The sequence below is a fragment of the Numenius arquata genome, chromosome 24, assembly GCF_964106895.1.
Source record: "Numenius arquata chromosome 24, bNumArq3.hap1.1, whole genome shotgun sequence".
NCBI classification, from domain to species: domain Eukaryota; kingdom Metazoa; phylum Chordata; class Aves; order Charadriiformes; family Scolopacidae; genus Numenius; species Numenius arquata.
The window spans coordinates 32,371-93,318 of record NC_133599.1 but is presented as its reverse complement, the minus strand read 5'-3'; the positions used below and the strand labels follow the sequence as shown (position 1 = coordinate 93,318).

At 40.1% G+C, this 60,948-nt stretch overlaps 1 protein-coding gene across 1 annotated transcript; it reads right to left on the bottom strand.

Moving 5' to 3' along the window:
• Nucleotides 1–3,823: 3,823 nt before the first annotated feature.
• Nucleotides 3,824–28,589, bottom strand: NGF (nerve growth factor). Its single transcript, XM_074163430.1, has 2 exons — nucleotides 28,461–28,589; nucleotides 3,824–4,697 (listed from the first exon to the last, which is right to left on the bottom strand). The coding sequence occupies exons 1-2, from the start codon at nucleotides 28,587–28,589 to the stop codon at nucleotides 3,966–3,968; spliced, it is 861 nt and encodes a 286-aa protein (XP_074019531.1). The 3' UTR covers nucleotides 3,824–3,965.
• Nucleotides 28,590–60,948: the final 32,359 nt, after the last annotated feature.

Sequence of the window (60,948 nt, the reverse complement as noted above, 5' to 3'; positions counted from 1 at the left end):
ACCAGATGAGCAGTAGTGAAATCGTTGGTGTCATACATGTGGCATTTGGCTAAAGGTGAAACCAAGTCTGGTCTGATTTGCTTTTTAAATGTAAGGATTTTGGGTTTTTTCGTCATAAAGAGATGAATTTCAGATTCTTGGAAGAATTGCGTAGTCACTATTACAATAAATATGTCGTTTTCGTAGCAGTCCCTCTAGTCGGTCTTATTTTATATGAAGTAGCTTTCCTTTTTCTTACCCATAATTGTTTTCAATCCTTATAGAATCATTTAGGTTGGAAAAGACCTTAAAGATCATTGAGTCCAACTGTCAACCTAAGAGTGCCAAGTCCACCACTAAACCATGTCCCTCAGCACCACATCTACATGTCTTTTAAACACCTCCAGGGATGGGGACTCAACCACTTCCCTGGGCAGCCTGTTCCAGTGCTTGAGAACACTTTTGATGAAGATTTTTTTTCCTAATATCCGATCTAAACCTCCCCTGGTGCAACTTGAGGCTGTCTCCTCTTGTCCTATTGCTTGTTACTTCTGAGAAGAGACTGACACCTCCACTCTACCCCCCGCCGGCTACACCCTCCTTTCAGGGAGTTGTAGAGAGTGAGGTCTCCCCTCAGCCTCCTTTTTGCCCCCAGCTCCCTCAGCTGCTGCTCACAAGACTTGTGCTCCAGACCCCTCACCAGCTCCATTGTCCTGTGGACACGCTCCAGCCCCTCAATGTCTTTCCTGTCATGAGGGGCCCAAAACTGGACACAGTACTCGAGGCGGGGCCTCACCAGTGTCCAGTACAGGGGGACGATCACTGCCCAAGTCCTGCTCGCCACACTATCGCCGATACAGGCCAGGATGCTGTTGGCCTTCTTGGCCACCTGGGCACACTGCTGGCTTATATTCAGCCACCTGTTGACTAACACCCCCAGGTCCTTTTCTGTTGGGTAGCTCCATCCACTCTTCCCCCAGCCTGGTGCTTTCACAGGGTTGGTGTGACCCAAATGCATGATCTGGCTCTTGGTCTTGTTGAACCTCACACCATTGGCCTTGGCCCATTGATCCAGCCTGTCCAGATGCCTCTGCAGGGCCTTCCTACCCTCCAAAAACTGTGGTTTGGAAGACTAAGCCTCCAGAGTATTAACAGGGGTATCAAAAACGCTCTCCCAGGTTTTGTTCTGTTTCTGATTTTATTAACCCAGCCTGCCGTGCTGTAGACTAGTAGCATTTGTGAGGTAGAGCCGTAATTTGCCATCTAAGCTCACAGTTAATACAAAAACTGAAATATGGCAATAATTATCTTTTTTTGGAATGCACTTTTCCAGGTTTTTCCTATTTTTATAATCATAAAACCTCACATTCTCATTAAATTAATTTCTTCAAATACTTCACCGCTTCTCAGTAGATCACTGGCCACATCAACGTGTTGCACAGACATAACAATAATGTATGTGCAGGGAAAGAAACTGTGTATGCCCTTAAAATTTAAGTTACAGGCTTGGGTTTGTGGCTTCAAGTCTGGAATTCCAGATTCTGCAATTAACAGTGGGATCAAGATCAAGTGTGAATGCATCAAACTGTCCTTTTCACTCTTTCACCCTCCCTTCTGAGACCTTTTTTTATGAACAGGCAAGAAATATCAGTCATATAACAGGTTATTGTCATGAAGGATGAACCGGTAGTCTAGTTTCAGTCTTGGGAGCACAAAATAAAAGTCAGCTGAAAGGATAAATGTGGAATAGATCACATCAATATCTGCAAGACTAAATGATGAATAGCTAAATGGTTATTAATAGAATTTTTAACCAAGGTCTAGATTTCTAACAGTAGTTCACAGAGCTTTTGCTGACAGCTCTTTGTGCCTCAGATTGGGTGCTATAGGTAGTAGTACCTTGTTCTTGGCAAGAATGTGCTTTAAGGTGTAGTCAGAGGAAGCCCTAAGTGGGAAGGATGTGGAAGGAGCGTCGGCTTCCAAGACTGCTTTATGAAGTAAGTTGTCAGTTTCAGGGCTCCTTGGAGAAATGCCAAGTCTTACACGTTTGGAATTACCAAATGCATTCGTGATACACTTTCAGTTGCAGTTTTGTTATGTCAGTGCTAAAATAACGGCAGTCTCCATAAAGTCCTGGATGAGTAGCAACTTCATTGTTCCCTGGTTGCATTGTGTCGTGTATGGTAAAGAACAGCTCTAAAGCAGATTTGTTACAGAATAAGGCCACCAAAAAGCACAGGTGGGACTCTGCTCCAATGCCGCGTTTTTCTTTGCTTCAGAATACCATGTTTCACTGATCTCCCTCCATCTCTCTGTGGTGACTGGCAGGTGGCTGCCACTGCTTTGTGTTCTGCTGTGTCAGAGCCTCCATGATTGCACTATAATATTTCCTTAGTCTTCATTGCCTCCCCCTGCTCCAGAAGAAGTCATCATTATTTGGAGGACACAGGACAGTCAGGAGCCTGCTCTCTCCTTGACCTTTCAGATAACTGACTATTCATGCAAATATTGCAAATATGTTGTCCTGGAGAGAGCAAAACATTCTCATTGGAATATTGCTGTCCTACACCATAACCACCTACTAGAGGGGGCTGAAAAGTGTCATACCAGTGGTTATCAGGAATGTCTCGGTGCCTTCCACTTCACGCAGACTGGCACTGTCCTACCAGAAAGCATATCTTGCCTAGATTTGGTTATTTCAACTGGTGCTCTTTTACCACAGAGCATTTTCTCTAGAGATCTGCTGCCCTTCTTTGGTGTTTACATGGAGGAAGCATATGTCAGGTCTGCTTTTTTCATTAAAGAAATAACTGCATGAGGGAAGGCAAGTGTGAAAGTGTGCCCTCTAGGATTTGGAAGAAACCAAGCTGAAAAACCTTAATGGTATTTGTTTTGAAACAGCTTCTTGAATGGATAACAGCTGCTCTTCCAAAGGAAACAATGTGAGAAACAGCAGCTTTATTCAGTGTGCAACGACTGAAACACCCATCGCAGGCCTCAGGCTCCACCATGTACTTTTAGAGACCAATGTTCCCCAAATCGCAGAAATTATGAGCATAGGGTTATTTTGGGACTTCTTGCTAAAACACAGCCTTGGTGGTTTTTTTTTTTCTGTGGGTTTTTTTTTGTGTATGGGGTTTTGTTTTGTTTTGATGTTTTGTTTTTTTTTTTAAATTTTCTTCTATCATGCACGAAAAGACTTGCTCCCATGTCAAGTCCTCATGGCCAAAATACTACCTTGAGAGAATTTTCAAATTTTAATTATAAGCCACATGAGCTTTTTTATTTATATATGTATATTGACATTTGCAACGCCATCACTCTAATATAGCACATAAATAATGAGCTGTAAAATATAATTTTAATGCAAAAATAAATACATCTAGATTCTACTCTTGTGCGGACAAAAGTTCAAAAATAATTCAGAATGGTTTATTTTTGTGGTGAAAATAGTTTGGCAATTTAAAGTAACGCACTAGAGGTCTTACTTAGAAATTTATCTAGCAATATGAAGAACTGATATTTCTACCAGGAGTTCTCTAAGGGATGATTAGTAAAACTGGAAGGAAGTTTTGAAAGGTTTTTTTCATTGTCTTGGTAGTTGGACTAAACATTTCAATTTAAAATAAACCTACAAGATTTTCACAGTAAACTGGCAGGCTTTGTGAGGAAGTGTCTTTTGTTGTGGAAGAGAGGAATATGTTTGAAAACTATGAAAAATGTTTTCTTTTTGTAGAATGGCAAGCAAAGGTTGTTCAATTTCAGAGTTGTAGGGCTGAACAAGACTAAGGTGAACATCTTTTGGAGGGTTCTGCCAGTAAATAAATTGCAAAACACAAAAGGTTTCCAAAAGAGTTTAATAAATAATGAGGTTCTTTCTGTACTGTATAAACTATAAATATACCATGCAGTCCTTTATAACTTAAAATAATTTACAGACTGAGGTAGGGGGGTAGGAGGATGTTGTCGTGGGATTTAGGTCCGTCTCAGGGTCTCCCTGACTTCCTACTGAGCACACACACACAGGCTGTGTCAATCCGAATAAATCGCCAGGCTGCTTGCTTGCCCTCCATGGTCAGCGCTTTGACAAAGGTGTGTGTTGTGGTGCAGTAGGAGTTCCAGTGCTTTGCATCGATCCCTCGGCACCCGCTGGAGACAGGCTTAGGATCCCTGCACTTGGTCTCGAAAAAGTACTGCTTAAAAACGTTGTTGTTAATGTTGACCTCTCCCAACACTGTCACCTCTTTGCCTTTAATGTCAGTGGCTGTGGTTTTGTCCCCAACCCACATGCTGACGCTGTCACACACTGAGAATTCTCCCCGGTGTAATACGGGATGCGTGGTCCTCTTGGTCCTGACAGTCCTGTTGAGAGAACCTGCACTGCTGAGAAATGCCATATTCTGTCCTTGCCCAGATACTGGGGGGGGCTGTGTGCTGAACAGCACCCGAGGAGACCGGAAACGGCTCTTCTTAAAAAATTTTGGGTCCATGGTGATATTTATAGCTTCTCTTTTACCCATTGTCCAAGTAGAGTGGCTGTGGGATGTCTGTGGAGCTGTCTTGGGAAGGTGGTGTCTGTTACTCCGGTGGGTATGGAGCAGGGAGTGTTCTGCAGGATACTCCAGTGGAGCATTGTCCTCTGACTTTGGAGCTGCCTGTGTGCCGATCAAAAAAGCTATAATCAGAGTGTAGTACAGCATGGACATTACGCTATGCACCTAGAACAAAAGAAAAACGTAATGTTACTGTAAGCCATGCTGGCACAAACGGATGCTGTTGTTGACAATAAATTTATAAGATACTTGGGATCATACAGATTTCATCAGGTATTCATGCGCATGCCAGATGTTGTTCCGGAAGAGCTCATTCAGACAGCATAAATGTTCTTAATGAAGCGAGAACATTAGAAAATAATAGCTAGATTATTATTAATTCCTCTGGTATTTGTTATTAGAACACTGTTTATGAAGCACTTGTTTGGTGTTATTAATGTGGAGACCATATGGCGACAGCATGTTCCCAGGAGTAAAATCTCTAGTGATTTTTGCAGCAACCTTTTTGGCCAGGACTCATCTTTTGGCTGCAAACACCCTGCCCAGCAGTGAGAGTAGAAGCAGTCCCTTGGCTAAAACAGCTATCCATTCAGTTAATTTGTCTGCAGAGGTTTCCTTGGGGCTAGGGTGGGGACTGCCAAGCTATTACTTGTGGAAGGGGGAGCCCCGGCGAATAGTGCTGTTATCGCACGCTCAACAGCCGCGCTTACCTGCCGTGTGGACAGGCCCCACCGCTCTGGCTGGCCCAGCAGCCTCCATCCTATCCCATTTGCCCTTTTGGGATGCACCACATTGCTGATTTTGGGCAGATAAAGCCCAGGCATCACGTGTCACAAGGGCAGATGGGATTTTTCCGTATTCAAGCTGCCTATTAGGACAAATGTGGGTATTACATAGGAGCACCATGGATGACAGGCTACATCTGCGTTGGCATCTTAGGTATAGCACAGCTAAAACCACTGTGGACATAGTATTGGGAATTATGTACAGGGAAACACCTTCCTTTTTTCAGAGTTCCAAGACCCAGAAGCTCCACAATGTCATTGCATAGCAGATCCAGTGCCAGTGCTAGTCTTCCTTGGATCTGGAGAATATGCACATCTGTTTAGGCGTGGAAAAATGTAAGACAAAAGTCTAAAACTTTGCTAAGAACAATTTTATGCTAGAAGACCAGCAGCAGTAATACCTTGTTAGGTAACTACCATGTGTTGACTAATTCAGCCGCATGTTGGGTTAACAAATCAGCAGCAGGCATCCTGGGAATAAGAGACATTAAAAATGATCTGAAATTGCAGTTAAGGACAGACATTGTGTTTCCTCTGTGAAGACTTAATAAGCAGAGACAGGGTATAAACAGAAAAAAACTACCAAGCGAGGCTCCTCCCCTGTCTCTTCGCCTTCTCTTGCCTGACATGTCTCAGCTGGCCCTGAATTACACGGTGTCCGGCCAGCAGGCAGGCAGCCGCACACAGACTGGACAAACAGGGTTTTGTAAAGGAGGAATCAGGCTCAGCAGTTCCACTGTGATTTCCCAGCATGTCTTGATGTTTTTTCTGGGTGTGGGTCAATTACTGTTGAAATTCCCCCTCTTTCTTTCTGTTCAGCTTTCTCAGACTAGAATCCCAAGCTGCACTAAAGCACTCAACCAGGGCTTTAGCTTTGCTAGAGCACAATCTTGTAGAAAATGTAGAATCCTAAGATGTCCCATAGGATCTTGTGTAGATAGTCTTATCTCAGACAAGAGCTGAAATGAAATAAACAGCAGTGTTTGTGCAGGGCAAGCATTTAAGAAATCAGCAGGAGATTTCAAGTGAAGATAGTGACTGAAGAGGGTGAAGATGCTACAGTCCCTCCATTAAGGGGAGAAAAGAAGGGAAAGGCCAAAATCCACATTAGCAGTTGCTTGTGCAACAGTTGGGCTGGAAGAATTGGGGACAAAATGATGAGAGTCAAATCTGTCTCACAGAGGAAATCCTTACTGTTCCAAAGTTACTTTAATTTGCTTAAAACAAGGCTGAGGGTTGCTGTTTTCCCACATGCTGCTCATGCTGGAGCAGTCATCATCATCTGTATAAGGAAATAGAGCTGGGTGTAGCTCAATAGCTTGGCTATGCGTGATTCAGAGAGTAACCCCTTGTTCTACAACCAAATTAAAATCAGATGGTTCATTACATCTCTAAAGAGTTAGCTTTCCCGACAGAAATGTTAATGGAAAAGGTTTGCAGAACAAAATCCAGGCACAATTTAGACATGCCAATAGGAGCCTCAACCTATTCTGTTTATACATAAACCCTTTTTTTATTATTTCCTTCTATAGGAAAGAGACATTGCAGTGTCAGCAAAGAGCTGTTTCTGGTTTTGTGCTATACAAGATTCAGTGCTCTAAAAACAGCTATAGTTATCTCCCTGCTCTGAGTTTCTTATGTTGGGTATGCCAAGATTATTACTTTAAGGCCATTAACACAAAATCAGAAAGATCTCGCCTGCTTGCCTTTTTTTTCTTTTCTTGCTTTTTTTTTTTTTAAACTTGGCTTGTATTTCCTCTCCTTGTGGTAAAGCGTTCTGTGGAAAGTGTGGCCCAAATACAGACAAAATGTATTTGGGATACCTGGTAGTTTTCCTGAAGATTCAAAATTGACTCTCTTAATAAATTAGTGGAGAATAGAAACTGACAGATTAAAAAAGTGGACTAGCCTTGATGACAACACAATCAAAAAACGTTAATGTTTAAATAATAGGTATGCTTTAGGCTGTGGACGTTTTTGCTGACACATACAGATATTTTATGGGCTATTTTGGGGGGTTATTTCTAAACTTTGTCACATACTTAGTTACTAGACCCTTTCATGGTGCTTTCTAGAGGTGTTCATAATGTATGCCAAGTGCAGCCACCTGAGCTTCCATGGAGATGCACAGCTGCCAAGTCTAGTGCTGGTAGTGCATAGGTATCTGTTTGTAGCATTGGCCACAAAGGTCATCACAGGCATTTCAATGCCAAAAAAAAAAATCTGTACTAAAACAGAGGATGTTAATGAAAATTGTGACTTCTAAGTGAGCCACCTCGTTATAAGTAAACATTTCCCAGAAAACATATGATGATGTCTGGAGACAGAATACAGGAAGACAGAGTAAGTGGAAGCTGATTTTAGTCAGACAATAGCTAGCTAGTGGTTATAAGTAAAGCAACTTATTAAGTAAGTCAAATAACTAAGTTTTCCCCAAAATATGAGTATTAAATGCAAACTGCCCTAGTTTTCTTTCTTTAGAAGACACACCAATGATTTTTTTAAGTTCAAGATGACAACTCTCTTCCCCACTTGTATGTTGGTTAAGCATCATTTAAACACTTCTAGTGTAGCTGTTCAAGCTTCTGTGTGATACTGGTAATAGACAATTTCAGTCTGCTCTGAGAAGAGTGTGTGTGTTGTGCTTACCTCTGAGTACACTGCACAGAAAACTGCTCCGCCAGCACGGTCTTTATTTCCTCCAGACTCTGAGCTGGGGTCGGCTGCAGCATGCCATTGGGCCGGTTGGTCTGCGTAGCTGAGTCTGGGAGTCGCTTATTCTGCGTTCCTCTAGAAGTAGAAGTATTTGTTTCAATTAGCCAGCAAATAAGTGTTTTCAGTACCATTCCCCATACAATAGTAGGAGTACAAGGACAAATCTACTTACTTGGCTCCCTAAACTGTGCCTTTTTCACTGTTACAGTTAGAGGCTGCTTAAAGTGCAGTTCTCGACTTTCAAAAGCAGCACATTTATAAGACAGAGCTACCTTTATTCAGACTGTAGTTAACAGTCCACTGCTCCTGATCCCTCTCGGGCATCTTCCAGGCTCACCTAAACCAGGAGGGGTGCAGCACAGTGAAGCAATCCCTGCCGATGTCGCTCTCTGAGTTCTGTTTGCACAGTAGCAATAGACAAATGAGGGCTCAGACCCTCCATCATCTTTGTTTGGGAAGCAAGTCTGGTTACAAGTAACGGCACCGCAAGTTGTTTTCCAGCAAATGCAGATGATGGAAAACTCAGCAGCTGCTTTTCTTGGTTGTCCAGGTTGGTCTAAACGGCTCTATCGCCAGCCCCATGTCCTTTTTCTGTCACAGTACTTCAGAACGATGCACTCCTAGTGTCAGTACTTAAGCACTCAAAACTAGTGGCGTTTGTAGTACCTGCAAGGCATGAACCTATCTATGCTCTATCCACAAGTGAACTACGCACACATCTCGGGTAGTTCGTGCCCCATGCTTTCTCTTCCTGCGGTGCCCCACACACTGGAAGTCCTTCGGACACCCTGAAGGGGGATTGCCAACTGTACACCACCATACCTTGTGAACAGTCAGTGCAAAGTAACTTGTGTGTCTCCTTTGAGTCTTTGTCAACATACACGGTAACACGGTGACTGTGATACTCCACATGAAATACCAGCTACCTACAGGATAGTTCTAGCCTCCCCATCCCCCCATCACTGTTTGAGCTGAGTGTGAAGAAATGCAGTTGTAAAGTTGGCTGGGCTGCTTTGTAGCAGTGTCACATTCAGTGAAAGTAAGCAGAGGGGGGGGGGGGGGAAAGTGTGCAGCTCAGCAGACAGTGGTGAAACTTCTCACAGGTTGTCCAGCAATAGTGACTGGACTCTGCTGACTGTCTGAAACATGAGTTCCGCTTGAGCAATCTCATAAGAGTCTGACTGCTGAGGGTCTGCTTCCGTGAAGGGATGATGCTTGAGATCTTTCATTCACAGGTGGAAAAAGAAAAAGAGAAAAAATAATTCTAAGGCTCTTATACTGCCAGAGCAAGAAGCTACTGTGTGCTAAAAGGTAGCAAATTGGTCAGCCTCAGTGCTGGATGGCTGCAATTTTAGGAAAAAAACCAGAAAATCAGGATGTTGTACAAAATTAAACTTGGAGATGATCTTGTGATGACATTTTAGTGGGTGAACCAAATGTGTCCTTACCTGATGGAATCTCTTCATCAAGACCTTTGGCAAACTAGCACTGGTGAGGTGAAAAGACAGTGAGTTACCCTCTTTCTGTTCGCTTCCTTTCTTCACTAGTATTCAGGCAGGAATCGGGTGAGGGCTAGAGACATACTTGAGTCTTCTTGGCTTAGGAGAGAATCTGACGACCTTTCACAGGACAAAGGCCTTGAACCTTGGTGCTTTTTTGGTATGTGATTCAAAGTGGGTCCAAATGAGCTATTTGGCTGGGATACTCTTTTCATTGAGGCAACATAAACTGTAGACCTGCTCCCAGGTTTAGCAGAAATTTGCCAGAAGGTAAGGGTAGCTGCTGAAGCCTAGCGAAGAGGAGGAAAGCAATGGGCTGAAAGCAACAGCTAGAACAGCAGGGAAATATCTTAGTGAATTCAGTAGATAATCAGAAGGAGAATCACAGATTGCCATTTGTTGGCAGAGAATTATTTGATTGTGGCTGATACTTGAGAATAACTGAAGATACAAAACTTGCAGATGCATGAAGGCACATACTTAAATGCTTGTCCTCTAGCTACTGTGAAGACAGATATAACTCCAGTCTTATATTACTACACTGTGAATGCTCGCATAGACCCCCAAATCAAAGGAAAACCATTATGTTCTTCGGTTAAATACTGCATGCTGACACCTTCTCAGTGGAATACATTTCCGATTGTAAATTCATGAGTGACATTGAAAGTGACAGAAATAATATTTAGATAGCTTATCTGTTCCATTTAATAAGGTAAATAGAGTTGTATAAAGTACTCCTGTACTGCAGAAGATCCTGCTCAATTCAGTGTGTAGATTCAGGTGCTTTTGCTGAGGAGAACATGCTGCTAATGCCAAAGTGTGAACTGGGTTAGTTTCATACCTGCACAATTTCTGTCCAGGGAGAGCTGGCTGCCAGTAACTGTGGCCGCTGGATTTGGCTCTTACCAAGATCCATATATAAGCTATTTGATTTTTAAAAAGTTAACTGAAATCTTCCAAGCCTGTTTTCAAGCAGTGCAGGGCACAGGAGTCAAACTGTTACGTGCTCGTTGTATTGCGTTGTGCAACAGTTCAGGAGTGATTTGTCCACTCTGTGGATTTGCTGCTGTCTGTACATCATGGCTCATGTTCTGCTGTACCTGAGTGGTTGAAGTATTTAGGAGTTGAGCTGATTACAGTGATATGAATGTGTCAGGAAGGTCAAACAAAGTTCTAAAATCCAAAGTTTCATGCTGCCATAATGAGTATGCTATATTTTTGCAAGAATGTACTAGTAAAGTAATAACCCTTTCAGTGGACTCTTGACAGTTTAATAACAGTAATGATAGAGCTATAATATGCTGGCCACTGCCAAAAATAATCCAACAACTTTTCCGACTGTTCTGCCACCCTAAGAAAACACTGCTTCAGTTCCAACTGGCTGTTTTTTAACCACAAAAGAGTTTATTTTCAGCAGGGCTTTTTTTTAAAGTTCTTTTACTGTCTTCTTCCCGGATTCCTGGTTGTGGCGGAATCCAGTAAATGATGCAGTGTTATTCAAATGATGCTGAAGACAGGATCTGTGTACTATTTCTCTCTGCCTACCATTCCCAGAGATTAATAAAATATCTTACTGAAGTAACTATTTCTTCAGAATTTGCATGCATTCAGGATTACAGACCTGGGGGATAAAAAAAACCCCTCACTTCATTCGTATTTCTTAGTCTCAGCACATATGGGAGGAGTAATGGCACATTATAAGTATATAAAATGCTATTTGCACATGAATACTTCATAGGGGTTTACAGTAAAACAAATATAGTATTTACCAACTGATCTAAGGGTTGCCTGAAAGGCAGGTTGGAACACATTCTTGCTTTCCTTGAAGAGTGCTGTATTTTTTTTTTTTCCTTTGAGGTTTTTGTCCTAGCATTATACAGTTCTGTAAATATGGTGATTATTTTGCTTTGTGAAATCTCACGATGTGAGACTTGAAAGACCAGGAAAATAAACAAACACCTGGTGGAGCAATCAGTAATTAAAGCCATGTGGCTGTGTTACAGTTCTACCGAGAAACTAAGAAACAAGCCTTGATTTTATACCAGGACACCTCTGACACCTCACATAATTGCTGTCATAGTACTGAACAGGTGGGAGCATCCTCAGCTTGCATGAAGTGTGCCGCTGCTTGAATTGAAGGAACAAATTTTTCCAAAATGCTTTGGCAAGCCTTTTTGTTGTTTGTCACCCATAATGCACCAGTAAAGCTTTAATTATGTCTCAATTTTTATCCTAAATACTTACTATTTGCTGCACAAAGTACTGATTAGGCTATTAGAGCACAGAAACCAATGATAATATATGAGACCTGTCTGTCTTGTAGGTCTTGAGGTTCTTGGGTATCCTGCTGCTTACAGTAATGCCTGACTAGGTAAAGTGAAGCACTGGAGTTTAATTGGGCTATCAATGTGATATTACTATCTGTAAATGTTAGTAAAAGCAAAGCATGTTTGTGTGTAATACAGAATATTTTAGTGCCTTACTTCAATAGAGAAGACAGTGCAACCTTCTAATTGCGCATGCAGGATATTCCATTAAAGTATCTCCTACGCTAGTAAGAGACAAGATAAAGTAATGCTCAGTTTAGCTCAGTCAAATACAGCACGTAAATTATTTTCTAAATAAAAATAAACATAGGCGATAAACATAGGCTAAGAATGCTGTAATCTAAAGCATGATGCAATTTGGAGTGTTGTTTTCTGTCGTTGCTGAAGTTGGAGTATTTTACGGATATGCAAAAAATAAACAGAATATTTGAACCTTTTTGTCCTCATAACTATAGAAATGATGATATATCTTGAATTTATGAAATGACGCGTATTTCAGAAGTGATCTCCCTAGTGCAAATAACCTATTTACTCTCAAGTCTTATGCAGTTCATGCAGAAGGTATGGAAGAACAAGGAATTAGGCTTGTGAGAACACACATCTGATTTATCAATTTTCTAATTCAGATTCCAGGAAATAGAAGAAAACCAACATCATAAAAGCAGGAAATAATAGTTTTCAGTGTATTGAATAAGCCAATAGAATCCCCAAAGTATTTGATTAGACTTCTCCATTTCACAGATGAGAAGTGGTTGCTTTATTCAGTAGTGACAAAAGAAGTTGTTCATATTGTATAGGGTTTGATCGAGCAGTGAAATTTGTGCAGTTCTTTCCAATGACACGTGGAACACGTGCACTGTGCTGGGGCTACTGGTAGCAGATGGTTTGCAGCCAGTACACTGCCACTTGTTTTCTGGTATGATTTGCAATGATGGATGATATGCTTGGCTGCCTATGCAGCAAATGGGATGATGGAGGTAACCAAAATAAGCAATAAGTACTGTATTAGTTTTATCTCACTGCTTCTGGTAGTAAGCGAGAAACGAGGGAGGCAGTAGCTGCTGAAGTTGCTGTTAAAGAGAAGGTGTCTACTGGCACATCTTCCTCACTGAAACACTTGAACAGGTATCTGTGTTAAAATCTAGCAGTAGCAATTCAGGGAAAAACTTAGGAGACCTGAGAGGCCTTGAAGGGAATCCTTAAGCCATTATGACTAAGAGGAGCGTCAGAGGCACTGCAGTTCAGCTTTCCCTTGATCTTAGCTGATGAGCAAGAAGATGGGAATTTCTACTGGACTCAAGATTTCGTTCCTCTGTTATATCTACAGTGACTCATCCTGAGCTTTATGTGTGCTGGAGAGCCAGTTGGAAGCTATCTGTGTCTCATACACTTCCTTTTGTTCCAAATGCCTCCAGTACTGAAATGTTCCTTTGAGTATTTCTAGGGAGAGCAGTAGACTGAGAAGAATGCTGCCCTGCAGCGATGAGCATGCATCATGTCACCATGATCATCATCATCACAGGATGTGCAACAAATACCTACCTCTAGATTTCTGACTCAAGTTTAGTCTAAGCGAGGGTAATAACAAGAATGCTTGATAGCACATGATGCATCTGTCCATTTTGGGTACTAAAGGTAAAACAGCACTCTGAGTCTTGACCTGCAGGGTGGGGATTCACCAGATCAGAAACCAATAAGGCCTTGGAAAATACTTCATCTTAGGGTTTATTTTATGCTTATTGGGGCATAAGCAATGGGAACAGCTTATTTGCAGGAGGCTAATTTTATTGCTTCTATCCTTCTGAACTAGTACATAGATTTTTCAATGGGTACTGCCTCTGCAGAGAAGCCCAAAAAGAGGAAAACAAGTCTATTGCCCATCACCTTCATCGAAGCTCCTTTTCCTCAGACCGCGGGGTGCCGAGTGAAGCTGCCTGGTGGGAGAGATCCAGCCCGCAGCAGCAGGCGGTGGTTCCTTGCAGTAGGTGACAGACTTGTGACAGGACAGACAGAGCTCACCTTTAAAAGGCTCACTTTCTGAGTTGTAAAACATAATCGAGACTTCTATTTCTAAAAATGTAATGTTAGGCATCATGGCACTCTCACGTGTAGTATATGGTCATAGGAATTTAGAGTCATAAACAGTCATCTAAAATATGGCTTCCTTTGGAAAAAAAGACATGATCTTCAGGTCATGATGGCCATACCAGTAAAAACTTGTAACGGGGTGCAGCTCTTATTGAGACAGGTTGGCTGCTAGTACAGTATTAAACATGCACAGAGCCACCCTGACAGAAGAGAAAATTTTATCCTATTTAAGATAAAAAAGACAAACTAACAGCCATTAAATAAAAGATACAGAAATTGTCTCAGGGTAAAAATCTCTTTAAATACAGTGAAGGAAAAATGATTTAGTGGTCATTTATCAAAACTAGTGAGAAATCTCTCTGAAAATAAGTAACAGAAAATAGCCTTAGAATGAGCATGTGAATCTGACTCTCCTGAAGGCAATGGCCTCAATGGCATAAAACTGATAAAATGAAGTGAGCTAGAAATAAAAATGCTGTCTAGAAATAAGTCATCGTAGCATACTACAGTTGTATCTTATCCCTATATTAACATCTATAAAGCAAATCCTAAAATTAATGACTGATGTGATGATTACTTTGGAACTTCCAATATAGACTTCAAACTGTATATATATTTTATAGATCTCCAGGGTTTCATAAATCTTAATTCATTGGCACAGGGGAGTGACTAAAGATCTCAGTCACTAACTGAAAGGAAAACTACTGCAGCATAAATGGGATAAATCTGTCCCACCCCTATAAAGTTGGATGCCTTTGAGGTCTATGGAAACAGATGCCTCCATCCTACGCAACTACCAGCACGAAGGATTTCTGTTCACCCACAGCTCCTGCCCAAGCACAGGAAGAGGGTTGTTCCCTAGTTGCTGCTTAAAACAGTGAGTCCAGAAGAGCTGCTGAGGGTCTGTGTATGGCCTGCTCTTCTCTCCCTCTACACGTTTTCCAAGGTTTCCAATACGAAATGGTCAGAAATGAAAGAACTGGAATTTCAGACTTTATGAAACTACCGAAATCAAACTGGAATTCGTCTGGGAAAAGAAAGTATGAGGGCAATCAGATTACAATGTCACTATCCTGTCTTACAGCCAAAAGTAGTTAAGGCAGAAAAACAGAGTATCTTTAAGGGCCAGTAAACTTTTCCAACTAGTGATCTTATTCCAGCTATTCTGAAAGGAATATAAATCCGGATTCTTGTCCAAATTAATTAATTAATTGCCCTGATTAATAAGAAGGAGCTGAATCCTAACAGCAATGCTAGCATTTAATTATTATTAAAGCTCATAGTTTTCATTTTTGTTATCCTTTTTCACTTTTGTACCACTGTACAAAGAAATTTGAAACAAATGAGATTTTCAGCGATTGGACATGTATTCTAGTGTAAGTGACCTGAGTGTGCCAGGCAGCTGCTGCTCAAAAGATCCAACTAATCCCAGAAAGCAAAGATAGTTTGAACTGGGTCCATATTTCAGCTCTGTGCTGTGGGCTTCTGGGCGCAGACCCAGTGAGCAGTGGGTGAGTAGGAGTCTTCTGTCTTTGTATTATGTCAGAGTTTGAGGGGAGGCAGCTGCTGTGAATGTTTTAAGATAGGAGGTTTTTCTTCCCCGCCCAGACATTTAAGGTGAAATGAAATTGAAGGTGAAATTTAAATGTGGAAAGGGGTTTGTCTGGATCTTGAACCAGGGGCCTCTGGAGCCTGACCACTCTACAACATCCTTACCTCACACAAAGCTGGAGTGAAGATCAGTGTAATAGGCAGAGAAGTGAATGATGATACAGAGTGCAAGATGTTCTCCCTTGCTGGGAGTCCACAGCTGTCTCTGAAATAAATGCCTCTGTCTTTAAACAGTTCTCCTGGTCGTACAGTTATTCTATGCAAAGGGACAATTAAACAGGAAAATGTTTGTAAAGAAAAGACCTGATCCTTTCTTGTACTCTTCGCGCTCTCACACATGGGAATCCTTTAAGCAAAGAACAAAGTGCAGAGGAGTTTAAATGAAGTTCAGGCCTCAGCAACCTCTGCTTAAGAACAGGAAACAGGGAGTTGGACTAACCTGTCAGCTTCAGCAATTCTTATAAATCTGCATTTGGCAACACACTTATGTTAGGAACATTTGTGGGGTTTCTACATGTTCATTTTCTGTTTCTGGCATCGTCTGGTTGCTGAATGCATTTTTTGCTACAGTCAAAAAGAATAATGGGGAAGATGCATCTCTGTCCTTTTAATTGTGCACTCGCATGTTTCTGCCCTTTTTCTAGAACTGTCTTTGGCCTTATTCTAAGTTTGAATAAATCTGAATGCCTAAATTGCAAAGCGATGCTAATTGCTGATGTTATTGGACATCTTAAACTGTTAATTTTTACTTTAACTGTTAACACCTGTTAACTCTAATCTTTAACTGTTAACTGTTAATGTCTTTAACTGTTAACTGTTAAACTGTTGACATTTCAGCTTTCTGTGGGGTTCACTGACTTCCCTGGTATCTAGAGTTTGAAATGTGGGAGTTCTAATAAAAGTAGGCCAGGATGGGGAGTTTACTGTTACTGTGTTTACCAATGTACTATTTTCCTTGCTGTCTTTTCTTATATTAGGTATGAATCTTTTTGCCATTTCCATAGTGAGGACAATCAATAGATTGAATGCGTGAACTCTTGGAACTGGGATGAATAAACAGCTGTAACAAGTTTTCTCACCCTACATGCATCAAAATGGTCTTGCAGGAGCTGATTAAACAAAAACTTCTTTTAGTACTGTATCACATACCTTACAGAAGATATGGGGGAAGGAGTCAGAGTGGGAGGAGGTACTTCTGAAAGTTGTGGAATGGTAACTTGCTGTAGCTACAGAAATAATAACTTGTAAATAATATTTGAAGGCTACAGCTGGTAAGTGCAATACAGCTTGAAGTTCAGATCATGCTGCTTCCAGTTTAGTACGGGAAATATGTTGCAGAGAAATGCATGTATGTTCCTAGCATGACAACATGTGAAGAGCCTTTGGTTGCTTAGCCTCTGAGAGGGATGGCAGTTCCAAACCCTGTAAACTCATCAACATGAGGCAGCACTGCAGCTAGCTGTGGTATGCAAATGCTGTTGATACCACTACTACAAAACGGAGCATGTAATTCAAACCAGTGTGGACAAAGAGCTACGGCCTGCGTGGAAGAGGGCTATCTTTGCGCAAACTTTGATGTTAAAAAATAGTGACTTGAACTCACAGATACAGTGATTACCCTGCTAAAAGAAAACTTGGAATCTCTTCCCAGAATTACAGCATTTTAATTAGAAGAATGTGAGCACTGTCTTAATCTTGTTAATAGGGATAGACATGGATAAGGCAGAAACAAAATCCACAGCAACACAGCCTAAACATGAAAATCAATGGCTCGGAGGCTAGTAACAGCAATGCTAGTTACAGCAACAGAACTGTTCCCTGTCTCTACTTTTCATACAAGACTAAGCTTGACAGTGAATAAGTTGGAAGAAATACCTCTTCTGCCTGTAACATTGAGCTACATCACACATAGCTATTTGAAAATATACAGTGAAATGTAGGGAAAAGTATTCTAAATTTACAAGCCAAATCCACAGACACGTGATTGTTTTCTTTAAGTTTCCTTTTAGCCCTTCTAAATTCTTGTTCAAGGATCAATAAGAATCTCATCTGTAGCTGATTCTGGCAGATGTTAATCTTTCCCTTGGCTTTGCAGTCTGCTTGAAATAGTACTTGTTTCTTCATGTCAGGCCTCTGGCAATGCTTACTGCAGTTAAGATTACAGTCTCCAGTGAATCCTATTTTTACTGTCATTAACTTTCTAAACTGTTCCCCATAGCTGGCAACTTTTCCGTGCTTGGAGACCTAGTTAGTGGGAAGCTGGGAGAGTGATGGTTTTTGTCTGTCTAGAATCATTGTGTCTTTAATTGAGATTTGTTTAACTTTGTCATTAAGCCCATTTGTGTTGTAGGCATGACAATCACATACTTTGCCTGTACACTGGCTACGTTTCCGTTGCAATTTACATATTAGTGAAAGAAAAAAACACCTGCATGTTTACTTAAGATTTTTACAAGTAGCCTTTTTTTTCCCCATTAACTTGATTAATAAATTCAGCAAAGTTTTGGATTGGAAATTAGAGACATGGCTCATCTTCAGAGCCTGTGCTATGTTCTAGCTAAGCAAGTGGCTAAATTTATTTAGCAAAATACAGGTGCTCTTTTCAGTAGCTGCTTGTCTAGATAGCAATTGATACTGCTGTCAGAACCCATAAACCCTGCGTTTATGGTTGATTCCAAATTTGGGACAAATCTTGACCAGAAAGCAACAAGAATGGAAATGTATCTCCCCCAAATTACAAGAACTTTATGGTGATCAGAAAACATTGAGCACAGTACTGCTATTTGTGTTCAGCAGCCGGGTGGCTGGGTCGCAGATAGCAGGTTACAGGTCACTTTCTTTCCTCTTAGAATGTGAGTCAGGGTGACCAAAACTCTGAGAGTTACAACATGAGCTTGACAACTATCACTTTAGCAGTTGGGGAAGCCAAATACTTGCTTCTTAATAAGAAAAAAGAAAGCTGATTAGAACTGAGTCATCCTGCTCTACTCCAGTGTTGGTATGAACGGCATTCCCTATGGATCGGCCTGCACAGAGTGAATGCCAAACCATAACCAAGACTGAGTGACTGAGTTCAGTCAAATGTGTCAAAATATCACCCATCAGTTTTAGATATAAGAAAATAAAGAAGTAGTGATGTTCTCAGTCAAGAAGTTAATTGCTTCCTGAGAACTTGGATTGTTCTTTGCAATATTTTGAAGATTTTCACTAGGATTCCCTCCAAGTAGAAGCACTTTATTTCCATTTTATACGTTTACATTAGGTTACACTGTAATGTATGTATTAACAGACTGAAACATGGCACCTGCTCTCTCTCACATTCTTCTTTCTGAATGATGCTGCAACGTTGACTTGTTTCTGGGACAGATAATTTGCAGAGCCTCTAGGAATTAAAATAAGTTTTTAGAAGCTTTTAGAAAGATAAATAATACCAACCTAGTCTACTAGCAGCAAAAATCACACCTGGAAGGGAAATGGGGTATTTTAGAGTTAAGTCGGTAGGTTTTTCAGTTATTATTTTTAGAGAATTAATCCCAAAAGGATATTTCTATGGGTTTTGTTTCTTACATCTGGCAAAAATTGTTTCAAATAGGAGCTGAAAACAGTTTATGTCAAATTTTTTGCAACAGTTTGTCCAACTGAAAATAACGGTGGTTGTTTAAATACTTGTCTTGTTCCTGATGTGCCCCAGGTTGTATGCAATAATGAAAAATTTATCATCAGCACATCTGTAAATGAATCATCTTTTTTCTTGCACCCACATAGTTGCACAATTTTACTGACTGCTTGCTTTGATGAATATTTGATATTTGTCATGTGAAGCTATTCCATCCCATTTGTCATATCGGAAATTCCAAGCACACTTAAGCCCTTAATACGTCACAGTTAATGTATTCATAATCATTTTGTAAACCAATACAATATGACACAGTAGTCTTCTTTAATTACCAATCATATAAAGATAAAAGTTACAACACAGAGATGTGGCTGCAAATCATGCACCTGGATTAAGCTTTTTCTCATCTGACTGTAGTACAGTATGTGGCACAGACCATGCAAAGCAAGTGCGAGAATCTTAGGTAAGATCCATTATTACAAAATAAGCAATTACTTTTCTTTGTTTTGTTTTGTTCTGGTTTTTTTTTTTTTTTCCAGTGGATCAAGATGATAAATCTATCTCATGCCGATAAGGCTTGACTCAACACGAAAGCTGGAAATGGAAGATTTTTCCTTTTCCTTTTTATTTTATGATTTGTTGAATGATGGCATTGCTAGGAGAAAAGTGAAATAAAGCTGAAGAAAATAGAAGGAGGTTAAAGGGTTTTGTCAGAGCTCTTCTTAGAGTTCAGTTCTGGTTCCTTTGCATTGCTTCTAGAACAGGTGATTGCTTGCAGAACAGATAGTCCCCTATATGAGTGGGGAAGGTGGAATGGCATATAAATTCTCATTCCAAATTCATACTGGATCTTTTACTAACAAGTAAAACTTTTTACTAACTTACTCAGGGTTCATAATACTAATTTTCAATTCCAGTTTTCTGTGCTGGATAACGTAAACCAAAAATGATTTCTTTTTCTGCTGTTATGTTCAACCCTGCAAAGAACAGTATTTGGATTTCTTAAAGAATCTGGGCACATTTACTCCAAAGCTTATATACTGCACTTAGAACTTGTTACCAGCTGGGAACCTGCTGGTGATACATGTGGGCTATCTGATACGGTCTTGGTCTTTGTTGTCTAGTCCTTAGTCACAACAGAGGAAGCATAATAAAATACATAGTCCTTTCCCCTCATAATCATGACTCAACTTGTATTTCAGTTTAGCGCAGAACAGTCAGCAGTGTGCAGGACAGAGTAGAAGAACTGCCTGAACAGAATACCTAAAAATATTCTCCCATAGTGAAGAACAGGAATTGCATCCTTTATTAAATGTGTGTGTTTGCACAGTAGGTGAAGTGCCAAGTGAATACAATCACAAAGTCTTTGGCAATCTTCTGCAGGCAGGACAGCATACCACGTCTGGACTCTGCACATTCTCTAGCTCCACAAAAAGTATTACGTAAAGTCTGATTTCAAATCTGTATTTCCATGCTTTGTGTGATGAACTTAATTAGTTCAAATAACCTGACAGATTTGAAATTCACTGTCATTGTATCACTTAACATTGTATGTAACCATTTATTTTCTTTCTCTGGATATTTACTGTGTACCTAGTCGTATTTATTGCAGTATTATTTGTTAATGCTTTTGTCTGTTGAATCGTCAGGAACAATCATAATAGTTGCAAGAAGGCAATTTTATTCTGAATTGGAAGGAAGGTAGAATGCATGAGCATATAGTAAAGAGACAAAAGATAACATTTGTAGCCAAACACCCCAAAATGACTAATGAGAGAAAGAATGGGTGGTTTCTCATATGGAAAACCTCATGGGTGTCAAAACAGTAATAAATACAGGCCATTAGAAAATCAACATCATCCTTTGTCGGTGGAGCCAATTCAAGTCCTACCTAGGAGACTGAATGTCACCCATCAAGGTCTGAGTTCCTTAAAGACCTGCTATATGGCTGTACCCCCCAGAATTCTGCATTGATCACATCTATCCAAGAAAATAATATTGCAGAAAGTTTGTTGTTGTTACTGACTACCCAATTGTAGCCTTCTAGTAAATGGTACATAGATCCTTCTTTAAGCAGGAAGATAGATCAGATGACCTCCTGAGGTCCTTTCCAATTTGATTTATTCTTTGATTCTACACTTCTCAATATTTGAAGGCCATCTTCCTTTCAGGGACCCCTGTATAACTGACTTGCTTAATTTGTTCTATATACGGTTTTTAATGTTATTAACTTTGAATGTGGAATTTCCTGTTCTCTTACTGGTACATAAGGAGCATATACCCATTGACCACAAAAGACTCTCTTAAGAGATTTTCTTAATTGAGACAGAAGGCTGTAGCTGTTGCAATGCAAAGCGCGTTACTACTGTCAGTAGGGAGTTCTCCCTTTATTTGTGGGTTATGTGTGCAACATCATTCTCCAGCAAGGCGCCAGGTAGAAAATGGAAGTGAAATAAGCCTATGCTTGGGTTACTGAAGTTCTAATCAAGCAAACTTACGGAAGCTTGATATATTAGTACAAAAAAGAATACAGTCAGTGGTTACTTGGAAATCCACTGCCTTTCTAGAGAATGTGAAAAGCACTCAAATGTAATGAAATGTAGCTATACATTAATGCTATATGTAGCTTTATGTATGCTATATGTAATTTGTATAGCTAAATGTAGCTATACAAATTAATGGCAACAATCCCTATATCCACGTGCATATTTAGTTCAAAATAATGTGTTAATGTAATTCAGAACATTTAGATCCCCCTAAGATTACATGCACGTGTATTTGTCTCACAGGTTTTGAGCGCTTCACACTCATAGCGTACTCGATTCCTTGAGATCTGTAGAGGTAAACAGCAGTAAAATTTGAATGGAGTATGAGACTCGACTAAATGTGAATTATTAGAAAGCATTTCTTTTGTTTCTTTCTAACTTACTAAAACCTTAGGACACAATGGACACAAATTTAAACACAAAAGCAGCATGTACAGTTTGTTTCCTGGGGACTTCCAGAAATGCAAGCGGTAGCTGATCTGGCATGCGGTGTAAATTAGCATACTTTTAGCAAGTGCCCTATAGAACGCATTGTTTGTGGGTGTCTCAGTTTTTAAATGCACAACTTTCAGTTCCTGGGATCAAATTCACAAAGCTGTTGCGCTCCCAAATTCCATATTGATTTTCAGATGCTTCAGAGCCTGCTAAGTGGGTCCTAAATATGACACACAAATACAGCACAACTGGAAATTAGTAGCTGCTTTTGAAAGAAAACTGCCCTTTCTTTTGTAGATCATCCTGCCCAGAAGCAAATTGTCCAATGAAATCACTCTGAGCAGCAGCTGCCAGCAGACTGTGCAATGTAGCAGTCCATTAATTGCAGTTAGAAAATTTGCTTCATACTTGTAAATGAGATGAAAAATTTGTACATTTTCAGAGATGGGTATTCTGTGCCCCCTTGCTCATTATTAATGAGGAAAAATGGCATTGTTGAAAGGCTGCTGTGTAGAAGTGTTATTTTTAGTCTGAAATATGAAAGTAGCAGAAAATTAAAGATATGGGCAGCTGCAGTGACAAAAGACATCCATCCTTGCACTGCTTGACAGTACATTTTTGCCTGCTGACCCACTGCAGCTGACATGCCCTGCTGACCCTCCCTAAATGCCACGGTGTAATAATAATATTCATGGTTAATCGAAGTACGGTTCCTAAGTAGGGCTGAATTTGTAGTTGTTCATCAGAATTGTGAGTTGTTCTTGAAATGTGTTAAGCAATGAATAGTTCAAATGAGCGATTTGTGTGGCTGTGGAAACACGTGCCTTAAACACCTTGCTGGTCTGGGGCTGGTACATAGAGCGTCTCAAAAGGATTGTGAAAAAATGGGCAGGAAATGATGCATTTTGGAAAATGCAGGCTGTCATTCACCACAGGGCAAATCTCTTTGTGAACAAGCACAGGTCTTTTCTCATACCTGAGTCATCCAGCACATAAAGGCTTCAAAAAAAACCAAAAACCAGAAGATACGGTTCAAAATAGAAAAACACATATTCTGTGAGCCAGAGCTGTTAAACAGGTCACAATCAAAGTAATGTGGAGCAGTGTGGTCATATGATTTTGTCAATAACATGTAAAGCAAGGCCCAGAACAAAGTCAAAGAAATTGTCTTACCTTCTATTTGATTTTTTACTGTCTTTGTGCTTCAGTCTCTTTCCACTGAAATCAATGGGAGTTTTGATACACAAGTCAATGGGAGCAGAATTTGATCTTTTATTAGCACATTGTTATAGACCCTACGGGAACAGGAAATTTGATTTTGGAGCCACGAACATAAATTGGGGAAAGATTTTTTTTTTTTTCTTTTTAATCGGTTCAGTGGTTTGTGTTCAATGTGCAGTTTTAGAAAATCCCTGAACAAATGAAGTCTTGAAATCTTGAAGACTGAAAAAAAGGAGAAAGGCTCTTTACTGGGAAATAAACGTTGGCTCCAAGATAAGGAAAAGTCAAAGGTGTTTCATTCATTGAACAACGGCACAGGAAATTTAAATGATGGTACAGGAGCCTGGCAGTTAAGCCATCAAGCATGTTATTTAATACTACCTCATGCAGTCATTTTTATTTTATTTTGGATTTAGATAATATTACAGCAAAGTCTCATTCATATATATATGTATGTAGGGCCTGATTTCTACGTGCATACAGCAATTTTCATCTAAATAGCCGTATGCAGGCGCAAAATACTGAGCATGCTTTTCATATTCTCTCCTGCTGTACAGTAATGGTGTAATCTGAATGTCTTTCACATGAATATAGTCACACAGACAAGTACTGTATCTTTCTGTCTCTCGTTCTTCTAAATACGTGAGAGGAACCATGCAGTGAGGTGTACTTGGGTGTGCTTTGTTCGGAGGCGTGCTGACTAGTGAATTGCTGTATCCAGCTCTGTGTATCTTTGGTGACTTCCCACCCTTCTGCCAATGCAGTCAGCGTCTTACATCTTCATTTGTGGATCCATTACATTGGATTTCATCCCTTCTCCTCTGTCCCCATAATTGTTTACAAGTGTCAAGTGTTAATGTTCCACCACATCCATAACTTATTTCCAAGTACTTAATAATCTTAGAGAAGCAGAACTTGTGGGCACAAAATCCCACTTTTACACAAAGGAAGTTCTGTATAGTTGTAGTGTTTCTTTATGCATGCTACAGGCTGAAAAACGCATTTAACGTGTCCGCAGCAAGTCAGCTACACCTGGGGGTAGGTTAGCAAAGTCAGGTTGACGTCTTGTGCCTCCACCTTTCAACCTCGGAATACGCCAGCCATTCTTGGCATTCAGGTTTCACTGTTTGCATTGCCGTTCTCTGGACTGCTGCATTTTGCAGGGTGATGCAGTTCCCAGAGGGAAAGATATATCGTCAGTGTAATTAATGATGTAGTATTTCCACACTGCTTTTTACTTACGTGTATGTATAATATTTTCAGCGAAAGCAGGTAGAAAAGAATTGAGTTCAATAATGAGTTTCAAATAAAGTGTCAGGTCCACAAATAAACAGGCCACAAAGATAGGAGACAAATTTGTATTTTCCCATTTGCAGTAGATTTCAGTGAATTTCACAAGATTAACCAGTTACGTGCTTTCATAGGCCTTTCTCTAATACCTCAGTCATAATCTATTTAGACATTGATTTGCCTGAATAGCTGTAAATCTCAGCATTAATGTCTTTCTGTAGTGGAAACTTACATGAGCACATGCTTACACCTAATTCTTGAACAAAAATAAAAATAAAGAATTCTACCTTTACCTTTTTGTTTTACCAGAATCAGCAGCCTACAGTAAATATTATGTAGTCAGCTTTCTTCTTGCTAGGTTGAGTCAAGTATTTGACAGGCTAAAACTCTGAGAAGCAGGTTGGGCTGTCTGTACCAGAACAGAAGTTCATCCAGGTCAGTGTTCTGTCTCCTGTGGTAGTCAGGAGCGTTTAGGGAGTGATGTACAAATAGGGCAACCATATGGTGATCATCTCCTTGGCATACTCTCCCACTCAGCAGGCATTTTTGAATCACAGATTTCCTGAACCACAGGTAGTCTCTTTGCTTTTAGTATGTCTGATGACTTTCTGAACTCCTGCAAACTACAATATCTTGTGGAAAGGAATTCCATAGCTCAATTACGCATGGAGAGAGGAACCATCTTCCTTTGTTTGCCTTAAACCTGCCACCTGCTAGTTTTATTTCCCGCTCCTTGATTTTTGAACTGGGAGGCAATCAACAACCTTTTCCTTTTAAATATCTTAAGGAGAATCATGACTATAAATATCTTCATTATACCCCTCCTCAGCTATGTCTTTTCCAGACTTAGAAGTCGTGATCTTTGTAGTTTCTCTAAATATGGAAAAATGTTCCAGGCCTTTCATCACCCTGCACCTTTTCTTGTTTTACTTTATTCTTTTTCTGAGATGTAAATGATGACGAGAACTGCAAGCAATATTCAGATGTGGGGACAGTACAGGTTTATATTGAGGGTCTGAGACTTTCTTTCCACCAACGAAGCTACACAGCTTCAGTATTAGTGGCACCGGGCAGATAAGAGTGCATATAATTCACATTAGGAGAGACTACGATTTCTTGGCAGCAGCAAAAATGATCTTGCTTTTCTTGGCCACATGATTTTTGGTATAAATACACACACACACAAAAATATTTAATGAATTCAGCAGAGCTGCACAAAGGGCATTGTATCAGGAGAACAAGCCACACGCATCCCATAGGACATCTGTCCCACAGCGGGAGACGCTTCTGTCGTAGAAATGCTCTGAAGTACATGGCCTCTGTGACCAAGTTCAAGTCAAATTCAGAATAGGGAGAATTTCCTTCTTACTGTGAAAGAAGTGCAGTTGTAGTAGCACTGTTATATGTGCCTTTCACTTTCTTTACCATGAGACAAGTTTTGTGGGAAGAGGTGTTACCTTACATTTCTTTAACTGTATCAGCTGATCTAATAAACGTGTTAGTTCACGGTCTCTTTCTGAATAAGCCCTTAAAACTTCTTTCCATGACAGGGCAGTTGCCAGCAGAGGTCACCATTGCCAGTTTGAAAGGAGTTGAGTTTCCCTAGTTTCCCCTGGACTGAGATTTGAAGGATAGACAAATATTTCTAAACCGACCAATCCAGCATGGACTTTTGGTGTTAAGAGTATTGAATCTTCTGGAGTGAAAGCATTAATTTTATGAACCCTTTATTTTCTATCAGCAGAGTTTGTTCTTAAAATATAGACAAAAAAAAAGGGCTGAATTATGTTAACTTCTTAAAATTACCAATATTTTTTCCACATGCCCTTAATTTAATTCAATTAATACTAATAATGTGTATTCCGTATCTGTTAGTCCTAAAAGCATTTTGTAAGGAAACAGAAAACCAATTACTAGAATTTGCATTTAAAGGAACATTTTTATATGGCCAAAACCATGGAGCAGTAGGGGAATTTATGGGACTTAATCTACTGATGAAATAATCTAGTTTTTAAATGTGTTCTATCTGACCCTCGTTCCAGATAACCCATTAAAGAAGGTCATTTTATACTTGAAAATGCTAATCTGAATATATATTTTAGGTATTTTTCTAACATGATTTTTTAAATTAACGTCTGACAGTGATTACATAGACTGTCTAGTTATTCTGTGTAACAATTGTTTACTTAGAATATGGGTTAGAATGATTCTTTGTGTTCATTGTAATTCTCCACTGAACCTAAATTAAGACATCTGAAAAGATAATTTAATTTTATTGAGAAAATGGACACTGCTTAGCTAAGAGGATGAGCAAAAGAAAGCCACAGTTATTTTCTTTACTACCTTACTGTGAAACTGACAGATCCCTTCAGGGTGAGTGGCTGGGATTGATCGAGATGTGAAATCACTATTAGCCTATTGCACAGATTCATCAGCAGGGCTCCTCTCCAGACCTTACTGGGGTTTGCTAGAAAATGATTAATATATATATTTATTAATATATTTAAAGGCCAAATCTTTCTAATCATACTCATGTGAACACTCCTGTTTATTTGGTTCTTTGTTCCATTACTGTAACTTCTTTGTGAAAATGCAGAAAATATTGTAACCTTCTGAGTTGCAGAGAACTGTCTGAAATGGTTGTTGTCAGGGTTATTTCAAAAAGCCTGTTTTCCATAATATCTGAAACAGGTCAGAAGTGCAAAGAGTAGGAACCTACAGGCAAGTTAACTCCCTCTCTATCTTTTTGCAGATAATTGTCACATTTTATTTTGGCTCAGTAAAAAAGTGCCCAAAAGACTTTATCGTGATACTCTAATGCATGAAAACATCCATAAATTATCTGTCTAACAGTTACAATGCAATTTCGAAGTTGTCACAACTTGGAAAAACCAGCCTGACAAGCATGCTTACTTTCGCTGTTTTTCTAAAACTTCCTGAGCGTATAAGGAGAACTTAAAGTGAAGAAAGCAACTGAAGCACAAACATTTTTTGTTCTAAGCACACAAATTCCTTCTCTCTCCCTGACAGGGGTCCCATTTTTGTCTCTGACTAGTGTATCAGGTAAAACAGTGTTAGCACTGTGTGTAAATAAACAAACGTTCCATCCTGTCACTAACAGGCAGGCAGCAGGGCATTTGCAAGCTTTTCCAAGTGGACATCCTAGAGGATACACAGTCTCTAGTGAACTACTGCTCTGCCTATAGCTAAAAGGTTTCTGCCTTGGGCCAATCATGCTTTGATTTGTCTTATTTATTCATAGCTATTTACCTATGATTTACCTATTTATTCTTACTAGTAAAGAAAAAAGTAAAGGAGTTTTTATCTAGAATAGAATTATCGTAGAAAAAAAAGGAAAGTCTTAAGTAAGCCTTAATATTTAGAACAAAGACGGCAAAGAAGTCTTGTATAGATGTAACTGCTGTACGATGCAAATAAAACTTCTCATAATAATAAAAGTTCTCATATAGCTGGTTAAAAAGAATGAGAATAATATTTACATTTCTCTAAGATTAAGCTATTCTTACTGAAGATGTTTTTTAAGCTTAAGCTCAAATCCTTTATGAACACCTCCCAGATGCGGGTGCAGTTTAACCTGCATTGGTAGATGCAATTTTCAGTTTCACTAGACCATGCTTTTCTGGCAAACGCTATTTTTTAAGCAACGAGCACTCAAGAGAGTGAAAATCACTGCACAGCAAAACCACATTGGCTGATTTTGAAGATACCAAACTTCCACAACTGGTGCAGCAGACGCATTACTTTGTGAAAACGCACTGTTGTGGGGTCACTCACCTCAGAGCGGTACCGCTGGGCGCCGGGAGTGCAGGGGGTCCGGAGGGCTGTGCAGGCTGTTTTGCGGTCCGCGGACACTTTCCCAAGCCAGAAGAGCCATTCACATTCCCGCTGCCTTCTCAGCCTCATTCACCGCTCCCGGCTCTGCTGCCCGCACTGACTCACAAACGGAGCTCCCTCTGGGTCCTAGTGCTGTCAGCGTCTGGGAGCTGCACGGGCTCGTAGGAATTCGGCCCTTGGCTTGGTGCCTGGCTCATGCCGTGATGCACAGATGTGCAGTGAAAGTTTCAAAGCGTGCACCGGTTGTATGACTGTGCGTACATAATACTGAGAAAACCCTCCAACTTACTGGTTCCACTGTCAAGAACTGAAACCCTCTTTAAGGGACGTTTTGTCTTCAACCTTTCTGCTTTGCATCTTAATCCTTGCACTCAATTTAAAGATGAGAGCTTAGAGAAAGAAACTCCGAGCTCCCTGATGAATGGGTACTTTTTAGAAGACTCTCTAGAGCCCTTTACTCATGTCATCAGGCTATAAACAAACCTATAGGAACACCAATAGTTAACCGGTGAAGCTGTGGACTACGTTCCCTGCAAAAATTTTGCAGTCCCCATTATCAGGTGTCTTTAACAGGGGTCAGCCAAACACTGATGTAGAATAGCAAAGAGATATTTTACCCTGACTTGGAGCAGAGGAAAAGATTATATAAGAACCCTTCCAGCCATAATATTCTTTGTTTAACATGCTTACCTTAAGCAACAAAGAGATATGGAAATATTTTCCATTATGCTTGTGGAGGAGGATTAAGTAGTTCACAAGGAAACAACAGAGTGTTTTAAGCACTGATAAATATAGGAAATAAATGCAAATGTGAAAAATTTCATAAGATAAAAAACCCCAGCGAGTTGGTTAAAAACTCTACTCTAAAAAAAGTTGGCTAGCTATGTAGAGAATTATGAAGCAGCCCCTTAGAATGTCATAGTTCTTACTGGGGCATAATGTAACCTTTGTGATTACACAGACACATTGGAAAAATGTAAATCGTCCTCCATGGAGAAGCAGACTACTGCATTTTGTCTTTGTGGAAATTATCGAACATTTTTTGATTCCATCCAGAAGAGGGCAGCCATATGGAGAGACTTGTCCTTAAAATCCTTTGGGGAAGGGAAAGATGTGCGAAAGGTACTATGTAAAGGCGTAGAGCAAGAAGGCAAAGTAGCTTTGAAATTACGTTTCTTGCTTGCCACATGGATATGCTGCTTTCTGAACCTGAAGCAAGCATATCTTCATATTTTATTAAAACTACTAAACAAACCTTAAATTTCTTCCCCATGGTGCTGAAGACAGCAGTGGCTTCAGTGCTAGACTGTTTCTTGGAGGTGGTGTGCATTTAAAATTGCCTGAAATATCCTTAAGGAAATTGCAGCACAAAATGCTTGATGCAAGTGCTAAAATTACCTTCCCGGTTTGCCAGGATTATGCAGATTGCTTTGTTTTTCTAAAAGAAAAATGATTTCTGTACATGATAGCAGTCACAGGCCTAAGTGTGATGTCTTCATTCAAACAGCCAGCCATCAGAGCCTCTGAAAGTTTTGCCTGTAAAACTTGACCTCAGGATTTGGCCTTAGCTTCATATTTCATTGCAGAAATGCCAGGCTATTCTTGTGTTGAGCATTTGTCTCACTTCATTAGGATATCCTCAGATTAGGACTTTGTGCTGGAAAATTTGAAAGAGCATTATAGCCCATTGTGACTGTAGCAAACAGCATCAAACCAGAGATATAAAAAAATATGGTTTTTTTTCTTTACTTAAGAGCTATTGCACACTTAGGTTTAGCATCTCTGCAATTGATTTCTTGGCAAGAGCTGCCTGTCTTTTCTTAAAACTGGGGTCACAAAAGCATGTTTGGACACGATAATGATTAATGTACTGTGTTCATACTTAATCTGTATCACAAGTACTTATTTCTGTCATGAAGAAATCCTCCTCTTGTACCTTATTCTTGTACCTCTTGAGTTTACAGCAGCAGGCTGATACAAGCGAGAAGCAAGACAACTGCGACAGTCCCTGGGAAAAAGCACTAGCTTGTATTGTCTTTTCTTATGTTCCCATGTAACCCAAACAAACACGGTTTCTTGCTTTCGAGTGCCCTGCGGGCGCACCAGCACTGCACAGACGAATGCCTGATCCCAGGTGGGCTGCTGTGCTCCAGGCTGAGCGGCTGAAAGCATTGCATGGTGGTCATGTTTCTTTCTCTTTTAGCAGTGGTCTGAACATCAGGTTTAAAGAGAAAATTCTTGCTACATGCACGGCTGCTTAATTTTTATTCTCTGTGAGCTAAGGGTTTTCATGCTTTGGCAGGTCACTGCATACAAGATGAGGGACTGGTAACGTTAGGCTGAGTAAGTAAAAGATGCGCTCTGGGATCAGAGAAGCAGCTGCATAAAGAGAAGCTCCGTGGGCACAGAACTAATGAATCCCGGTTCTCTACAGATTTGCATCCACTTACTTTTCTGCCTCTACTACAATAAATTGAGGTCTCCCACGATCTCTTATATGAGCTTCCTTAAACAAAATCTCCAGTTCCCCCCAAGAGTTAATCAATCCAGTGTGATTAACTGTAAAGTGTGTGCCTGACTACTGCCATGTAGTGCACTAACACATTTCATTTCAGGAAAACAAAAGTGCTCAGACCAGAATGAAGAGCAGCACTGTTGAGAATGATGACTACGGGTAAATGTTTTGTGCTCTTCTGACTGCAGGGCTGTCTGCTTTGATGGCCAGGTTGAGCTCAGTGTGGCCCCAAGCCCCGCAGCAGCAACTGTGGATCGTCACAGACTCTTCCTTCCACGTCAGCACTTCTGTCCAAGAAAGCTGGAAGGTGGAGGAGGCACAATGTGTGAAAAAAGTGTCTTACGCGTATGTGGTATGTTTAGGATTGTAAGAGGGCTTTGAGGACTGTAGGTGGATTCCTCCTGGAGTCACTGTCTTTTGTGCTGCTGAAAGTCTCAGGGAAGGTCTTTGAGAAGTGGCTGGGCTTTTCTGTTTAGAAGCAGCACTCTTCAATGAAAAAGCTGCCCAAAATGATCAAAGTCCTCATTTATTTCTGAAATCCTGTGGATTTGGAAGTAATACAGGTGAATACAGCTGGTATTCCTAAAATCTTGGCACTTTAGAGAGGTGTCGGGTCACTGAGAAGGGGGCCCACAGAGCATCAAACAGTTTTCAGAGATCCTGTAAAAGTATAGGGAGATGGGATGAGCTGAACAAGTTTTATTTGCTTCAGAGACGCTTATTTACATGTGTGTGTGCGAACAGTTACATTCAATACTCCCTTGTAATACTAAGTCTCTACATGAACAAGGATGTATAAAAAATAACCCACTTTCCCTAGCTGTTCTGGAGGTGCTTTGATGTGAATGAAGGAAGAGTTCTAAGCATCTCAAATGAGGCATTCAAAGTGGAAGGGAGTGTCTGTTTTACCTAAAAGAATATTTATAATTCCAGTTTTAAAATTTTCCAGAAAATAGAACTTAGCTATCTTGCGTAAACTTGTTTGAGAGCTCTCTTCCTAAGGCTAAACTGAATGTAAGGAGATATTAAACTTTTCCCTTAATATTCAGCCGGAGGAAGCTTACTCATGTTTGGCTGAGTAGAAGTTAACCAAGATGTTGGAAGGCATGATCTTAATGCAAATTATCTTCTCGTGTTAGTTACAAAAAATGAAAAAAGTTGATACAGGAATTAAGTGGCTATTTTGTCTTTATTAGTTTGTGTAGCATTACTTTGTAGTATTATCTGTATGGTAGAAGTTACTAGAAAAAAGAGGCAGCTCACTTACTGGTCATGAATAAATAGGTCAGACAAACAAGTTCATTACTGATTTACTGTAGGACTCAGTCTCCTGTAAATATTTTCTTAACTGTTTCTGCCTCATGGCTTCACAGTTGAGTCGATAACACATAGAGAATGTAGCTTGGCTGTGTCGGAACATTGATCTGTATGTGATGCGTTTCCAATACACTGCAATTCAAACGAAGCAGTGATTAGAAATGTTCATTTACGGTGAATTATGGAAGTGATTTGCACTAATCCTTTCTTTCTCTTTTCGTTAGTTATATAGTGCACAGTAAAAAGAAACCATTTTACTGTAAATGAAAACATGTCAAAAGCCTGAGCTTGCTAAAGACAAAATGTCTGTTGATTGTTCAAGTGCTCTTACAGACAGAGAATATAATTCTAATGGCAGTGACATACAGACACAGCAGAGCTATGCGAAAAACTTTACATTACTCTTCAGACTCAGCAGAGATTTTACCTGATAGTTGTTTGGAAAGATACGTGGTAACTACAAATATTTCTGGAACACACAAGGCCTGCACTTCTGTTGGAATATCTTTTTTATTAACGCTACTGGTTGGCAGTGAGGGTCAAATGAAAGCGTACGTGCTATTTAAAATATTAAAGGAACTATGGATTTTGAAAATCAGCACTCGTGTTTATTCCATGCTCTTCTGTGAGAGGATAAAAGGCTTTTTGCAGCTTAGTAGCTGCAAAGTTTTTTCCCAGAACATAGCTTTTTGCACTTGGCTGAACCAGACCTGGGTTGAAGTCTGAATTCTCCTTGGAAATCATAAAGAGTTTGTCCATCAGAGTTCACTAGTTGTGGACTTTTGTATGAGGTCTCTCTCCATGGACAAAAGCTCCTTTGATGCAGTTCTATAAGGAGCACACATGGTCTGGTGTACGTTTCATATCATCTCCGTGACAGGAGCATTTCAAGAGCTAGTAAAATGCATGCTTCCGCTGTTTTAGGGTTGGGGTTTTTTTGACTGGTTTTATGCTGCTAACACTGTGCTAGCATTAATCTTTCTAAGATCCACAAAGTCTGACAGCGTTATCCTTTTTTGGGGGGTATCAGCGCTGTCAGTGAAGCTTGTAGCTGTTTAAGGACTCACTCACCCAACGTCAGCATGAAGTGAGGTCTGGACGTGCCACCTGTGGCTGGACCATCATTTGCAGATTCCCTGAGAAACCATGGCTTCCAGCGTTGCTCCGCTGCTTGTTGCAAGGGATTTGGGACCGGAGAGGAGAATCGATTCTGGTGCAGAATGACTCCTCTCTGTTCTGATCTATGAAATGGGCCTGATGTTTTCTCTTCGTGGTCTCTAACGCTCTTCTGCCATGCTCTAATAGAAACTATGTCTTCTTGTCAAAGTCTGGCTTCATCATATGTGCACAATGTGCACTGAGATAATGAGAATAATTTGCCAGTACGGCCATACTTTGCTCATGACCTTTGGAGTTGGCAGCCGCTTAAGAGCTTTTATATCCACAGGGGATGAGTATTATAATCTCATCCTTTTTGCAATGTTAGTGGGCAAATGACATTTGATGATATCAGAATTTTTCCTTCTTTCAGGCTTGCGGCACTGAATCTCCATATATAGCAGCAGGTCTCGCTAGAGACACAGGTGCATTGAATATGGTGTGTGTCAGTCTGCCCTACAGGTGGTTCCCACAGGCCAGCATGTTGTGCTTGTTCTTAAGGGACGCTTCAGTGGCCCCGAATAGCAGCTGGCTTTGGAACATCACAGGAACTATAAGCACTGCCCCAAAGATTCTCCCACAGAAACATCTTCTTTTTCCAATGTGCCCTAAAACATTTCAGGGTGCCCCTTGACCTTCTGTCATAACGTAGACCACAAGAGGAGAACTCGGTGCTATCAGGGAAGGTTGTCTCATTACTTAAATCCTGTGGAGTAGGTGGGAAAAACACTTCGGCATTTAAGTTGCTGGTATATAAATTTTTTTTTAAGTGTAAAATTAGACTTTTCATTAGATATCTTTTCCTGCTCTTTGGTCTGAACGTGGTCATAACAGATCCAGCTTGCTTGGCCCGCCTCTTTTTCTATAAAAGTGCTGCCTAAAAGTTCTTTCTCAGGGGCACCAGTTTTGCTGAAAGTTGTTAAGAGAATATTTGGGCCACAACAGAGGAGACTAAAGTCCTAACCAGCAAAATTTCACCAATCTGTGGAGTTAAGGTAAAAAAAGTAATTTGGTAAAGTTAGCAATTACTCTCTGATAACAGGTGTTCCATTGCTGCTTTAAAGTTCATCTGGGATTTGTCCAAGCTCTGGTGCCAGGACAGGCTTTACAATATAAGCAAATTTCTTCAAACGCTTATGCTCTGTAAAAGTTTTCAAGCTACCTGTACTTTACGGTAAATCAATTACCATGCTAGAGGCCATACTTTGGGGGAGAACTACAGATTGCCTCCTAGTCATTCAAGATTTAATTTCCATAAGTTGAATTCAGTCTTTGAAAAAGAATCCCATCTGCAGGATTCTCCCTGACCAGTGCTTCTCTGTGTTTCCAAGAAAGGAGCACACGCAGGAGTTCCTATGAAACATGGCTCTCTGTTCCTAGTACTGTTGCATGGCAGTAATTAAAAACAGTACTGTTACTCACTCTCTATATATCAGTGCCCGAAAGCAGTAGCTTTGTTAGTCTGTATTCTGTGGTAAATGTATTGGGTTTGGTGTTTTGTTTTGTTTTATTTAGGTTGTTTGTTTTTTTTTCCATTAAAGCTTTAGGAACAAAAAAGAATGTTTAATGACTACGGCAGAATTAGATTAATAAAAAATGCACTTTGTCCCCAGAAGCGGCAATAGGACATAACATTTGAACTAGGGATGTTGAAAGCACGCTTCTACCCTAATTCCATTTATATCTGGGTGAACCTGTTGTCCGTGAACTTGTCTGGTTCTTTTTTCAACCTACAGGCACTATTTGCTTCCACAACCTTTTGCAGCAACAATGCCCAGAAGTTCTCTACCATCTCTTTAAAGTACTTTCCTGTAGGTCTTCTGAACTGATCTCACCTAAGTTTCAGCGAGTGTCCACAAGTTTCAGTGATGTCAGCTTTCTTGAACAGCAGTTCCATATTCACCTTATCCACCAATTTTTTCATTTTGCAGGCCTTCATCGTGCCCTGTCCCACCTTCTTCCTCCCCAGTTCCCCAAGAAGGCATCTGTTCAATCATCCTAATATCTTTATAGGCCCTTCTGTGAACCGTTTCTAACTCCACTATGCCCTTCCTGAGACTAGAACTGCACAGAGACTCAGCAGGTGTCAGGCTGATTCCTAGTTTTTCTGTTGGTTCGAATTCTGCAGATGTTGACAAGGCCTTTCTACTTTCACGGTAGTAAGGTGAGACCTTGACTGCAGTTTTTCTTCAGGCATGTGAATTATGCCTCAGACTGAACACCAGTCCACCCTACTGAACACCACGTTGCTAAGAGAAGCTAGTTCTCTCTCTTTTGGAGGGAGCCCATTTTTGTATAAGGCAGTCATCACTAATAATTTTTTTAACTGCCTTTCTCTTATTAGATACCAGAATATGAATGTTATCTTAAAGCATGAGGGTTATTCCCTGCATTTGTAAGTATTCTCTCACTATGTGTGTGTGCGCACACACAAGGGAAGACTTTCCGTGACTAGCTGTGACTGAACCAGCTTTTGCACTCAGCTGTAGTCCCTTCAGTACTATCTTGGGGGGGTACAAAGGGTGTAGGAGGAAGTCCTGCTATGAAATTAGGAACGTAAGCTTAACAACAAACTCAGAGTGAGGTGCATTTGACTATTGAGGGTGGGACATTTTAAAATAGCTTGAAGAATGTGTCGGTTGGAGGGACCCTCCCCTGACCCTCCCCTTCAGTCCAGAAGACTGAAAGGACTGACTTACTCTTCAGCATCTCTGTGTCCAGTATCTTCTTGTCGATAGTGATAAATCTTAAAGAAGCCTGGGGGGAAAGCTGAAAAGAAGTGCAAATGATTGCATTGTAAAGCAATGCTTTAAAAGTATTTCTTATCATACTTGTCTTCCAGGACCTGAGCTCTGTATTGTGTAACAACAATAGAACTGGTGAAAGTGTAAAAAGCTGGGACTTCCTGCCAACATTACAGCTTGTCTTTGCTACTAAAAAAGGCAGTAAACTGGGAGGGTATGTCAAAGAGTGAATTGCTCTGCACTTGCCCTGTTTCTTGCACTTGTTTTCTACACATCTTCTGAACACTGTTGGAGACAGAACTCCAGAACTACCTTTGGACTGAGCCAGTGTGGCTCACTTTTATGTGTCCTGGGCATTCCTGCCTTGTGCGCTACTGTGGGACCACAAGTATTAATGGGGAGGTGGGGGAGACTGGGGAATACCAAGCTTTAAAGAGAAATAGTGAAAGAGCTGTAGTAGAGGTGTGGGACACTGCAGAGGATGGGGTGAAGTGGTGGCGAGAGTCCAGGTGAGATGAGGACAGAGGCATTCAGGAGGAGCAGAAGGCTGCTGGTAACCACGAGTCTGTGTTGGCACAGGGAAAAATTAAAAATGCGCATGTGCTGAACTACAGTTTTGTGTGCTGCACAGATCTACATAAATAATAGCATTTTCAGTGGACTAGCAGGAAGAGGGAGAATCTTGGGGGAAAAAAAACACCTCTTTTTTTGGCCAAATCAGGGGAGTGGATCAAGCCTTGAAAACGGAAACAGCTGTGCTTTTCAGGGACACTTTCTTGCACACCCCCTCCCACAAATACCGTGAAGAGGCTCTGTGGTGTTGTCAGTAGGCTTGCAATACTATAAAGTGAAAGTACATCTGTGAAAGTCAACCATACAAATAAAAATGCAGGTTTAAGACACGCAGCTGTAGCATTAGTTGAAAATGCTCTCTGCATTCACAGGAGGAATCCAAAACAATTTGAGTTTGAAGAAAGCAGGGTTTACTCCAGGACACAATGTGCAGCGTTTGCAGATCATTGGACAGCTCAGTCTAGTACAGATCATGCCTTTTTATGGGGGCATTGCAGCTCCAAAGAAAGCAAATTCTTCTGAAACACATTGTCTTAGTTAAACTTCTAATATGTTTTGATATTGCTAGCAGCAGCCTTATATAATGTGGTCATGTAGTGCTCAGCAAACAAAAGCTTACTCTGCATGCTATTGAAGAGTTGGAGACTATGGATGAAGTGGATATATTACCAGTACGAGATTTGCACAGTATTTTATACCTGGAATCATTGGGTTAATAACCTTGCCGGCACTGCCTCGGGTCTAGTGAATTACAGAGTCTTTCAATGAGAATGTGGTTCTGGAAGCAGTGGCAGAAGGCTCATGTTTTGGGTAGCTCATCTTGAGCCCTTTATGAAACTCACGTGGGCCCTCTTTGGATGGCAGGAAGAACCGCACTTAGACCAGATGATCCCCAAACAAGAGACAGTTACTGGTTCTAACCTGGATATCAATCTTACTCCTCATTTCCTTGATGCAATGCACATGTCATATCCTCTTTCCAAACATGAAGAAGATAAGAATAGAGCAGTCACTGCCATAGAAAGGAGTTTTGGTTGGTTGTCCTATGATTGCTGTTTAGAAAAATGGGCAGATAATCAGTATCGCTGAAGGCTCTTGCCTCATTTTGTCTTTGTTCTTGTAATCTGAAGGACCATGCAGTGTAGTCGGTGATGAGACACGGATGTGTAGCTGCCTCGTGGGTAGCATCGTACCTGGCTTCCGCATGGATATCCAAGATCTGTAGTCTTAAAGGCTTGGCGCTGCATGAGTTCCTGCCATTCTGCTATGTGTCTTGGCACGATTCTCCTTGCTACGCTGTGATTCTTGTGAAACGCTGAACCACATTATATCTTAAAACTATTCTTCATTATGCAAGAAGGGAGAGTTGGTATTTTGGGTTTTCCTTTTCTTACTATTCTCCTCAGGACATGCAAATACAATTTTATGTTGCATTTGTCATTCCATAAGCCTTTTGAAAATTTGTATCATTCCAAGTGCAAGCGGTCAGATGGGTAAAGTAATTCTGCTTGGAAATTAACCTAGGAATTATAAGTGTTACTATATTAAGAGCAGAACTCAAACTTATAAATCTCATGTAATACATATGCTTACTGTTTTCCTATAAAGAACAGCTACTAAGGAGTTCTGGAGGTCCAGGGTAACTTACAGGATAGTCAGAGTGCCTCCCTTATTCTTCAGCTCTAATCCTGATTTTATGCATGCAGCTCGTTAGTGGTCCCTAAGTCGTACAAACTTGTGGTCAGAGTGAAAAGTTGTGTGCACACTTTTTTTTTTTTTCATCGTGTATTTCCTGTTTACGTATGGCCTGTCAGTTCCTTAGCCACTTGAACTTTTGAAAAAGTACACAGCAGTGTTCACACACTGTCTTTTTGGGATGAAACCATGCTTTTGTGACAGCTCTGCTAAAGAGGACGGGGCATTAGTTACCTGCATTTTGCATGGGTCGCTGGAGAACAGGGAGATACTGAATTGAAGCTTATCATCCATAGTCTTGGTTGTTAGTAAATCATCAAGCAAATCATCATCCGTGTTTGTAAATCTTAGCTCCTAGTTTCTTAAAGGCATTCTCCAGGTAAAGCAGAAAAAGAGTGATGTTCTCAAGGTGGAGGAAAACACTATTACTTGATGGACACTTAACTTAAACACGGGGAAGGCGGGGCATGTAAAGTGCTGAAGTGGAAGCGAACTGTTCATCTCTATTTTTAAATGTCTTCCTTTCTTTCGGAATTATATTTAATGTTGTAATGCATTTAGATGTCCAGCATTTAAATTATTAGCATTTACATGGTGCATTGATGAGAGACTGCAAACCAAGTTGTAGCCTGACTGGCAGAGGAAGTATTTATGTAAGAGGTGGCTGATGGCAACTTGTCCCACTCTGCTAAGTTTCTTCTGTGACTTCTGTGTCAAAAGTGAGTTCTTCAGAACCTCCAGCTCTCTTAATGTTTTAACCTGCTTGCTGGGAACAAGAAAATTTCTCTTTCCCAACATTCTCATTTTCACATTGGCCTTATTGCAAAGAAGAGCTGAGTGAAAAGGAGAAAAACCCAAACCAGAGCAAAAAAACCCTCCAACACAACCTTCATTCCAGAGTAAAATTTGCAATGAGAATCTTTGAGTCTATTTTTGTCCAATTCCATTTGGACAAAATTCAAGAATTTGATTTTTCCCATTGCTTTACTTTGTACTGTAGTTGACTCTGAAAGCACAGGCTGAAAACCAATGCTGAACCACAAAATTCAATTAAAGCACAGGGTGTAAGCAGGGAGGAGAAATCAATGGGTGGATTATTCTATCAGCTGCTGTTCCCATGATCTTCTTATCTTATCCTGCACTACTAGAAGAGCTATTGGGAAGTGGAGTAATTGTAAAATCAGATCAAACTGCTGCATCCTCTCAGCACATAGCAGAAAATTGGATCAATAGCATGAGCCTGTTCTTCTTTGCTTTCCCTCTAAGCAGCTGGACTGCCAAATCCATCCACAGTGTGGAGGCTAATCTGTTTTTTAATCCTCTACTCTCCCACTATGAAGTTAAACAACACTGCCTGAAACAAGCAGAAATCAGTGCAGATGCCAGGCTGCTTAGGTATATATTTTACTGCTGTTATATGCATCTAATGACTAAGTCAGACACTTGAAACAGAAATTTTTGTCAATCACGAAATTACCTGTGTGTCCACCGAAAAAGAGAATCTAAGGCAGGAGGGAAACATTCTAAAATGACAGTATTTAATTTTTAATTTGTTCCTGCTTCCATCGTGTAGTGTCACTTCTCCAGGTAGAGCATGAGCAGTTTTAAAAACTGCCTATTGGTATAGGGATTTTTTTAAAAAATAGATAGGCAGTCTTCATTTTGAAAAGGCAATGAGCGAAATGTGCTCTTTTTTAAAAATTTCTCTGGTATTCACTAATGACATTAAATTGATTTACTAATGGAAAACAAAATGTGTAAGCCTGTATAGATAGTCCTGGAGCATGGAATTGCCAGAACATTGGAGGAAAAAGGGATTGCGGGTGACTCCCTTCAAAAAACTCACTATTACGCATTGTGCTGCAGAGCAACAGACTTCGTGTGTCTTTGGTGATAAACAAACTGAAACATTTCACTCTAGTAAATGCAATTCAGAAAATTCATGTACCTGGAATAACTTTTACATCATAATACCTGTTTTGTAGCTTTACAGTTTTAGTTCTGATCCTTTATTCCCTACTTGAAACCTGGTCTCTTTGAAGGTTTGGTATTTTTTTAGCTAGGTTCAAGTGATAGACACCAGTCTTTCGCCGTTGAAGTGTGAGCTGTAAAGTGTTTGGGATGCGAGATGGCCTGCGACAATTCTGTGATTCTGTGACATTGTGTAGTGATGTACTCCGTTCTTATACTCTCCTGTGTACTCAGAAAGTGTGCCAATGAGAGTAATGTCAGTGTCTGCTTACAGAAATAGATGGATAGACATAATGAACATTGCTCTAAGTAGTTTCCTGACTGTTCATCATAACAGTACATTGTCTCTTTTAAGCACCTATAAGCAACCATAAACATGTCTTCCCTCCTGCACTTCTTTCAGTATATTTATTTTTGTAGCAGAGAGGGGGAGATGGAAAATCCGCTGTGCGGTAGCCACAGAAGCCGATCTACCACTGAGCAGGCACATGGCCAACGGGATGCATGGGCATATATGCAGACAGCCGAAAGGACAGATGTATCAAATCAGATTTATGAGGTCAGTTTTCCCAGCCAATAAAGTCCAGATTGCTGTCTGCCCTGTTATAACCTTCCTGTGTTTAAAAGGATGTGAAACAGATAATCCAGCCTTTGGCGGGAGCAACACTGATAAAACACAAACATTATTTCTGTAGCCGCATAAGATTATTTTTCCAATTCAGCAGAAAGATTGGCTTGAAGATTGTTAAAGAGGTCACAGTATTTTTATACTGGTTGTGTGTGAATAAAAATTTTCTCAGTCCGGGGAAAGGGACAGAGTATGCTTATTTAGTAGAATATAGCAGAAAGGAAATTTACATCTTACTGTAATACAGCAATGGGAGATATGTCCTGAACAAACATATGTAAATGGTATCTACTCTTCAAACACTGTAAATTAACCCAGTGAGCTTTGTGAGCAATATAGGCAAAATGCCAGTTACAGTTTTGTGAGCGAAGTATATTTGAAGTGTAAATGAAGGAACCATATGTAGTCGAGACCGCTGCTGTACTCTCAGGTGGAACCAATTCCATCTCGGTAGGTATTTTGAGTTTTGTATGTTTGGAAATCTAGAAAGGGTTGGGAGAGCACTGAACTCAAATGCCCTTGGCACAAAGAAGGGTCCTGAGCCCTAGGACAGGCTGGTGTTTCCTGAAGGTTCCCACTGCGTCACCCTGCGGCGGTGACAGCAGAACTCGGGACTGTGCAACGCGTGATTCCTCGCGAGTGTGCTGCTAAAACATTAGGGGAAATTTGGGTGGCGTGGGTTTAGCCATAGCATGTAATGCTAGGCCAGGAAACACCAGTTTCATGGAAAAATGGCACATGCACATAAGTCCACACAGACTGCCTCTTGAAGGGCCGGTTATAGCTGCTTAAGAGATTGTTCTAGAGAATGGGACAGTATTTTGAGAACTTTTCATCCTAACATTTATAATGATAGCTGAGCATGTTATTTTCCTATACCTATAAAATTAAATGCATGTATCCCATTATGATGGTGCTGCATTGGTGATCTCCAGTATAGCCGTCTGAAGCATAAAGTGCATTTTTTCCTTTATTTTTGGTAAGACAAAGCAGTTTTCTATTCCATAAAATTATTTCTCTCAGCAAACAAGCCTGAATTCTTTCAGTATTGTTGTTTGAATCTTTATTTACTTATCCTATGGGAAAAAATGCAAATTAAAATATGAACGTTACATGCAAGACACTTGAAGAAGATACTGAAATTGAATAGTAAAAATAGCTTTCTGATGGGAATATTTTAAATAACATTGAACATAAAGGCTCATTGGCAGTGTCAATTGCCAGCTGCAAAAACATACAGTATTAGGATGGGAAACATACTAGGGAGAAGTAGGCACTTGGGAAGAACACATTAGTAAAAATGCTATTTTTATTTAAAGGTCTATACAGTCAAAGTTCATCTTCCAGTGTTTTCTAAAGATTAGAATTTCAGTGACATTGAAACTTTTTGGACCAAACACATTCCTGGAATCATATTGTCGTCACTGGAATCGAATGAGAAGAAGCTAATGCATTATATTAAAACTTGTTGCGGACTTCACAAGCTACTTTTTTTTTTTATCAGATTTTTGTTTTCCATTGTAAAACTGCAAAAGGAAGTGATAATTAGTGCCCCTAGAAAGTGGTGGGTTATGTTGGTTGTTAAAGCCAGTATGCCACATGGAAGCTATTACAGAAAAGAAACAGCAAAGGCAGATAATTCAGATTTTAAGTTTTACAAAGCTGGCACTGAAGTGAAATGTTCACTATGGCACCGTCACAGTCAAAATGCATCACTTTGCAAATCTGGACCTTGCCTGTTTCTGTTGTAGCTCATACAACGTGAAGAAGGATTTGGTTGACATTACGAACACTTCCACAGACAACTTGTCTCATGCCGTCTTTTATCATGCTGGAGCTTGTGTCAGATCTGTTACAGATTCCTTACCTAAACTAGCGTTTTCCTTCACCTGCTGCAAAGAGGGCTTCCAACACCTTTCTCTGGAGAGAGATCAGGTGTGATTTCCTCCACTTTCTCTGAGAAGAAGAGGCTCCTGTAGTATCTTCTGAGAGCTTTCTAGCATTCAGAATTCTTTTGTACTGAAACAGAGATTTGCTAAATTGAAGCATTTGTCTTAACTTTTCAAACGGCTTTAGATTAAAATGTGTTTATGTTAGAAATTAGAGCTCTGCATATATTTCTCAGGCTGTGCTCCGCAGCAGGCACTTTCAGAAGACCATATTCTTTCAAGCTGACATCTCTGAGTAAATTAGTAGAATAGGAAGCTTTTTAATGCAAGGTGTGGTTCTCAGTAGTTTTCCCTCACACCTTGTAAGTGGTTGCATCTTGTTACCTCACTGTCGCTGTTTCAGAAAAGCTTCCATGAACCTAGATATCAAAAGGGAGGCACTAATTACTCCTGCTCATTTCCTCACTTCTGAGGTATTTAAGGAGACTTCTCAATTTAGCATTGAGTGTATTTCAGTGAGGATGTTGAAAACTGAATTAGTACCTTCACATTAGCTCCCAGCTAACAAAAAAGCAAGCTGTCACTTCTTAAGTTTTAACTTGACCCTAGGACGTAAGCCTCAACTTCCATTGCCTTGGCCTGAGTTTGCCTGTCCTAGACAACTGGAGCTGTTGACTTAAAGATACCACATGAAAAGATTGCATTCAGCACCCTATCGTGTGTTTGATGTCTTTTTTTTGGGCTACTACTGATAACCTTTTGCCGTTACGTAGGAGGTTTTGTTCCAATATCTCCATCATTGTGTAATTTCTGTCAAAGTCATAGAGGTCTGTCAGTCTCCATCATTTGAGAGCACTGGATCTCATCACTACTTTGTTGGAGGATCTCCTTGAAGCAGCATTGTCTATGCATTGGAGTTCAGCTTCCTTTGTAGGTCTGGCCTTTTTCCTTTTCAGTCTTTTCGTACAGTAAGATGACTATGGTTTTGGATGTAAGTGATTGTGTATCACATTTTCAGGCTGTCCCTTGGAATTACTTTGCAACATGGTGACATAAATTAATACCTATAAAAAAAATCCCATATTAAATCAACGTAATTAAAATAGGCACAAGTTACCCCCATCCTGCTCTGTTAAAGACATACAATTCTCTGCTGCAGTTTTTGGTTTGTGGATTCAGGTAACAAAACAAAAGGATCCAGATGCTTTGTCTGCTCACGTTAAAATGTCACAGTTACACGGTGGTAAAAGGCTGTGAGTGTAGTTGTGTGCATTGGTTGACACATACGGAACTGAGTGCCAGTTCAAAGGCCTGCTGTTGCAAAGTGGATTTTGGAAGCTGAGTATATTTGGTATGTAGTCAGAACCACACAAAATATTCCAGTTTTCAGACTTAAAGGCCCAGTTTACCTCAGTGAAATACATAGCATGGCTGTCTTTGGACTTCACGGCAGACAGGTGGGCTTCCAGTTCGCTAGAAGGAAAACTCCATTCAGCTACAAGAACCTGTACTTAGAAATGTTTCATACTCCCACTGACAGCGGTGGTTTGAACTGGCATAGTGAGGAAGGAAATACTAATAACAGTCAACGTATTTGCGCTCAGTAGTTTTAAGAAGATTTGGTTCTCTGAATACCTCAGAGTCACAATAGCTTTGCATTTAATTATATGTGGACAAATACCGCGTCCCGGTAAAGGCTGGATGAAAATTTGGCAGTATTCTGTTACCTAGTGATCCTAGTCGACAAGCAGACATGATGTGTAAACCTGTATGCGTCTCCAGCACCCCACACCAGCACACTGACGTTACTCTGAATGTTTATGATGGTGGAAAGAGCAAGTGTTTAGGATGTGATGCAACAGTTTCATCAAGCGAAGTCAAAAATAGTTGTCTTAGCAAACTTTAGCTAGAGGCTGGGTTGCTGGCGTCTTGGAACAGAATGGGAAATAAATCTCATGCAGTTGGGAAAAGAATCCATGACAGATTTTGTGTAAGAAGGCGCTGCACCACAAAGGAAAAAGAGCTTCTGTCCTTTATCTTGTGTGCCTGCAGTTACAGTTATTCCATTAATTTTTGTGATGTAAACGTCGTGGCGAAAATTACTCCAGAAGTCTGACCTTTTCCATTTTCTTATTTCCCTTCCCTTAGTTGAATGGGGGAGGTAGTTATGGAATTGACAAATAAACCCCGCGAGGACCAGATAACAATAAGGTGATAGTACACAAATGTGTACAGACTTCATCAAATTAATCCCGGGACAGTCACCCGGATGCATTTATAGCAGATAATCTAAACACAAACAACGTTCTAATCTCTGTCATGGTGACTCAGTAACAGATGCTGAATGCATCCATCTTAACCTTAAGGCAAAGCATCAGCATCTGTTACGTAGATGTTTAAGACAATGTTTTGAAGGTATTGCTTTTATTTTTATTACAATTGTTATCCCATTTCACAGTGTTCAACTGTCCCTTGAAATTCTTAAAAGTAAGAACAGTAAGCAGTGTAAAGCATGGAGTAATTTCAGATGCAGTCAGAGCAATTAAGGGAGTTAGGGAGAGTAAACCTGACGCACAGCATTCTCTGATTTTCTTTGGATGCTGTGTCTGGTAAAAGAGAATTCTGTTGTCTAAAGTATAGCTGTGGGTCTTCAAAAATTATTAGACTGAAATATAAATATCCGATTATGTATCACAGGTTGCTGGAGTCTATATCTTTTTCGTCTTTTCATTGTGGGTGAAATGGTTGGTGGTCTGCAGCCCTCCAGACACAGCAACTGTGGATTTTTGTTCCTTTTTTTGGGTACTCTGATGTTAAGCCTCTTATTTGTGTATGCTTTTTAATGAAGGGAATTCTGCATGTCTTCCACTTAGAAAAAAAAAGGATGATTGCCTCTGTTTAAAGTCTGCACTTGTCCTTACAGGCAAGAAAAAATAAACTAGAGAGTGGCATTTCTGAGGAGTTAATATCCTGAGGAACAGTGGCTTTCCTTCTATAAAATTAAACTGCAATGTAGCAGATCACCAGCTTCAACTTTTGATGCACTGGTATATTTTAGCCATCTAGCATTAGCAAATAATTCCCTATAGTCATTCCCCTGAAAAGAAGAATAAGATTCACTGACTGCTGATTAGGCTGATTAGATGAGAACAAATTCCATAGAGCTCCTGAGATGTTGCCACCGATCCATCAAAATGATGTTTCTTCTCAGGTACTGTCATGTTTCACCTTTATTGCTCGTTTGATTGCTATCAAATTTTAGACTTTAAATATGCCAGGATGGTTAATCTGTAGGATCAGGGGATTAACGTCAGATAATAAATTCTCCAAAGAGGGGTAAAGAAACCCAAACTTCAGTCTTGGGGGGGGGCGGGGACGACGCCAGGGGACGGGGGACACATGACTCCATGACACAAAAAAGAAACTGAATGTTAGTTCAAATACTGAACAAAACCACGGCAGAATGTTCTCAGACCAAGACTCCCAGAGGACACAGACACATAACTACAAAATAAATACTAAGGAAACTTGGACCTAAAGAAGTTGTATAAAAATGCAATGCTGCCAAAAATATCACCTCCCATCCAGCCCAGATAACAGGTGACATTTGTATGTGGTCTTTCATATTCAAAAGACTTCACATAAAGAGCCAGATTCAAAGTTCAGAAAAATCAGAGGGCTGAGTTTGGTCACCTAATTTTAAAACAGTGATGTGGAAAAACCTCTGCCTATCTACTGCACTACCATCAACTGTCATCTTACTCTTTTATTTTAAAGTTAATTAAGTTCCTAGAGATGCGCCAGTCTTGAAAAGGTTTAGCTGTTTCGTACATAGAGCCATGAGACTCTGAAATGTCCTGAGCTTCTCTGTAGGTAAATTGGATCAGATTCTAGAAATGTGGCAATCACCTCTCGCGATCCCAAGGGGATTGCGTCCAACAAATGTTCTTGGAATATGGTTAATACTGGCTTGTGGGTTAGGGTTCCTTAGAAACAACAGGGTGGGCATTGCTTTGCTCTGCCCTGCACTAGTGCCCACTTCTATCGTAACAGGTTGGCATTTAGAACACTCTCTCAGAAGATGGGAGATGTGGGTTATTATGTTTTTGCAGAAAGAAGAAATTCACATTGTCCCTCTTGGTGCCCGGATAACTGCAGTAAGAGCCGAGGCAGTGTAGGGAGAGAGCACTATGCCATACTGTGAGCAGTTGCATTCACTGCCACATTTCCAATTAATGGGGGCTGTAGAGAATTTTGAAAACAAAGTTGCAGGTGTCTACGGTTGAGAGTGGCTCCAGGCTGTGAATTGTACATGGTTCCTTACGGATTTGAGTAAAATATCCAGTTCCCAGTGAGCTGTAAGATTTCAGTTATGCTCTAGCCTCATTGTCACTCTTTGGGTAGTTTTTGCTGGTTAGACGGAGCCAGTTAAACTTCCCTCCACATGGCATGACCATTGCTCTGGAGTGCCTTGTTCCCCGCATGTTGCGGTACATTTAATCTTAGCACATGGTTCTGAATTCCACAGTTGAGATCAACCATGCAAAACTTAGGTGTTTCAGTCATCGATTTATAATTGTCTGGAAAGATTTAAAGTGAAGACATATAGAGTTCAGTAGAACTATGATTGTTTACATCAGCTGAGAGAGTAACTTTCTTGGAAATTATTTGCAACACTGGTAAATATTGATATCACTATTTTTTTATTAATTTAGTTGTTTAATGATTTAACTTCCTCACAAAAATACATGTAAAATTATAGTTTAGAATTGAAGTTCATGGTCTTTATGTAATCTGTTTTCCTCACAAAACGCAAGAGCAGAGCAGAGAAAGCGGAGAAACTCCACAGTTCCTCTTCTCTTTCCTCTCCTGTTCTCTCGTCACCTTGCCCTTTCTTTCTTCCACAGTACATGAACTACAGCTGTAAGCTGTGGAGGAATGCAAGCGTCTTCCTCTGAGGAGACACCATTAGTTTCTACTTACTGACAAAGCACAATTCAGAGACTTTGTGCAATCTGCATATTTATGAATCAGCTGTAAAACTAGTTATCTTCAGGAAAAATTATTCCTCAGTCTCTCTGCCTATGAACAGGAAATTTACTATTCTATGTTCTAACTAGTGACAAAAGCAATCCACTGCTAAAGCATGTCTTTTCTTCTTGTTTTAGGGGATTTCAGAGTAAAATTTCACTTGTCCTTAGTGTGATGTCTCCATGAGCTGAACTTATTCTGGTGGCAGGTAAATTGTAACCTCACAACTATAAATATTTAATGTTGCTATATAAACTATAACTACATACAGTAGTACATCTGTCTTGTTAAAGCATTTAATTACGTAAGTTCTGTAAGTAACCTAACTATAAATTAAAACCGCAACAAATTTTGGTTGAGTGAACACTCCCTAATTATACTTCTCTTTGGCGTTTGCAGCATGCTGAGGTTGTCCTTCGATAGAAGCCTTTGGCACTGAGGGCACAAGCTGCCGGGCAGGGAATGGCTGCCATTACCTTGCTTGTTTGGAGTAAAAGTCATGTAGTTATTGCTGAACAACTGATGTGCAAAATCCCCTTTACGCTAAAGCCTGGTAATGGGAAATGCACTTAAGTGGAACCAAATAAAAACATGGTAAAATTTTCTAGTCTGAAATGATACCAAAATCATAATGATACATTTCAGTACTGAAACCGCTAGGCTGTCATGGTCTACGAGAGTAGAGTCCTTATCCACTGAAATGATTCATTTAGAAGGTAGGCAACAAGACATGATGAAATAAACAATTTCCAGGCTCTTCAGCATTCATAAGTGATTGGGAATGGGAAAATAACAAGGAGCCTCTTCTTTCATAGTAGGCTCAAGTCTTCGGTCTCCCTGAGGAATTACAGGAGGATGTTGTTAAATTAGGTGTCAAATGAAAGGAAAGATAAATGTCAGGGGAGGTAATGTGAAGTGATGTACCAGGATAAAAAAAAAAAAAAAAAAAACACAAAAAAACCCTGCAAATAAAAAAAGCCCTCAAAAACCTGATTTTAAATTTATAGTAATTGGCTCTGAGCTGACTATTAACAATCAGGAAAATTACTTATAATAGTCATTGGAGGTTTTTGCTTTTAATTACTCTGTAATGTTGGAAAAAAAGCAGGGTGACTTGCAGAATAAATTCTGTCACTGTAAAAATTCCCTGCACACACGTGCAGTTCTGGTTCTACTGCTTCAGAATGAAGATAGTAGAACTGGACACGGTTTAAAGAAGAGTGAGAAGGACAATAAAGAGTATGCAATTATTCTTCGTGCAGATGCAGCCTAATAAGTTAACACTCTAGTCTGGAAAGGAGTAAAATAATGGAGAAAAAGAGAGACATCTGATAGAATTCTGCTAAGTCATGAGAGACGTTGCAAAGGTAATGCTAGTGTGCTTTCTCCAACATGAGAAGTAGGGGGCAACAAAAACCTCTCTCAGAGTAAAGAGAGGACGCCTATTCGTCCCGTTGCTGTACAGTGTTATGAGCATGGAAGTTTGTAGGGGTTCAGGAGGAAATGAACGCTTTCCTGGAAAGGAAATCCAGGGAGAACCAATGCTGTCTTCTGATTTAAGAAACCCCTAAAATGCAAGTTTCTGGAGGGTGAGAGAACATTCTGGAGCCCTTTAATACATGTATGTCCTAATCTTACACACTTCCATGGTTACCCTTTAGATATTAGTGGAGGAAGCAAGATATTTAGCTAGGCAGATGTTTGGTCTGATTCAGTAGTTTTGTGAAGGCACTTTGTGTTGGAGGGAAGTTAAATATCTGTTACATTTACTTGCCACAGTGTAATGTGGAATTTATTGAAAAAGGAAGTCCGATTATTAAATTTGCAGCTTTTACATTGAACAAGACAATTGAAAGCGGACGTTTTCCTTCCATTCAGGTTTTTTGCCTTTTGCCTCCACAGAGGGTTGAGTGGAGGAGGGAAACTTCTCTGATGTTGCTTATTTACATGCGACTTCTATACTGTTCAGTTCTGGAGAAATACTACACCAGCACTTAAAGCTGTGAGCAGAGAGCAGTTAGCTACCTGAGATACCTATGACTGTCAGCACAAAAGAGAGTAAAAGGGTACAGAATAATAGTGGATACTTACGGTAGTACAAGGGTTTCTAAGAGCGAGAGAGTAATTTTTACATCCTGTTATACTTGTGGGGATTACATATATGTGTACATATATATATATGTAATATATAACATATTATGCATATAATATAAATCATTTTATATAGATATTTCTGGGTGATGCTGTTGGTCATATGATGCAGTTTTGGTCAGTCCTCCACGGACCAGGGAGTTAGACTCAGTGATCCTTATGGGTCCCTTCCAATTTGAGATGTTCTATGATTATTTAAGGAAAAATATTGTGACATGTATGTAGTCCCAGCCTGGAGCACAACTGTGCTACGGCTTGTGCTGTGCTCTCATGAGACATTTTGAGACCAGGCTTTTCCTCCCTGGCGTGAGGAACCCCTGAGAAGAGCATGCAGACTGTGGCTTTTGTCCTGTGTCTTCACACATGCATGCAGGAAAGTCTATTATAATTTCAGACCTCCGTGCACATAATGGAGCTGCCCCCACGAGCCAGTGGAACAGTGGCTTCTTGAGGCCTCTCCCAGCACGAGTGCTGGGTGGGTTGAGCACCACCAGCGGCAGCAGTTTTAAAGCAGAGGAGATTGTCATGGTGTGGAGGCTGCAACTGGTGCTGCTGAAAGAACATTATCATACCTGTGTTTCTGGGACAGCAGTTTCCAAACCTCACATGGATTTTGTGCTGAGAGTACATTTTACCCATTCAAAACACAGCTGAAGCTCCGTGCTGGCGGCTGCTTCCCCTTTTGCTGATGCTCACTGTCAGCAGCTCACTGGGGGGTGCAGAATCTCTCTAAACCTCATGTCCTCCCTCTGGAGAACCTGTGATAGGAATTAGAAGCGATTGCAAAAATTGGATAGACAAACTGTTTCACTAAAAAAGCTAATCATAACCCAACAACTAGTGAATTAAACTAAAAAACATAGGTATACTGTAGTTGGTTATTTTTAATATCTTATTTTTAGTTTATTGGAAAAATCTCTACATTTATCAGTTTTACCTTGATCTGTGGTGACTTACGCTAACCAGAAGTTTTTTCCAGGAAAAGATATGGTTATTATTGGCCTTCAGAAAGCCTCACACAACAGTCACAAGTCCAAACATTTTTTGAGAAAATATGCCATTAATGAAGTGCCACACACATTTGTATGAACGGTGGGGATGAGAGGATCTGAACACTTAAGTGCTGGTGTTACTCAGTTTAAACATGATCACAGATACCGTCACCGCTCACCTGAACACCGAGGCGTGAAGGTCAGGGTTCTGCTGACCAGGCGGTGGGAGACCCCGTTCATGTCTATGGGAAACCCTTATTGAGTGACAGACATTTCTTAAACTCTTTTCTTTCTGGTTTCCATGTCTCATTGGACTGATGAGTGGCTTTGTGGAAGAAAGAGAGAGTGTCCCTGGAGAAGATTTCTAATTTTGCTCCCTGGGTGAACAGAAACTTCTACAGAGCAGGCTGCAGGCTGGCGCTGGTGGAGGAGGCTGGGAAAGGTCAGGGACCCCTGAGTCTTAGCTCTTTTTTCAGCAATTTTACTAGTAAAGCCCCGTAGATATTCTAGTCTCTGCTTAAGACAAGAGACAGATCATTTCCCCCTCTAGATTTATAAGACACTTCAAGGTTATGGCATCCTTAGGACCCATGAGGCAGCCAGGATCTATGGAAATAGCTGGGAACACTGCAAGCACAGAAAGTGAATAAATTATGCTGGTTTTGTAAAAGCAAGGTCCATTTCAGCTTCTGTCTGCTTAGACAGAAGACGTCCTGTTTGCTGGAGGCATAACCTTGAACAATCTATACTTGGAAATATGAGTCGAAAATATTCCGGTTTTACTATTTGGTTTTTAAAAATAATATGGTCCTTCACACATAAATACAGTGATGCTCTGTCTCTATCTCATATACAATACGAGAAAACTAGCTGTCAAATTGCTTAAATGAATGTTATATGTAGCAGTAGATTTATTGAATTGTTCCATCATGTTTTTAAATAAATTTTTAAATGTTGTATGATCAGGGGAAATATCAGATATCTGATAGGAAATCTTTTTGTGTTTTTGTGCTCCTCTCCCCCAACACGTACTCAGGCAGGGTGCCTGTGATAGAGGAGGACCCAGGAACACAGAAAAGCCTTATTTGAAATGCAAGTTTAAAACACACCAAGTTTAACTTAATATTCCAGTGTTTTTTATGGAAAGTGGAAACAGATGGAATAGACAAAGGGATAGTAATCATGTGTCTAACGCTAACCAGAGGGGAAAAAAGAAAAAGCAGCTGTTCCCACATTGATGTTTGCCTTTTCTTCTTGAAGGTGTTCATGCAGTTCCATTTGTTTTAAAAAACTTAATGAGCTCATTTATATCTCTTTGCTGCTGGCCTGACAATGAATTACATACGGGTGTCCTTGCAGAAGGGTCATTGTCTTGCACGGTATCAGTAATGACATTAAAATACGGTTTCTAGTCTGAAGCCAAATCTTAGTTAAAAGCAGGAAAAGGAAACACAGGTAACTGACTATAGTAAGAGTGAGTAAAAGTCTGGTTAATCAGAAAATATTACTATTTTTGTATAGGGCTTTTTCATATTAGAGAGGAAATTTGGTAGTGCCTTTCTTGGTAATTACAAGGAAAAGGTGGCAGGAAGCACTATTCTGTGCAAGTCTTGGCTGACGCTGAAATTTGTTTAAAAAGCTCACATAGATGTCAAGAACAGTAATACCAAAAAATGTCTGTAATCAAGAATCATTAAATGAATTATAGTAATACATAAATAGCGTATCTGAATGACAAAAAATCCTAGTTTTTCTTGTTGAAGGAAATATTTTTTGGCATATGTAAGGTATGTAGCATAAATGAATATATTTTTAAAAAAATGCATATATAACTACTGTATTAAACTAAATAATTTTTCGTGACCCATCATATTGAATTGCATTATTCCTGAACTCAGGTTTTGTTGCAGAGGATTTCTTTTTCTTTCACTGCCTGCTTATACAGTTCATCCTTGTGAGTAAGGCTTTTTTCCACTTCTAGAATATTTCTTGGGAATAGTTCACTTCCTTTGTACCATGCGAGTACTGGCACACCAGTCAGACAGATGGATGTTATATGTTCTCAGCTGCAAGAAAATTAGTTTTAAGAATTCTTTGTCTAAACCGGTTCACCGTGCAATGTAATTCTTTTATATTTGTATTGGTTCATTAATTACTAAGATCAAACTTATAAATTAACCAAAGCCAAGACTTCCATCCCTCTTTTGCTGTCTATTTTCATGTTTTTCTTAACTGTGTCATATCATATATCCTATCGCTGCTCAGCATTTATATGTATTTGGACTTCATCTGACCAGAAGTTGTTTGATTTGACAGATTCTGTATTTGCGACATCAAAATATGTTGCTATGGAAAAACTTACGAGTTCTAATTAAAAATGCAGAGGTCACAATTTTCCCAGAACCAGTAGGGCATAGATCCTAGGAGAAAAGAACCACAACATAAAAAATCCAGAGACATGTCAATCTGCAACTTTCCAGATCTGAAAGAAGAACAGCAAGCCTTCAGAAAAAAACACAAGGCTGAAATTTTGATCAAGCTCCCTTGCATTCATTCAGATGCTGTATGTCTCCCTTCCCACTGGCAAAAAGAATTCTGTAATTCATGCAGAGCACTGATGTTTGAAATGTCATCCTGATACAACTTAAAAAGAGGAGAGATAGAAATGAGATGGAAATGAGTATAGAGAGAAATAAGACCTTCCTGGTCACCCTTTCAAATCAAATACCAATATTGGAATAATCTCTGCGTAATGGTGCCGAGTGTTTTGTCAACTACACGCATCCATGACTTCCTTTAAAAGTTCTTCCATGTTCAGTCTCATTGACTTCTCTTCCATACCTCTTTAGTTGTTGGACTGTTTACAGTTTCCCTTTTTAAAACTTCTATGTGTAAACAACTATTGTGTCTTTCCACTCCTTTTGCTCCAGACTCCAAGAAGCATCGGTACAAGCGCAGGCTTGTACAAGGTCCTCACCTGCGGCAGGGTGTGCCCACACAATACCTCAAAGGGAGCACAGGATTTATGAGCAGCTCATCTGTAACAAACCTCTGCTTGGTACCACACTGATGGGAACACACCTGTTCTGTGCTGTGTTGGAGATTTCTGCAGTAGTGAGTTACATGACATAGTCAAGACATAACCATTTTTACTCAAAATGTATTTATCTTCTCATCTTTTTACAGTGTTGGAGCTCTCAGTGCTTCCACTGCAGTCATTCTTGTTTTTTAAAGTGACAGATACTCTGTAATTGTCTTCTAAGTTTGCGCTCGCTGCCCTCCAGTAGTAGGGCAAAGCAGTTTGTCTCTGCAATTCAAAAGCAGTGATGTGCTGCTACTACAGCAGGCTGCCAAGTTATCTCCAGTTTCCTCTCAGGATAGCTGCTAAGTATATCTCTCTTACGGAGATGGGAAGCTTGCAGTCTGATGGGCCCTGCTCACCCAGTTACTCTTCTAGATATAAAAAAATGTAAATGTCATTTCACTGACGACTGATCTTGCCAAAGTACAAAATGTCTGTGAGTGCGGTGCTTTGTTCTCCAGCGGGAAGCTGCCGTTTAACAGCAGGTCTCGTTATGCAGGTCTCATTATGAAATCTTGTCATCAGCCAGGACCCAGCCTGAGATGCATATGGCCCATAGAGAATCATTCTCGTGACTGAAGGACAACCAGAAATGTTTTGTGTAGGTAAGCAGACAATTGTTTTTATGTATGTTTTGATAAACCACATGTGAACTTTTGCTTAAGGTTTCAGTTATCTGCTAAAGATCTTACAAAAGGTATATCATGAGACTCGTGAATTAGACTTACCATTCCGATATAATGCATTTATGCATACTGGATTTTTTTTTTCCAGTTCCTACAATAATTCTATACTTGTTTTATTGCTAGTGTTCTGTGTAGCTCACTGTCATGACTGTGGCCTCAGGCCACGTCCCTTAAACTGAGGAGACAGAGAGTCAAGTGGAATATCAGAACGTGAATCCGACTTTGTTGTTAGCATAGTCCTATTTTCATAACTACGGAAAATGGCATTGGGATTATGTATTTCAAAGCCTACATGCCTAATTTTGGTCTGATAGAAAATGCCATAAGTGAGACATCAACAATAGGTATCTGCCCTCTGCCCACCCTCCCCCCCCCCTTTTTTTTTTTAGGTGTTAAACTATCATGTCTAGTTAGGATGAGGGCTAGATGCCTTCACGAGGGCTTGCAAATGGTGATCCATAGTTTTATGAATGTAGAAAATGTCGTTCTTTTGTATTTAATGAGTCTTGTTTATATTTTTGAAGTCTGTGAACTGAGATAATTGCCATGAAAAGCTCTAGGCAGCTGACTTAAAACTGTTTTATCGATTACTCCCTTTTACCATTCTTTGTTTTTTAATAAGGTGACAGGTTTTTAGATAGTTACAGAATATATTCAGGATCAGGATCCACAATTAATGTCTTTCTATGGAACCAAAGCAATGTCGGGTCTTAACTCCCCTGCTTTATTTCTGAACCACACTAGATGAGAATTCAGATGGCCTTTACGAGGGCAACTGTGCTTCTGTGAAGGTAAAAACTTTACGCTTTATCCATTTTTACATTAATCATTTAGTGTATGCTTTTTAGTAAGTGTACAAGTTATGCTCATTGTTTAAAAATCCTTCCTGTCTAGTATATTAGAGACTGAAAATAATTTTCTTTTTTTGTGTGCAGATAGTACAGATCTGTTTTCTATCATAAAGCAAAAAACCCAGCATAGTACAGTCATTTTACGTAAGCGTGGTATTTCCATTTTCCCATGTTAACTGTGGAGGTATTTTTATTGGTATCTGTCTTTCCTGTGGATTTATTTTTTAAAAAAACAAACAAGATACTCAGAGCAGTATCTCGAAGGGAAGCTGTGAAGATCTTTTCTTGAGTTCAGTCTCCTGAAAAATTTTTCAGCCCTGAAGATTTCTAAACGGCAGGAAGTAGGAGTAAAACTGTTGCAGAGAGCTTGGAGTAACAGCTTAGGCTGCATAAAATGATTTTGTACTAAAAATTCTGATTCAGAGTGTTGCTAACTGCAAACAGAAATATTTTTCTGTTAGTTGCCAAACAAGCGGAAGACTTTCTGAGTCTCTTTTCACCATTTTGCACTCTAAAAAGGGGGGAGAGGGAGGGAATTCTGTGTAGCCTGTCAGTGTCTCGTTCCCTTACCAGGCTTGTTTTAACTGCATTTGTGTTTCTCCAGAAAGAGTGTAAAACCAGCATCAAAACAGCAGTCTCATAATTGGAACCCATTTTATTCAAGTACAGCAACAGAACAATGTGAGGTGTTGAGCAAGGCATTCTGTCTTCTAAAACGGACTAGGATATATACTGGAAATTAAAATAAAATGTAAAGTCACTTAGTGATAATTCCACGTGGAGATTCTCACAGCGAAGTTGTGCCAAAGATATTTTCTCATATGCACTGAGTATTTCAGTTAATGAAGACAGTTATGTGAAAATGTTCTTATGTGATTACAGGATGAAAAAATCTGTGAAGTCACTGAAAGAACCATCCATTTCAGAACAAACCATATAAGGCGCATAGAATTCTACCACGCTGACACAGACTAGGCAGTAGACCAACACTTAAAGAAAAAGTCCCCGTAGAACAGAGAAGTAGTCGACCTTCCCCTTGTGCTTCCCTAGCCAGGCTTTCAGCAGCGATCATGTCCCTATTTCTTTTATGAGTATTTTTACACCTCTGTTCTGTGTCTGTATGTTCTGTTAGCACGTTTCTGAAGGCCCCAAGGCCGAGGAATACAATGCCGGTATTTTCATTTGACTTACCTATATGAATGAGATAATATTTAAGCCACATGCTGGAAAAACCTTACCAGTAAGCACTGAATGGTTCTAGTTGCTCCTTGTGGCTGCCCCTGGAAGGAGCAGGTGTACCTGGAGTTGACTGGCTCTGTTTTGAAAAGGGAGCTGGAAAACTCATTTAAGGCATGTTCAGGATAGAAGGTCACTGTGGGTGGCAGATTTGCATCTAGTCAGCCCTCAGAGAGGCATTAGTTCAGATAGGAGCCTTGAAAGGTATTGATGGCAAGGGTATTTTAGTATCAAAGCTTCTCGCATTTTATTTTTGACCTTATTAACAACTAGAATACTTGGGTTTAAACCACGGCCAGTAGATCTCTTTCTCCTCTAGAGAGGAAGGACTCTGGAATTTGGGTTTTGTTGAAGTGTTTTCTTAAAACAGCGCTGCTGTTATCCCAGAGCCATGCTGGTGTTGGCTTAGAAAACTAGCTTTGTGGGACACAGTTGGCCTTCCTGCTGGAATGTATGTCCGGAAGGTTAAATTACAAGCTCTATCAACACTTAGAGGAGGTAGAGAGTAAATTATGACAAAGATGTGGTAAAGAAGACTTCTGGGCTTGGGAGAAACTGGTTGAGCGCTAGCTCTAAGTCTAAGCAATAAGGAGCGTAGCAGGAGCAGGCTTTTGCGGCCCTGTGGTCAAATGAGAGGGCTATTTCATGAAAAAGGAGTTCCCTGCAATATGCATGAGGTCTCTCTGGTTTAAAGGGGTGTGCCGTTGGTGGGTATGGATAGGCAGGTCGCTTCTCTTGCTCTGTTAGTCCCTAGCAGCAGCACGCTGACAGCAGTCTCACAGGGGTGCCTGTTCGGACCCTCCAGTGCGTTTCCATTGCTTTGTCCCTTGATGGTCAATGCTGACAGTACAGCATGGACCATCAGACAGAACTGACAGACAGGAGCATGGGTTTGTAGTGATTTCTGTGCTGTGACAGATTGTGCCACAGGCTGGTTTCAGTGTAAGGGCCAGAAATAAAATCTGGGGACTTCCCTTACCAAAATGCAAGTATGGATCGCAGAAGAATCTGGCCAGTGTCTTAGCTAAACATGCTGATACTAAATAAGTCTTTGCCAGCCTGTAAAAATGGAAGCATGCTTATGCAGAACTGTAACCAAACCTGATTTTTTTGCTATAAGCTATGAGTCAATTTAGTAATTTCAGACTATAGATTAGATACAACTTGTCAAAAGTAGTTATCAAAGCAGGTCACCATTATGCATAGAAGACAAGTTTTTCCAGAGGCTGTGCTGATACTATTGTGGTATTTTATGTTTGTGCAAATTAATAGACCGTAAGCTCGTTACAATTTAGGACAAATTAAGCGTCTTTTTACTATGCTTTTAAATACTGTCCTACCTGAGCTGATTGGTTGCTTGTGGCTGTTAGTGTAAAAACACACTTTTTAACTAACTGCACTTGCTAGATTCGTGGCCTATGTTCAGATCAGTTGAATGGAAAAAAGAAATCTAGCCTTTTACTTGCTGTCTGCAGAAGCTGATCTGGTATGCCACTGTCATTAATACAGGTGACAAATAATTGCTGAAAATGTACTTTTAACAAACAGTTCTCTACAGTCTTTTAAGCAGCGGTGGTGGTGGAATCAAGCGGGATATTTTGCCCTTTGGTTTCATGCAGAGGTTGCTTTCTTGAATTCCGTTTCATGAGCTCCGAGTAACATGGTCTGACCTTATTCCTGACCCTACTTCGAGCAGGAGCCTGGAGACCTCCTTAGGTCCTTTCCAACCTGATTTTTCCTGTGATCCTAAGAACAAACACAATAAAGTTCCATTACATTTCGATGAATGTATGTAGTTAAAATTTATGGCAGCTATTCTGTAGTGATTATTCTACACAATGCAGGGTCGTATTCATGTTTCTAACTTGCAATCATTTAACTGGCCTGAAGGGATTAATTGATTGAATTTGAAGTTGAAATTCCGATGACCTTTTATTCACTGGCCACACGTAGCGAGTCAATATTTAAAAATGAAACTTGGCTGTAGTCACTGCCTGTGCCCCAAACCAGATTTCCTACCGACAGTGAGCCACACTAATGACATGTGATGGTTGGCCCACTTCTATCCAGGCATTCAAATTGTCAATTTCTTCCTCATGCCGATGCATGTAATTTAGTAATTTTAGGTACAAACTGGATGATGAAACACCCCCATTTCCACAGTTTACTTCTCATATTTTTCTTCAGTTATTCAAAGATACTCAACTGTGTCTTACACAAGCCCCTTAATATAGAAGAGATGTCCCACCGAGGACAACACTGAGGATATACGCATACATTTTTACAAAAGAAACGTCTTTCTCAATGCACTTTACTATAAACAATAAACAGCTTGCATTTACCATTGAAAGTTGCGACAGTCTAGGGAGTTGGTTTTGCAGAACAGATAGTCTACTGAAATTTTGAGGCGGATTCTGTCATGGCCATGTCACAGCTGGTTTTGAGCAGACAGAGGTTGTTGACTTAAAACTATTACTTCTACAGCTGGGAGAGCTGGTTCTGTACCGCTCTCTCAGTCAACACTAAAGCTTTGCATGGAAAAAATCCTCAGCGCAGAACAGTGAAATGAAGTTCTCGTTATTGACCTTTAAGAACTAAAAAATTTCTGTGCCTAAGAGTGTCTCGCTGAACTCAAGAGTGGTTTTGTATGATAGACACTTGAATGCAGTCAGTGATATCTGGATGCGTCACAAGCGTGTATTTACTCTTAAAACTACTGAGAGAATAGCTACTTTAGATTGACAGAGCAAAGACATCTGTGAATAGACTGCGTGCAGGCAATTTACCACGGATAGTATTTCAGAAAAGTGCTCTTGCCCTGCAATTCAGTAAGATTTGCATGCCTGCAAAATGTCATATTATCTTCCTGATTCCTTTTCTCCTTCTCTCATGAATGAGGCACTCTCCACATTTGCCTCAATGAGGGCTTTGTTTTTGTCTTCAACATTCAGCACAAACTTTCTGGTGATAAGAATGAAAAACGCTATCATAACAAGAGTTTTTTCTTCTTATATTGTTATACTTTCTTATACAGTTTAGGAATATTGCTTGCTGGTGGATGGAGCTGAGCGTTGACCGAAAGCATTTGGATAAATCCACTAGCTTTTTACTCTTTTGGAAGATTATTTCCTGCTTTTGGAAAGATTATTCTGATACTATGTGTAAGACTTGAGGACTTTTCACTTTTTTGGGGTACTTGGGTGTGTCATATTGCTGTGTTTTTCTTTGCTCCACACAGGACAAACAGGGAGGCTTGTTCAGCACCACAAAGCATTGAGTGGCAGCGCTCAGTAGCATTGCTGTGTTTTACTGACAGTCCAAAAAGAAGGGAGGAGGACCGACTTCACACTACAACACTCGGTATTATAATCTGTCTAATAGGGAAGTATATTTAACTGCTACAATCTTTGTCCTTGGTAATTCAGAGAAACTGAGTGGAGAAACACACACTTACTCAGGGGAGTTATCATATGGGGGCTTCCTGTAAACATCTCGCAAAAGCATTTTCTAATAATAAGATAAATAACTTGGGTGACTGTTCTCAGAGCCTATACTGATGTGCCGAGATGTATAATTTTCTGTGAATATGGGCCGCATAAAGACAGACAACGATGAGGCTTGCTTTTTTTTTTTTAACTCTCTGCTGCACTAGGGATTCAGTTTTAGAACAGATTCAGTGTTAGAAGCGCTTGACTAGAAGCGTGTATTCAATGCAGTTGATCGCATGGCTGAAATATGGGAGAAACATCTCAAAAGAGGAGAGGGGAGAACGGGAGCTTTTGACCTGTGGAAACTTCTCCTATTTCCATATTATCTCCAGCCTAAATGCAGAATGAAGTATTTCTTCCCAGCCTTCCAAAAAAAGCTTGTAAATATGCACAAGAAATATAACCAGTTAGCTTTAACTTT

What these genes read in the sequence shown, in the direction of transcription:
- NGF (XM_074163430.1), bottom strand. Translation starts at nt 28,589, where the DNA reads ATGAGGCTGAGAAGGCAGCGGGAATGTGAATGGCTCTTCTGGCTTGGG. An exon ending in CCCAGCGGTACCGCTCTGAG is followed by an intron (nt 4,698 to 28,460) that starts GTGAGTGACCCC and finishes CTTTTGTTCTAG; the next exon opens with GTGCATAGCGTAATGTCCAT.